The following is a 72,089-nucleotide window of genomic DNA, read 5'->3' as shown; positions in this document are numbered from 1 at the left end:
TGTCTCTCATTCCACATTCTTGCAGTAACATGTTTCACTTCTGCATGATATGTTTTCTGTCCCACTGCAGAGGCTGCCCCTTGGTCATAGCAGGCCATCACAAGCTGGTGATGTGGTTTGGCAAAATTGCATGTGCTGTAAGAAGAACAGCATGAAGGCTGTTCTGGAATGGCAGGTTTCTCTCCTCCTCTCCCCATTTATAGCCTTTTCAAAGCATTAATGTGAAGCTGACCTAGTGGATCCACAATTGTTTCTGTATGGTTGATGTCTGTTGGAACCCGGCAAATGTAATGCTGGTACAGGTAACCACGTTAGAAGGGGGCAGTGTGTGCAGCACTTGTTTGACTGGTTGAAATGCAGTCTTAATTTGTTTGCTATTAAACAAAGAGATGGACTTAATGTTTAATGGTGGCAGTGTGCGTATAACTTTTCAGCAAGATGGTCATTTCTGGTTGTCAAGCTCTGCCAGTTAGATCCCCAGTGACTTCACTGCAGACACTTCAAGAGTCCAGTTAAAGTTTCTTTATTAGAGATCCATCGGTATCAATGCACTCAAACAACAGCATTGGCAGAAGTGATGTAAAGGGAAAAACAATGTTAGTTGTAGGGCAAGGTTACCGCCCTGGGATAAGGACCATTAGAATTTAGGTGTGCAGGACCTAGAAGGTTGGATGTGGAAGGGGAGGGGAAGATAAGGATGAGCTCATTTCATGTTTCGGGGAGATACGGCTCCGGCTGACACATCAAGGACACTTTCCCATGCCAGTCAAGAAAGTGAAAGTAGCCACCTGCAAGATAAGCAATTCACAGCTACACAGACAGTTACACAGATATTTCTTTACACATTCTCAGAGGCCCAAAATACAATACAGAGTATAATAGGCACACATGGCAGATAAGCAGGGCACACCTGACATACTGTCCCTCCCAAGATGCACCTCCCTTCACAGTGGACCCGGTTTCTCTGGGTAAGCTTTGTGAAATCTGTGTACCAATTTGGGAGCATTAACATCAAATAGCTTTTACCCATTCCACATCACTTTTATTAAAGTGTACCCATTGAATCGGGTAAAACAGTTCACCCCTTTTCAATTTAGAGTCCAAAATGTCTTCAACTTCATAGTGTAGTTGTCCATTCACCATCGGGGGGAGGAACTCCTCTTTCCGGGTGCCATTTATCGGGGTGGGGGGGCGCTTTCTTCAGAAGGCTGAAATGAAATACAGGGTGGACATCTTTCAATTTTTTGGTAGTTTCACCTCCACAGTTACTTCATTGATCACCCTCACCACCGGGAAAGGTCCTAGGAATTTCTACCCAAGATTTTTACTTGGTTGCTCCCCCCTCAGGTTCTTGGTGGATATATACACGTAGTCTCCCAGTTGTAACTTCCATGGGTCAGATCTTTTTGTCTGCCTGTCTTTTATAGTCCTCATTTGCTTTGTCCAGGGTTTTTCTGATCACTTCCCATTGAGCTACTAATATGGACCACCAGTCTCTCAAATCCCCTGGGGGAGCTTCTGGTGGACTTTGAGCAAATGGCATGGCCGTCCCCTCATATCCATGAGCCACCATAAAGGGGGAGGCCCCGGTAGAAGTATGTGCTGCATTGTTATAACAATATTCGGCAAAAGTCAAAACGTCTGTCCAGTTATCTTGTTGGTAATTAACATAGCATCTTAGGAATTGTTCCAACACTTGATTAACCCGTTCGCCCGTTGGTCTCGGGATTATAGTGGAGCTGAGTCCCTGCACGATCCCCGCTACTTGCAGGCGCTCCCGCCAGAACTTGGCAACAAACTGCCTTCCCCTGTTGGAAATCACTTTCTCTGGGAATGAGTGTAATCGGACTACGTGCTGCATGAACTAATTGGCCAGTTTCTTTGAGGTCGGGATTTTTCAGCAGGGGATAAAGTGAGCCTGTTTTGAAAATAGGTCCACCACTTCCAAAATTACAGACTTCCCCTTGGAGGGGGGAAGATTGGTAATAAAGTCCATTGAGACCGTCACCCACGGCTGGGAGGGGGTTTCCAATGGCTGCAAGAGTCCCAGTGGTCCCCTCCCTTTTATTCCCATCAGACACACCTGGCATGTAGATACATATTGGGAGATATCCCGTCTCATATTTGGCCACCAGAATTGTGTCTGTGTTAGATGCAAAGTCTTTACATAACCGAAGTGGCCTGCTAATTTGGCATCATGACAGGTTTTAGCACTTCCCCTCTCAGAGTGGCTGGGACATACAGTTTACCATTTCGGTACCAAATCCCATGCATGTCCTTTTCCAGTTCTCCCCTGGGGGTGGCATCCCCTTCTTTTTCCACCTCCTCCTGTACCCTTTTCTCCCATTCACTGGGTCCAGGGGTAGTTTTAGAGCTCTGTGACTGGCTCTGCATGGTAACTGCCCCCCCCCCAAAAACTGGGTGCGTGAGAACATTGTATCCACCACTTTGTCCCTTGGGCTATCATGTTGAGGTAGGTGTGATAAGGCATCTGCAAGGAAATTGGATTTGCCTGTAAAGTGTTTTAACACAAAGTTGAACTTGGAGAAAAATTCAGCCCATCGCAGTTGTTTAGCCCCTAACCTGCGGGGAGTACATAAAGCCTCGAGATTCTTATGATCTGTCCACACCTCAAAAAACCCCTTGGCCCCTTCTAGCCAATGCCTCCACGTGCTTAATGCCCATTTGATGGTGGAAGCTTCTTTATCCCGTGGTGCTCTGCATCAGAAATTTTTTTAGAGATGTAAGCAAAGGGTGTAATCTCCCGTTCTCATCCTCTTGCAATATGACCCCCCCACCCATTGCCACATCAGTCAAATCCACCTGCACAATAAATTTGTGATTTTCATCAGGGTGTCTTAGAATGGATTCTGATGTAAACAATTGTTTTAGCTCCTCAAACACTGGCAGTTTTTTGTCCACTCTAGTCTAACACCAGGTTTCACTCCTTGTGGCCCTTTCCCTTTCCCTTTCAACAAGTCAGTCAATGGCAAAGAGATCTGGCGGGTCATTTCGTAGAAAAAGAACTGCAGGAACTCATTAGCATAACTTATTAGCATATGCCACACCCTTTCCCATCACTGGAAGTGTGTCATTGGCATAACTGATTTGCATATGCCACACCCCGACATCCCTGGGGGGAGGTTTTCTCTCCCTCCAGAGTGCCCTTTTTCTCCCTCCAGAGGAATACAGATATGTATTCCTAGGGCCCTTCTGGAAGATGACAATCCACAGATAACAATAAAAAAAATAACTTCAGAGGAAAAAAGTCGGTACACAGTGTAGTACACACTAAAGAACAACCCTGTCCTTGCAGTGGCAAAGATCAAGCTGAGGGAAAGGTCCCTTCAGTGGGCTTAGACTACAGTAACTCTGCTTAAAATTGCACTGTAAGTCACTTAACTATACAACCCTCTCTAAGCGGCCACTTTGTGCACTTGCTAGGCCAGCACAGTTCGGACCTCAACTGCATCTCCAGGGCAACTCAAGGAGGACAACAGCACACCAGGCAGATAGCCAAAGCAGTACATCTGAGCCTCAGATGAAAGGAATCCGAGATCTGTGGATATTTGTATTCATGATCTGTGGCTTGATTTTCCTTTGCTTTTTTAAAAAAATTGTATGTACTATTTGTGCTCTACTAAAGGCAAAAATCACGTTTCTAAACTAGAGTGGTGACTGGAGATCTCCCAGAATTACAACTGACCTCTAGGCCATAGAAATCAGTCCCTCTGGAGAAAATGGCAGTTTGGGGCGGGGGGTGGACTCTATGGAAATGTGTCCCCACTGAACTTCCTCCCCAGACTCCATGTTCCCCAGGCTCTGCCCCAAATCTCCAGGAATTTCCCAACCCAGGGTTGGCCAGCGAATGGAGTCAAGTCATTTACAAAACCCAAGGGGTATTTCAACTAAAAATAATGCAGTAAAACCATACAACCAACAAATACTCCATGGTAATTATAAAAGAAATTAAAGATTGCATTAAAATATTATTATAACTCTGGAAGTTGCAAACCAATTCACAACAATCAATAAATAATGAAAACACTGAAAAATCAGAAATTCATTGCAAAATCAGAAATCCATCACAAAATCAGAAGAAACAGATGCTCTGGCAGTACAAATTTACTCCCACAAAAAACAGATACTGCTAAAATTCTTTGTTTTGGAGTCATTAAAAAAAACCTTGCTCTAACCCCCTCTTCTGTCCCTCCACATTCTCCCCCCCCCTCTCTATCACTCCCTCTCCTTCTACATTCTCTCTCACCACCACCCCCTCTCTCTACCCTTCTCTCTTTTACAGTGTTTGCAGAGAAGAAGAGATGGGGCACCTGTTGCCAAGCCTGTGGCTGCCAGCTGTAACCCACAACAAGCAATAGGCGCAGGGGAAAGCCTCCGCGAGCGCCTGCTGGCCAGAGCCGGCGCCGCACTGTTTTCCAAGCCTGCGGCCACCTGCCCTGACCCGCAACAACCAACAGGCACGGGGGAAAGCCTGCACGAGCGCCTGCTGGCTGGGGCTGGTGCCGCGCTGCGCTACTTTCCAAGACCGCCCCCCCCCGCCCTGAACCGCGACGAGCAACAGGCGTGGGGGAAATGTTGCATGAGTGTATGCTGGCCAGGGCCGGCGCCACACTGCCTTCCAAGGCCATGGCCGTCTGCCCTGAGCCGCAACAAGTGGCCACTTGCTGGTTATTTGATGGCATGAGCCAGGAAGGTGGCTGCCAGGCCATCTCCTCATGCACCCCAGCCATGGCAGTTACATGAGTCCCCAGCTCAGCATGGCCTAGTTGTGCCCTTTGCCTCAGCACTGATCATGCAGGCCGAGGCAGAGAGAAGGCACAGGAGCCTTGACCTTTGGGACAGCGAACCTCGTCCTGGCCACAGTGGAGGAGGAGTGGAAGAAGCAGCGGCAGAGGGAAGGATGGATGGCCAGGTGGGCTGGGCGGAGAGCAGCGTGAGGAGGGACCCCACCTTTGCATTTCCTGCTGCAGAGGTGGAGAGGAAGGGGAACGCACACAGGGAACACTCACCATCTGCCTGGGAAAATCAAGGCTGTGAAGCTCAGGGCCTGCTTTTTTTCTCCCCTGCACAGTTGCTAAAGTTTAGTGCTGCTGCTGCTGCTGAACTAGTGGACTGCGCATGGGGAAGGAAGGAGATGGGTGGAGACACCACCCACGTGATCATTTTTAAGAGCTTCCGGAATACCATTCCGGAACGTTCCAGCTCAAAATGAGCCTTGGATCTGGGCAAATTGCCCCGTGGGGTGTTGAAGGCGGTGCTGAGGTTTTCCGCACTGGGCGGCTCTTCTCTGTGGTTTCTTTCTTCCCGCTGGGGCAACGTGCTGCGAAATGGCCCGATCCTTTACATTGTAGACACAAATCCCTCTTCAAGCAGATAACCCTCTGTCTCTGGTGAGCGGATCTTGGGTAGCCTCTTCTCTTTTGCTCTTGTCTCATGGGAAGGTCTACGAGTTCCAACGTGGTGTTGCATTTTCAGGAGCTTGACCACCTGGTCTCGGTTTTTTACTTCACAGGCGAGCTGGATCCACCCTAAAAGCGTTCTGGGGTCATCTTGCACCAGGGCCTTTGCCACCAACTGTGGGTTCAGCCCCGCTTGGAAGAATTTGATTTTAATTCCCTTTGTCCAGTCTTGTACTTTGGCTGCATACTGCCTGAACTCCGCAGCATATTCACGCATAGAGCAGCTGCCTTGCTGAATCTGGTTCAATTTGGTTTTGGCCCGCTTTTTGTCGAGGGGGTCTTCAAACTGGGCTCCTAAAGCTCAAATGAAGGCTTCCAGATCTTGCAGTTCTGGGACCCATACTCCGTATAGCGTGACATACCATTTGACCGCGGGACCGCCCAATTGGGAGCCCAGGTAGCTACCCAACTGTGTTCATTTGGGAAGGCGTGGCCCCACTCTTGGAAAAATTCCATTGCCCGAACCAGGAAGAAGCCCAGCTCCTCAGGGTCTCCTTCAAAGCGGGTGTCCAGTTTACGCCACCCTTGAGGTGGGGGAGCCTCAGAGGGAACCGCCAGTGGGGCACTGGGTGCTCCTCGAGGGAGGAGCACCCCGCAGGAGGAATTACTGGAAGGGTGGCTGGTATTCCTTGGAGTGGTGGAGCTGCAGGGGGATCACCAGCAGCCCAACAGGTACGTCTTGCGGACCCGGCCCAAGTATGGTTCCATCTCTATCAGGCCCTGGGCCGGCTGTTACCCCGGCAGGAGGCAAGCACCACATCAGTTCTCGTAGTCCTCCCATCACCTGCATCATGCCATCCTTCAGGTCATCCAGCTCCCCCTGATAGCTCGCATCTCAGCACGGACAGCTTGCCGACCCCCGCGTGGTTTGTGGTCTTGGGGTTGCTTTGGTCCAACTCTGAGACATCTCTCTTTTTGTCCTGTTTCATCCTCATCAGATTTGACGGGAGGGGTTTTCTTGGGGTCAACCAGTTCAACGCAATCACCCTCCTTCTCGTCCTCTGCGCTGTCATCATCAGATTTGGCAGGGACTTCCTCGAGTTTCATCGGTTCCTCAGGTTTTACCGGCTCCGCCAACAGGCCCAGCAGGTCTGTCAGTCTGCAGCTGAATAGTTTGCCTCACTGCCTTAACTTGTCCTCTTGACTCTGATTTATGGGGCACCCACTCACACGGGGTGATCAACAGCCAGTTCTGATGCACTGCCCCAGATTTGGGAATCGTCCCAATCCCTCTCCCCACTGAACCTCGCTCCTGAGTGGGGAGGGTGAAAGACTCCTTAGGTATTTCTTTAGGTCCCGTACCTGTCTCGTCTGGCATTGTGCAGGTAGCAGATATCAAGGCCTTAGTTCCAAAGGAACAGCAGGACTTCTGCCAAAATGTCAGGCTCTGCCAGTTAGATCCCCAGTGACTTCACTGCAGACACTTCAAGAGTCCAGTTAAAGTTTCTTTATTAGAGATCCATCAGTATCAGTGCACTCAGACAACAGCATTGGCAGAAGTGACGTAAAGGGAAAAACAACGTTAGTTATAGGGCAAGGTTCCTGCCCTGGGATAAGGACCGTTAGAATTTAGGCATGCCAGGCCTAGAAGGTTGGATGGGGTAGGGTAGGGGAAGACAAGGATGAGCTCATTTCATGTCTCAGGGAGATACGACTCCGACTGGCACTTCAAGGACACTTTCCCATGCCAGTCGAGAAAGTGAAAGTAGCCACCTGCAAGATAAGCAATTCACAGCTACACAGACAGTTACACAGATATTTCTTTACACATTCTCAGAGGCCCAGAATACAATACAGAGTATAATAGGCACACATGGCAGATAAGCATGGTGCATCTGACACTGGTTCTTGTTGCAGGCACTTTTAGTTTATCTCCAGTTTACCTGCTAAAATGGTCTTTGTATGGAATTTCAGAGAGGAGACAACAGTTGGGAATTTCTTCTTGGCCATAGTGCAGCAGCTGGAGATGGCAGAGAGGCAGGGCAGGGGAAGCAAGACTTAATACAACAAGGGAAGGTGTCACTCGTACGGTTTTTGTCTTCCCTTTCTATATTCTATATAGAGCTCTTCCTCTGGCCCATATTTTCACTCTTCATTCCAGGATACTTTAAATTGTCCCCTCTACTTTAAATTATTACCCGTCTACAGTGCCTTCAGTTTGAATTCATTTCTCCCTTTCACTCCACCTCCAAAGCCATCAGAATTCTAACAAAGTAAAAAAAAAAAAAAAAAGCTAACAAAGTTATAGTTTCTTAGACTGGTGTGATATTTTTGTGGCTTAATGCAGGCAAGGAGACAACATCAAGCAGGATATTAAGAAGTTTCATTCTTTTGTTGCAGGCCCTGCTTTGCTTTCCCCTCCATCTTTCTCTTTTCCTTCCTCTCTCCTCCGGTCTCGAGGGCCTAGTCTGCTAAGTAGCAGACTACGGTCTTCCTAATGGAACACACGTGCAAATTTTAACAATGCATTAACTTGCAAAGCAGCTATTAAAACACAACACACTTCTGTTTGAAATAAAATATAAAAGATCATCAAACCGTAATCAAAAGTCTATTACAAAATCCTCAAGTCTTTAGGCAGTCTTTTTTGTCTTGTGCATCTTCTAATTACTGGAGTGGCAACAAGGACTGGGAGGTGGACTAAATTCTGGTATTCTGTGTTCTCTCTCCTGCAGTATCTATCAGACTTTCTAACCCAAAAGAAGAGACAGCATCCTCTTTATATGCTGCTTACTGGACCTTAGTCTTAAAATGTTTCATTTTCTTCTGTCCTTGAGGATAGCAAACTCCCCTCAGATGTCTGTTATATGCAATGGGGCTGGAATACCTGGAATCTCCCTTTCTTATCCTGTATGGCCGTTTGATACGAACAAAGTTCCCAGTTTTAAACTTGTGAGGTCTAGCTCGTTTTACCGTCAACATATTGTTTATACTTACCTTGTTTATCTTTAACCTGTTCAGAAAGAGCTGTATCAAGTGATTTGCAGAAAAAGGAGAGTCCGTGGCAAGTAGTTAATCTGGTTTTAGCCTTCTGTCCTCTCAGCAATTCAAAGGATGATACACTTGTATAGAGTACTCCTGCAAACAAACAGTGTTTCCTCTAAAGCTGCTGGCCATAGATTCCCTTGCTTCCTGACAAACTGTAGACATTCCTTTACCAGTTTGTTCATTCTTTCAACAAAGCTCTTGGGTGATCCAAGGAAATTTTTTTGGCCTTAATGCCATTGGTGTGGTGGTACATTTGCATTTCAGCAGAGATTAACTGTACCCCATTATCTGTCACAAGTTCTTCAGGTAATCCTTTGGGGAAAAACTGAAGATGTGAATTTGATCGCTGTTTCCATGATAACCTTAGCAGCAAATGCGACTCCAGGCAATTTTGAATGATAGTCCACCATCATTATGGCAAATCTATGGCTGATCTTCAAATGGTCCTGTTATATCCAGGGCTAATTTCTCCCATGGATAGGTGGGGAAAGTCCACTGATGCTAAAAGAGTACATAAGGTTTTGTGTGACTTGTCACTAGTGGCACAAGCTATACCATTCCTAACCACACTCGGAATGCCTTAGGCACCTTTTGGTCAGTCATTCCCACATGACCTTCATGAGAAAGGGGAATCAGAAATTCTCGCAGATTTGTAGGAACAACTAGATGGTCATTTCTCAGAACCAACACATTACCATGGACAGGTCCTGCAGCGCATGTTTGTATGATTGTAAGTTTTCTGGTTTCTCCTTGCAAGGCTCACCTTTGATTATGTAAATCTTCAGCTTCACACTTCCAAATTTTAACTATTTGTTAACTTGCAAAGCAGCTATTAAAAACCAAGAGATAGTCTTCTGACCCTACACACACATGCATAGCTGCACACTGTCGTCTTCTCCAGAGGTCAGGAGTTCAGTGAGCACAGGGATGTCTTTGTTACGCTGCTTTCGGTATTCTGTGCCTCGTGAGTATGCCTGGTCCTCATCAGGCCTTTAAAAGTTTTGTATGCTTTTTCTTTTGATTAATTTACAAAGTTGGGGTGGGGGAGGGACTCTAACCTTGTTTACAGGTGCTCTGGTTTTGCTGCTTTTGTGATTGACACGGGAGCCAGGCATTTCACTAGCTGAGTACTCCTTTGGGGCCTGCAAGAAATAATTGGTAGAGAACCACACTCGCGAATTCCATAATAGTTCCAAGCCTGCTGAGCTTTAGGAAGAGCACTGAAGCTTCTAGGTGCTTGGATGGGTTCCCAGATAACGGGGGGGGGGAGGGGTTTCCCTTTTTTTATGCATTTTTTCATACCTGGGGTGTCCCCTGAGCATGCAGAACCCTCAACAGGTTAACTGATCTATTAGGAGGCATGGCCCATTAACCTGGCCAGGAAATGAGTATCCTAATTTAGTCGAGCAAAGCAAGCTTACAGTTCTGTCAGCTCTTTTCTTTGCCTTCTGCCTTAGAAAATTAAGGTTGGATAAATTACTCTAGCATCACAGTAAGCCAATAGTAAAGGAAGACAACTGGAAAATAGTGGGGAAACTTCCCATTCCTAACTCCGTAGTCTAGTCTATACACGGAGGGGTCAGGGAGCGGGTTTTCTAGACGTTGCCCTTGGAGGATTCATCTCAGTGGACAGTTAAGGGAGCAGGCCGGCCACTGAAGCTGTTTACCTGAAATTGTGGCCAGGCTCAGGTCCTTCCTTCCTACGGCCCAAGAGAAATACTGGAGCAGGCCTTGGGCTGGAGTCAGGCGGAGTTTTCCATGAACGCCAGGCACTCCCATAAAAAATTTCCTGCCTTATACCCTAAATGTTGTTTGCGGGGGCGGGGGGGGGATGGGAACCTGCAGGAATGGCAGGAGGGGCAACTCTGGGCTCTGCTAGGAGGAGTAGTGGGCGGAAATTACTTCCGATGGTAGGAGATTTAGTCAGGCTCCAACCCCTTGGTTCTTGTTGAGCTGTTGGCCCACGCTGCTACGCCTCAAGCATCACATGCCACTGTAAAATGACTTTTCACCTTGCTCTGGTCACACTTTCCCCAAATACCTGAGAAGATGCTGGCTGTATATGAAGAGAGGGATGACTTTCCATATTGTCAGGAGCCCAGGGAAGAGCTGTGAATGCCATCTTGGGTATCCCAGGCTAAGAAGGCTCCAGGCATCAAAAGCAGGCAGGTTGACTCGGCCGCCTAGGAGTCTGAGCTGATGGGCTGCAGTTCAGCTTGGGATAGTGCTGGTTGCTCAGGCCTGCCCTTGAGCAGGATTGGATCCGAAGGAAGAGCTGCTGTTCTCTCCGGTGAGAGTGTGCTTTCTCTGTGGGTTCTTCATAGCTGCAGCTGTTGTTTCCTATCTTGCAAAAAGGCATTGCATGTATTTGGATCCTGTTTTGCCAGCATGAGAAAGAAGGCTCTACACGATCAGCAGGTGGGATGACGCAAAGCAATGGACTTTATCAGTGAAGGCTTCTCACCAAATTCTAGCTAGCCACATAAAAGTAGAAAGGTGCACAAGGAACAGCAAGGAAAAACAACAACTCGCCTGGGGGTGGGTGGGGTTTGGACAGCAGGGAAAATGTTTCTTTCTAGATGCCTGATTACAAATCAACTGTAGCCAGAGAAGCAAGCAGCTTAATTGCCTCTGACTTTGGAATTAGATTTTGTCTTTTAAGTGCTGAGATTTAAGCAGGTAGGGAGCCGATCTACTCCATACTAACTCCACAAATTCAATCTTGCTTCCATTTCCATAGTCACGTTGCAGTCGGCCTATAGGCAAGTTTGCCATTTCAGCCACGACCGTCTTAATTCCTCTCCTTTTCCCGTCTTTGTTCAGCTCCCCTTTCGCTTTCTTTCCACAAGCAAGGGTAGCAAAGATGTTCTTCCCTGTGTTAGTTCAGTTTCTATGGTCAGTGTAAAAACAGAAAATGTTCAATAAATAAAGTATGTTCTGTCGTGACGTCATAGAACTGGTTTGTACACGTGCTGCAGATAGAATAGATATCTGTCAGCTTGCCTGGCATCAGTTCATGTGTTCAGTGGTCAGGTATTGTATCTAGTAGGGGGCAGCAACCCCCAATACCTAGGACACTGGCACAGCTGGCCACAGGGTATGGTTAATGCCTATAACTTGTTGCTGGAGGAACACAAGGCAAAGCCCAGAGATGCTGACAGCAAACATTCAGCTCCATTTTGTTTGATGGCACATTAACATTGCCATAGGTAAAATTGCTCCCCCCCCCCCCCGCCAGCACTTGCATCAAAAAGGGTTGCCTACTCCAGGCATTATAAAGTAGTCATGACCTGTCTAGCTCACTGTTGTGGAAAATGCATTTCCCAGGGAGAACCCCCATATTAAACCTGGTACTTAATGGGCTTAGACTGGAGTAACTCTGGTTAAAATTGCACCATAAATCAAGCAGCAGGAACTTCACCACTGACCGGTGGCCTTATTTAGCCTCCGATTAGCTATACTGGCACCACCAACATTAAATCCATTCCAAAGCAGTAATGCAAACAGGAACAAATGTAGTTAATATCTGCCATTTATTTATTCACATTTCCATGGGTCTGGTACATGTCCTAAGAAAGAACTACAGGTAGCAAATGTGAGAAAAGGTTACACAGCAAGGCCATTTTTAGATGGTTCATCCTTTAGGTTAACATTCAACACGGCCAGAAAATGAACAAAGCATATTTTGACAGTAAATGGAGAAAAAAAACTCATGTTTCATTAAGCCTTTACAAAACAAAAATCTGTGCATCATAAGAATTAAATGTAACATTAGGATACATGATGTAGCACCTTCTGCTAAAGTAACTTAAGGCATTGGAACAGAAACAGGCTTCAGGGTTTGTTGAATGCTGTAGAGCACAAGAACCAAGCCTAAATTGCTGTCTGTATGTAGCTGCACATTTTCAATTTATAAATCTACCCATTCCCCCAGCTTAAGATAATGTAATTATGTGAAGCAACTTTCCCCCAATCTTTTGCTCCAGAAATTACATGTAGAGCTTGTTGGATGATAAAATGTTCAAAGGCTTTAACACATAGAAGTGTCTCCCAAACAGGTTGAGCTTTGTCCAAGATAAGCCAGTGTCTGGGCTGTACCACTTGAGATTACCCCTCTCCACCTGTATGGAGGAGCATTTAAGGTTCCCTCCTCACATGAAAGCAGATATTAAGAGGGCAAGGCCAGAATCCTCCTACCTGTCATGGTGTGAACGAGGCATATGGAGGAGCCCTGATTCACCTGTCACTTGGAACAGAATGCTCCAGCTCCAGGGTTACCTCCCCAGCGATAAACAGGCCTTTCATTTTCTGAAGTGAGTGTACATGCAAGAGAAAATACCTAGTAGAGCAATAGTGTCTAGAGCCTATTGCTACAACAAAAAATGGTTTTGTTAAGTTCAGCAGGAAGTTGCAAACAGACAACAGTAGAGCAGTTAGTTAATCATGCAGCAGTAATTTAGACTACAGACTATCTACAAGACAAATGATCAGATTGGAAATTAAGACCACGTCCCTCCTGAGGCAGTGCAGGGCCTGAGAACCGAGCTCCAGGATGAGCTTGTTATCCATTGCATTGCTTTAAATTACATTTTTTGTGCAAACATGATTGTCCAGTTTTGTACAGATTTAAACACCCACTTCTAAACTCCTGCATATTGTCACAACAAAACGCCACTTAATTTTCAGTGGCAGCAGACTAGCATGCTGTACAATAGAATCTGTGAAGTCTACACACACGACTTAATTGCCAAGTAACAATTTAAACCCATTTAGCTACCTGTAGTTATTACTGTTCTCTGACTTTGAATTGTTAAGTGGCTGATAAATTAATCAACTCTAACAGTTAGCACTGGTAAGATTAAAATTGAAATTTCTACTTTTAAGATATATTAAGCCTAATTCAAAATGCAATAAAACAATGTGGGAGAAATTTTTGTTGTTGACAAATTGCTTGTTAAGCGTTTACTGATTTGTGCATTTTGCCACAATCCGCACAGTCACACTGGTCTGCCCAGGGGGATATTTAAAAACAGAAAAGCGTCCCAGTAAGTAAATGGTTTGCCTAACTCACAGCATAGCCATTCCAAGAGAATGCCTTCATCCTCAGAAACGATATTCCAAATTCCCCCAAAGAATCAACCAGTACTATTCTAGTATGTGCAAATGCATACTGGGTGCCCACTGTATGGGGTGGGCACTGCTGCCTTGGCTCATACCAGAGTACCCAGCAAGGCATGGCAGGGAAGTAATACAGAAATTTTCCCAGCGGACAGTGGTCAGAGTGAAGACATTAGGACCCAGGATTAGCCATTTCGCTTTGGTGTTAAGGGTAACACCTTATGCTGGAAGCATGTAGCATCTGAACAATTTTCCTGACCTTATTGGACAGACATAGTATGTTTTGTTTGTGGGATATTTTTAAGCAGCTGCCATTCATATTTCATTAGAAACTGCTTTCAAAAATTCAGCATTCTCAAGGCAGTTTGTCATGCATGTGCTTGGGCTGCAGCGACAATCGGACCCCCCGCCCCTTTCCGCAAGCAGAAGAGGCCCCTTCAAACTGCCTCATGTCACCGTATGAATCTCCGGAGCCGCTTTAGGATCCTTCCATTCCCACCATCGCTACTTCTTTCCTATGAATTTTTACTGAATTTGGTATATCCACTGAAATCTAGAATTTGCATTGTTTGATAGTAACCAATTCCCCTATACCTCTTGCAAATTGATCTAGATAACTACACTGTATTGCAGAGACAAGTTTCCAATAGAACTGTTTTTACTTCAGCATTAACATCTCTCACACATGCCCACCCATCCTCAAGTGTCATATTTAACCATTCTTGCAAACTTTAAGACCACTCATCCAATTTTAAAAAGAACAGATGCATGCTGGCTTTCTTTCAGAAACAGCATCACAGAACACAGCTGTAGAAAGGAAATTTAAGAAAAAACTGCTTCTCACTGAACTGGTTCCTTAATTCACCCAGCTATTAAAGAACTATTACACGCACAGCCCCTCCCTGCTCTTTAGAAAACACACAAATGTGAAATAAAACATACTTGTACTATTAAATCTTGTACAAATGGAGTTAAAAGTGATAGCAATTTGACAGGTTACCACTTAATAAAATAAGGATAACACTTGTCGTTGTCCTCGTCCTCCCCCCCCCCCATCTCCAGCCTTTCACAATAAGCAGACTTGGAGGTTTTTAAGATCCTATTTTTTTAAACGAGTGACTCACCTTACTGAAGCCGTTGGCCATTCAAATTTCTCTAACAGCAGCATTGTTATAAATATGCATGTTTGCTAGTTTCTCGCCCATGTTGGGGTAAGGACACAGCATAGTGAGTTCAGTGACAAAAGCCCCAATGAAATGGAGGCTCCCAATTGTCTAAGGCTTACAAAAGCCAACTCCGCATGGCATTGTGCCTTGAGAGACTTTATCACACTTATTTTGAGGTGACACACAAATCTGACGCAAGACAGCAATCTGTATTTTAGAAAGGTTGCGCTCTGCTCCCTTCCAGTTTCAAGCACTAATGCGCAGTAAGCCATTCTGATTTTGCCCGTGCTGCTTTTCCCCTGGGCAGTTTTATCAGTTACTGCAATATTAACATGATGCCTGTTTAAACAGCTAATCAATGACTGATTGTTACACACGCAGCATTAATAAGGATTGTAAGGTTCAGGCAGCACTTCACAAGATACTCAGGGTGTCATAAAAGCCAGAAGGCAGGAAAACATCCTGCATTGCAATAAACATATTCAGACTGTTTTGCCTTGACATCTCCAGGGGATCTCAAACTCTGGCCCTCCAAGCCTCTGCCCCCCCCGCCCCCCCAACCAGCCCTTCTAATATACCTGACAGGCACAACAGCTATAAGCACCACCATGGAAGTATAATAATTTGAAGAACATGGAAGTTAACACAACTATTGTTTGTTGAAGGGTAACTTCAATCCCAAATACAATCTTAAAAATCCCGTGTTACCCTGGCACGTAGGATGACACTCTTCTGTGGGAAACGCCAGTTCCCTCAACAAACCCCACAAGGCAGTTGCATGCCAGAGGGGTGTGTGACCATGCAACCTTGCCGGTAATTCCTCGAGTGGTTTCCCCACCCCACCCCCTCAGCCCTCCATACTTCTTTCCTCCACAGCATTTTTGATATCATCTTTTATAGCACATCCGTGTAGTCAGCAGGGATTTTTTTTTGGTTTCATCTGTGTGTGAATGTTTTATTTTCTAATATGCTTTATTCAAATAAGGCTCATGCATTAGGCGCTTCAAACTAGAAGGGCGAGACGATGGACGTGTATCGAGTTAAAGCTTTCATTGGGCCTCCTTGCTTTTCCTTATCTCACCAGAATCCTTAGACCAGGCCTCAGAATGTAAGAGTAGTGAGTGAAGGGACTAGTCAGAGTCAAGGGGGAAAGTGAGCAGCAACCATCTGGCAAGTTCTCCTTCCCACAGGCCGTGCCTTCAGGCCTCCTTCTTCTCCAGCAGGATTTTGTGCAGTTCGTCGGCATCTTCACTGGTTTTGACTCGGATCAGCATGGGAACAGGAACGGCGGCATTCTTCTCATCAACGGGTGGATTTGGAATGCAGACAATAAGGACATTGTTCTTCCCTGTTCGTGAGCACGGCATCTTAGGGGGCACCAAAATGTTCAGCAGTATGTTGCCTGCAAGGGAATAAAGTTTGGGAAAGGAAGAAGTTCGACTGTGGGGAAAAAATCAGCATTGTAAAATACTTTGAAGAAGCTACAAAGGTTTACAGAAGGCTTTGGGAAGCTGCCTGAGCAAGTGTCCCAAGGCCTTAGGGAATGGTTATTCCCTGCCTTACCACCAGAGATCCTCCAAGATGAAAATGCCTTGTGCATAAAACACTTGTCCACTGTCACTAAGCTACAGGCCCTACCACAGAATCCCCCCACTGTTTCTTTTACAGTGAAGTGGCTGGCCCTCATGAAGATCACAAAAGGAGCAAAATCAGGCCAGCAGAACACCTACACACTGGTGGGACTGCTCAGATGTGCAGAAAAATACAACTTTGTTAATCAAAGTATTTGGTTGTTTCATTTATACCCCCCAATGGCAACCCAAAGTGGGGTACATCATTCTCTCATCCATTTATCCTCACAACAACCCTGTAAGGTAGGTTAGAGAAAGATCTGTGACTAGCCCAAGCTTCCATGACAAAATGAGGATTCAAACTTGAGTCTCCCAGATCCTGTTTCAATGTTCTATATCACTGTACAACACTGGCTCTCCAAATATTCTCAAAAAGATTTGACGGGGTCTGAATATGCTTCAAGAGGCATGGAATGTTAACGGTAGAAAATCAGCTATTGAGAGAAGGGGGAAGCAGAAGAAATCAGCCTGCTTAAGCTCCTGAGAATTCATGGACTCCTGGAGAGAGACAAGATTTCCAAGCTGCCCCCTGATTCCTCACAGATCCATTAAAGCTCCACTACTGTTCCCAAAGAGGGCAAGTATCGTGCCGTTTTGAAACAGCAACTTGAGAGAGCGAGAGAGAGAGACACAGAGACAGAGAGAGAAGAGGGTGCCTCAGCTCTTCAAATTAGCAGTTTACAGAACTGGTTCAAAGAGAAGAGACATGCCTAAATTGGTGTCTGCCCGTATTAGCAGCTGAGTCTTCTGATTTCCTGCAGGCTTCAAGTGTAACGTTCCTACACCTTTTTCTTTAAATTCATTGTCTTTCTTGTAGAACACTTTACATCTGAGGAAACAAGAATGTATCAGTCAACAGGTATAAACAGAGAATGAAAACCCAAAGTAGTTGACATAGCCACTAACAGGCCATAAAACCTTCCAGCTGATTTGTTCGCATCAGTCAATGCATGCTCAAAGTAGCCAGACCGATTGTTCCAACACAAAAAGTCTCAGTAATCAAGTTATCTGTTAAAACTCTCCACACTGTCCTTCAAGCTCTGTGTGCGGCACCACAACTGCCCCGGCCGTTTCAAAGAACTGTTCCTGATGTGGCACGAAATGGGGGGAGGGGGCCAGCGATTCACAGAGAAAAGGTCAAAAGTCACACTGGGTATGTACTGCCCTGGAAGGTCCCTAAGCAACTATTTGGATCCCAGCTGGTATTTGTATTATAATCAGCATCTGCCATACCTAGCCAGCAATTCCAAAACAGCATCAAGTACATGCACCCTGAGGAAAATAACTGTGAAATGTCAAGTTCAGCTCATACTGAATATGAAAACACAGGCACAGTAGCTAAGGCAACACAGTTCTTCTTATTCTGCAGTAGCACACATTACAAATTTAACACTTTTCAAGTCCAAAGAGCCGCATCTAAACCGTTCACTCAGAATTAGCACAAGTACACTGTCAAAGTATGCAAAACTCACTTCTTTGAATAGAAGGCATCGTCTTCCTTTATTTCATTAACAACAACTTTTGGTGGCTCCTCCTCCTCTTCTTCACCTCCTGTAGGAAGAACGATTTCAGAACACTTCTGGCCACGAATCTTGAAAACTTACTTACAGTACGGCAGTGGAAAGATACCATAAATAATACACACACATTATGATGTGGAGCACTGGGGTGTTAGAAGTAAAAATAAAACAGGTGAAATTACAATATTTGGTAAGAGAACTACCATTACTAATTCTGTGCCTAAATAAAAAACAGTATTTCAGAGTGCAATGATTTCAAGTAAATGTGTGCATGTGTCTTTAAATGCTTGGTGTGATATAGGTGAAGAGTGGGGGTGAAAGAGAGGGATGAGTGAGTGAGATGATTGGCCGATGACTGAGAGTGTGGGCGGAGTGACGGCAGTTTGAGAGTGAGAGTGGAGAAAGAACAGTCAGTCAGGGGAAGAGAGGCCAGCTGGGTGGGGCCTGAGGAGTTTAAGCATTTCTGTGAGAGAAATATAGAGCCTAGAGAAAGAGGCTAACTGTGTGTGAAGCCTTACAAGAGATCTGTGCGAATGAGTTTAAATGAAGTGACTTTAAGAACCGAGAACTACTTTTATGAAACCAATACGCTTCTTGACAAAATAAAAGTTTGTTTTGTTATATCCCAGAGTAGCAGTCATTGCTATATCCCATTCCTATCCTCAGGGCCACATAGAACCACGAAGGAGCCTGACGCTTAGGCACGTTACAAAAAGGAAAACTTAAATAAAATATCTTGGAATATAATATTCCTGGTGGCAGCAAACTACCCAGAGGGTGTAAGGGGAAGATTAAAGGCAAAATCTACCCTAGAGAAAGTAAAGGTCCTAACACAGAGCTTTTCACATTTCTGCATTTCCCACTAACTCTATATCACAATAATGGACTACATCAAAGCTGCTGCTCAAAGTATTTTAAAATAGTTTAACAGCCCCAGCACTCTTGAAACTACCTTGAAACCAAATACAAAAAACTTGCTTAATTCTGAATTTGTTTCTACTTGCCACAACATGAAAAGCCAGAAGAGGGCAAATTTTAAGCTGATCTAGACATCACACACACAGTAGCCATTTTCTCACATGAGGAAAAGGCACCCAGGTAGCGTCATCAGGCCATCCGCCCCAGCAGTCTGCCTCATCCCCATCTGCTGAATGCAACAGTAGCATGTTTTAAATGCAAGTTCTCACTCATCGAGGCTTTTCAAAGAATGTTCTGGATGTCCTGATGAAGCAAGTGAGGCTTGAGCCAGCCTGGGCTTGCCTGGTCACAAAGAGAGACCATCTTCAGCAGCCCTGCCAAGTCACACAAGGCAGGTGGCACCTGCGTGGACACCATTCCCCCAGGAGCACACCTAGTGGTGTCCTTGTGTGTATTCAGGCACCAAGGAAGTCTTGGCCACCATGCACACCAGAGAATCAGTGCAGCAGAGACAGACAGACAAAGATCAGAGGAAGTCCTGCATGGGGGGGGGCGGGCGCACGGGGGGGGGGGGAGGAGATCCATAGGTATGCTGAACAATGTGGCCTCCCTTCATAAGGAAGGGTAGCAAAAGGGGAATGAGGTGAGTAGGAAAGTTACTGTAACCCTGGGAGCAGGGGACAAGAAAAACTGAAGGGAAAGGGAGGAGGAAACGGGTGAGGCCAGAAGGAGGATTAAAGGAGGGAAACAGGTGAGGCCAGGATTAAAGAAGGGGAGGCTAAGATTGGAGGGAACAGGAATGGAGGAGGGTTAATGGGTGGGAAGGAGTGGAATGCTCAAGAAGAAAGGAGGGAGAAGGGGTGAGGGGAGGGCAGCAGTCTACAGCCAGGGGGGAAAGAATATTGGAGAGGGTTGGAAAGGGAGGGAGGATTGGGCAGCTAAACAGGCACAGATTTTTGATTTTTTAAACTTTCTCTCCATCAGCTCCAGACTGCGGTTCATACACAGGGCTGAATTTAAGGGATAAGAAGAATAAGCTCAGAACAATCCACAATGTTTGCCAGGGAGGGTGAGTGAGTCTGATGTTCAAAGCATTTGCAATATACCCCTGCAGAGGCCAATACATTCATACTAGCTGTGGCAGCTGGCCAATATGGGTAATCACCACTGCCCTGACCCCACCCCACCGGACTCCTTTGGCACTTGAAGATGACTGGGAGGGGGTGTCTGGGTAGTTCACTTCATTGCATGCGTTGGAAGCACTCAACGACTCTTCCTGCTTCTAAGCATCTCTAACGTGTCTCCTGCTACAATCACCTCTGGGATTGACTTTAGTGTCTACATCTTGAATATGGCCCTCCAACCCTCATTCTTTTTGAGAGAACTCACGCACGCACACACACACACAAAGATGGAGTAGATGCCTGAATCTCTCTATGGCTGTAATCTCTAGGAGAGCAGGATTTGAGTCCAGTGGCACCTTAGATACCAGTAAGATTTTCAGGGTATGAGCTTTTGAGAGTCAGAGCTCCCTTCTTCAGATACCAGTAGGAAGAAGGGAGCTGACTCTTGAAAGCTCATACCTTGAAAATCTTGTTGGTCTCTAAGGTGCCACTAGATTCAAATCCTGCTGTTCTACCGCAGACCAGCCACCCAAAACTATGTTGTGTTGTGAGACTTTTCTCTCCTATGTTTCCCCACACAGGCCAGAGAATTCAAGGTAGAATCAGTTTGTCCCACCCCACATGAAGTGAGAATTCCTTTCCCTATCTAAAGTCTCTGCTCCAAACAGATTTTGGAAGTTGTGAACATCTCCCACTGCAGCAAACATCTAGCGGGAAAAAAGAGTGATGGTTGTCACTAGCAAACATGTGCGCACATGGACTTCTTGAGAAACTATTAACCACCCAATGGAATTAGATCAATGGGAGTCTCTAAAAGTTCAACAAGAGGTGAAGTGTATCCAGTTCCTATTTTTTAAAATAAACGTTTACCTTTATCTTCATTGCTGGCACTTTCCATCTGAGTATCTGATGCTTTGCTTGAAAATGAAGGAGCACTGCCCTGGCTTGCATCCTTCCCAAATAAGTTTGCACATCCAGAGGAAAATGAGAAACTAGGCAATGCACTAGAATTCAGACCAGAGCTGTCAACGCTCTTGCTAAAAGTAAATGTGACTGCTGACTTAGACCCTAGCTTTGGTTCTGGTTTCTTTTCCAATTCCATTCCCTTTCTAGGCATATCCTCAGATCTGTTGCTGTTAAAGAAAAATATGGAGCCTTGCTGAAGATTCGAACTGCCAAACGCACCACCAGGCTGACTTCCAACTGCCTTGTTACTCTCGCTTTCCGAGCCACTGTCACTACTGATCCCATGTTGTTCTATCTCAGCTAGGTATTTTTCATAGTCTCTGAAGATTGGTGTTAAGTCACAGAGCGGATTGGCATTGACATGCTTTACTATCCAGTCACGCACAGAACAGTTGAGAGCAGCGAGCTGCTTGTGATAAACATTAGAGCTGCAGGCGGGGCTTGGAGCGAATCCAGAGGATGGTGGCTGCTGGCTCTCACCATTGGTTTCTAGGTTTGCAGGTTTCTTCTCAACTACCGGAGTATTTACTGATACACTGGATACCACAGGGCCTATTAGAAAGAGCAGCATGTTGTGATGTTGGTTAGGAAGAACAGAGATATGAGGAAGTCCCCCTCCTCCCTCAAGGAGAAAAGAGATGCTTGTTCAAAAGCTCCTTCTGCAAAGTTTACTGGCAGGGAAGGGAAAAATGTGACAATTTTCACGTCCTGTTACCCAAGAACTTTTAATCACTGGTGCTGGAGGCTGAGCCCCAGTTGCAAAGACTGCACTCTGCAACTGACCTACATACAGCTTCTCCTCACATGACCCATATTTACACAAAATCTTTCAATTCCCCTCTTAACCACTGAATGCCTGAAGAGCATTTAAGACCATTTCTATCAAGGACAGGTTTACTGGTTAACTTACTGGTTAATGTAGTCTTGGTTTCAGCAGCTGTCTTTAAGCTGATATATGAAGAAGTATTTGTAATGCTGCTGCTACCATTGGATAGTCCTAAGGGTTTTGTTCGGGTGCCATTGCCAAAGCCAGAAAACCCGACACCTCCAGAAGATAAATCAAAACCTTTAAAGCCTTTAAAAGCTCCTCCACTCTCAGACTGAAAGAAAATATAAAGAGGTGGTTATATTTCACTTCACACAACCCAGCGACTTCCCACCCACTCCTGTGCACATAGAGAACTTCCTGACTCCCATCAATTACTCTCATGCTGGCAGACACTGAAGCTGATTACATGATACTAGACAGTGGCATAAGCCAAAGACCGGTTAAATTACCTAATTAATTAGCCTTCACCTAATTACTGTCCTGTATTTATCAGGTTTGACGTTCTACTGAATTTACAACTGAATCCCCTCCTCTTGCTATACATTAAATGCAAACTAGCCGTTTTCTAAACACTATTTCTATTCATATAAAGCTATAAGAATGGCTTTACTTCCTTTATTCAAGACAAAAGATTTGATGTCTTAGAAAAATACCACATTCAGTCCCAAAACTAGGCCTGACCCTCCCACACATTCATCAATAAGTGACTTGTATAATCACTGGAAAATTCCACGCCATGAAAGAGTCATCTACGTTAACAGGTACAGGTGGATCAGCTGCAAAGCCAAAACACGAATGAGCTCTACGCATTCACTGGCCACCTCTTCCCCTCCCAAGTCAGTCAATGAATGACTTCCAATTGAGTGCAAGCCATACAACATCTGGACTGACCAACAACAGTTTATAATAACAATAACATTAATAACAACAGCAAAAACATTCGATTTATATACCGCCCTTCAGGATGACTTAACACCCACTTAGAGCGGTTTACAAAGTATGTTACTCTTATCCTCATGACAATTACCCTGTGAGGTGGGTGGGGCTGAGAGAGCTATGAAAGAGCTGTGACCGACCCCAGGTCACCCAGCTGGTTTCAAGCGAAGGAGTGAGGAATCGAACCCAGTTCTCCAGATTAGAATCCCGCGCTCTTACCCACTACACCAAACTGGCTCTCACTAGAGCTAGTCTGCACTAGAACCCTCAAGCACGCAAGGGGAAGGAGGGGGGGAGGGGGGGAGCACGTCACACCACAGGGTTTGCTCGTGCAGCGTAACGCCACGGTTTGGCAGCATGCCTGAGCCACACAGCCATCACATGCCTACTCAATCAAGTACTTCGTCATAAGCAATAAGATCAGTTTTAATGAACAAATGGGAAGATTAAAACTTTGCTTCATAAATACTAGTTTTTCATTCTCATTTTACATGTAATTGGAAGCCTGCTGGGAGCATGGCTAAGCAATTCTACAGGAACTTATTTTAAAGGTAATACAGTTTTCATACAAAATGCATGTGGGATTGCAGAGAGCAAATTAATGAATGCTTACTAGAGTATTTTCTTTTAATTTTCTTTTTATTGTTATTATTAATATTTTCTTATCATGGCTACATGCATGAGTGGATATGGAAAAACAGCTCCTGACATCCTGTTTTAGGCCACTTCTCCATACATCATACACTTTGAACACCAACCAATAAAACTGGCACCTGGACAGCAACAAAAACCTGAAATGAGGCACACGCCCACGGCTGGCACTCTGAAAAGAAGTGGAGGAAGCATCTTGCAAGGAATTCGACTGCCCTTGCCCTCTGGAAATACTTTCATGCCATTTTATGTTTTATGCCTACATGGAAGTCACCTGACATACAAAGTTCTCTCTTTTCTGAATCAACTCTCACCTTTTCCAGCTATGTACTCATGCCAATATAGGCATCGTTCTTTAGTATTACTAACTTATTTGCAGGCCATGTACATAGCCCAACCAACAACCAGAACATTTGTTAAAAATAATACCTCTAATCCCACATTTCTACGCTTTGCCTTCTTAATGGCTCGGTTCTTCAAAACCTCTTCACTGGCGACTGAGAAAGTTCCCATCTGCAGAGAAATGATAAGATACTTTTTTTAAAAAAAAAAAAATCAAGGCAACAGTATCTTCAGTCAGTCAAATTTATTTAGTTAACGACCAGCGCAAATCACAAAAGTACAAAATGTAAATTAAAGATCAACCGTAATATCCAATATACAAGGACAATATCATTTTAAAAGATATTAGCTAAAATTTAAGTTCAGTATGCATAATTTCCTGGCGGATCTTGCAGGCCGCTGCAAAAAACTTTGCACAAATTATAACAACAACAACATTCGATTTATATACCGCCCTTCAGAATGATTTAACACCCACTCTGAGCAGTTTACAAACTATGCCATTATCCCCACAACAAAACACCTTGTGAGGTGGGTGGGGCTGAGAGAGCTCTAAGAGAGTTGTGACTGACCCAAGGTCACCCAGCTGGCTTCAAATGGAGGAGTGAGGAATCAAACTCGGTTCTGCAGATTAACCACTACACTAAACTGGCTCTGGGGGTTATCACTCTCAAGGAACATTCTAGAAATATTGTGATCCAAACAGCCTGGAAACCTTCTAAGCAGTGGAAAAATAATTTTTAGACGTATTTCCTGACAAAAACAACAATAAAGCAGAACGTTTTCGGTTGATTCCACCTCGCCGGCACCACAAGGGCAGATTCTCTCCCGCATGGGGATCTTTTTATATCTCCCCTCTAACACTACGTAGGAGACAGCTCGCCATCTTGCCAGGGAGAATGCCCTCCATTGGCCCAGAATCTACAACAAAGAGAGATGGGGAGCCAGAGCTACAATAAATCTAAGATTTTCTGGAATCATAAAATTTGGAGCACTAGTAAAATCTCCCTGTTGCTTGAATCAAACAATCTTTGTTTAACCATTGCTTTAGTTTGGTTGTCTAAGACAGCTTGAAGAGAAAGTCCTAAAGTCAACAGCTTATCGTGCACTGCATTTTCCCATGAGGACTGAAAATTATCTCGAAGGGTTAGACGTCAGACCCTGTGGGATATAATTTAAGTTGAGCCAAAAATTAACAAAGGCAAGGCTTACCCTAGCCTACACTTTAACAAGGCCGGACTCTAGAAGCGAGCTTGCATTAGACACGCAGCTAGGTAGCTGAAATATTGCTCTTAAAAATTTCAATTGAACATGCACTAATGGTGCAAAGCAAGAGGAAGTCCCATACAAAAGTGGCAACAGTGGTTTTGCCTGGAATAATTTGAGGGCAGAAAGAGCCTCGTGGTGCAGAGTGGTAAGCGGCAGTACTGCAGCCCAAGCTCTGTTCATGTGATCCTGGCGGAAGCCGGGTTCAAGTAGCCGGCTCAAGGTTGACTCAGCCTTCCATCCTTCCGAGGTTTCATGCCATTTTATGTTTTATGCCTACATGGAAGTCACCTGACATACAAAGTTCTCTCTTTTCTGAATCAACTCTCACCTTTTCCAGCTATGTACTCATGCCAATATAGGCATCGTTCTTTAATATTACTAACTTATTTGCAGGCCATGTACATAGCCCAACCAACAACCAGAACATTGGTTGTTGGGGGTTTTCCGGGCTGTATTGCCGTGGTCTTGGCATTGTAGTTCCTGACGTTTCGCCAGCAGCTGTGGCTGGCATCTTCAGAGGTGTAGCACCAAAAGACAGAGATCTCTCAGTGTCACAGTGTGGAAAAGATGTAGGTCATTTGTATCTACTCAGGAGGGGTGGGGTTGAGCTGAGTCATTCTGTAAGAGTTTCCCAGGGTGTGGAATGCTAATGGCGGGAGGCTTCACTGTATCCTGAGGCGGTTCTTTTGCATATGGATTGGTGCTTGATGTGCTAATCTTCTCTGCAGGGCTATTGTCGGGTGTGGAGTGTTTTGTTGGCCTGGTGTTTTTCAGAACTGGAGCCCATGCTCTGTTCATTCTTAAGGTTTCTTCTTTCCTGTTGAAGTTTTGCTTATGCTTGTGAATTTCAATGGCTTCCCTGTGCAGTCTGACAAAGTAGTTGGAAGTGTTGTCCAGTATTTTGGTGTCCTGGAATAAGATACTGTGCCCTGTTTGAGTTAGGCTATGTTCAGCCACTGCTGATTTTTCAGGCTGTCCAAGTCTGCAGTGTCTTTCATGTTCTTTTATTCTTGTCTGGATGCTACACTTTGTGGTCCCGATGTAAACTTGTCCACAGCTGCAGGGTATACGGTATACTCCTGCAGAGGTGAAGGGGTCTCTGCTGTCTTTTGCTGATCGTAGCATCTGTTGTATTTTTCGGGTGGGTCTGAATACTGCTTGAAGGTTGTGCTTTTTCATAAGCTTTCCCATCTGATCAGTAATTCCTTTGATATATGGCAAAAACACTTTTCCTGTAGGTGACTGTTTTTCCTTGGTTGTTTGATTCATCCTGGGTTTGATTGCTCTTCGGATTTCATTTCTGGAGTAGCCATTTGCCTGAAGTGCGTGGTTTAGATGATTAATTTCCTCATTGAGAAAGCGCGGCTCACATATCCGTCTTGCACGATCCACTAATGTTTTCATTATGCCTCTTTTCTGTCGGGGGTGGTGATTGGAGTTTTTGTGTAAGTACCGATCAGTATGAGTTGGTTTCCTGTAGACCTTGTGACCTAACTGAAAGTTTGCTTTGCGGATGACCAAGGTATCCAGGAATGAGAGTTTTCCCTCACTTTCTTTCTCCATTGTGAATTGTATGTTCAGGTGGATGTTGTTGAGATGATTCAAAAACTCCATCAATTCTTCCTCCCCATGGCTCCAAATGATGAATGTATCATCCACAAACCGGAACCATACACTGGGTTTGTGGGGTGCTGATTCTAGAGCTGTTTTTTCAAAATGTTCCATGTAGAAGTTTGCTATAACTGGGCTGAGTGGGCTCCCCATGGCCACCCCATTCATCTGTTCATAGAATTCGTTGTCCCATTGGAAGTAACTGGTTGTCAGACAATGATGGAATAAGGCTGTTACATCCTCTGGGAAAATCTGATTAATCAGTGCAATAGTGTCTTTTACTGGAACCTTGGTAAACAGGGATACGACATCAAAACTGACAAGTATGTCTTGTGGATTGAGTTTCAGAGAACTGATTTTGTTGATGAAATCTGCTGAATCTTTGATGTAAGACGAGGTTTTCCCGATGTGGTCCTGCAGGAGATCTGCCAGATGTCTAGCTAATTCATATGTCGGTGAACCAATGGCACTCACAATGGGTCGGAGTGGGACTGAATCTTTATGTATTTTGGGGAGTCCATATAGTCTAGGTGGCTGTGCTTCAGTCTTGCATAGTTTGCTGTGCGTGTCGGGATGTAGTGAGGAATTCTTGAATTCTTGAGTTAGGCTGAACATAGCCTAACTCAAACAGGGCACAGTATCTTATTCCAGGACACCAAAATACTGGACAACACTTCCAACTACTTTGTCAGACTGCACAGGGAAGCCATTGAAATTCACAAGCATAAGCAAAACTTCAACAGGAAAGAAGAAACCTTAAGAATGAACAGAGCATGGGCTCCAGTTCTGAAAAACACCAGGCCAACAAAACACTCCACACCCGACAATAGCCCTGCAGAGAAGATTAGCACATCAAGCACCAATCCATATGCAAAAGAACCGCCTCAGGATACAGTGAAGCCTCCCGCCATTAGCATTCCACACCCTGGGAAACTCTTACAGAATGACTCAGCTCAACCCCACCCCTCCTGAGTAGATACAAATGACCTACATCTTTTCCACACTGTGACACTGAGAGATCTCTGTCTTTTGGTGCTACACCTCTGAAGATGCCAGCCACAGCTGCTGGCGAAACGTCAGGAACTACAATGCCAAGACCACGGCAATACAGCCCGGAAAACCCCCAACAACCATCGTTCTCCGGCCGTGAAAGCCTTCGACAATACAACCAGAACATTTGTTAAAAATAATACCTCTAATCCCACATTTCTACGCTTTGCCTTCTTAATGGCTCGGTTCTTCAAAACCTCTTACCTCTTTACCCCCAATTTACTGGGGGTAAAGTGTAGAAGACTGGGGAAGGCAATGGCAAACCACCCCGTAAGAAGTCTGCCAAGAAAACGTTGTGATGCCATGGGTCAGTAATGCTTTTACCTAATTTGAGGGCAGCCAGTAAGTAATGCCCTCCTTTAGTTCGTAATAATTTTACTATTGCTCTGGGCAGATTTTTTACCAATAGCAGCTGCATATTCACAATGAGCTTTTCTGGACCCAAACAAATCAATTACCACACCCAAATACTTAAAACATTGTCCCTGCTCTAACTCCATGCACACTGATACTCCATGACCTTATTTTCCGATATAATTTTGGAGGTTTGGTAGTTAATTTCTAATTGGTTCTTTTTACAGTAACAGCTGAATGCCTTGAGCGCTCATGTTAGACCCACTGAAGTTCTGGAAAATATTGCCGTATCATCAGCAGATAGCAATGCTGGGATCTTTCTATCTGTTAGAATAGGCGGATGTATACCAAGGTTATTTAATCTGCTAACCAGATCATTGATACAATGTACAACAAGGGTGCCAAAACACAACCTTGTCCCGTTCCTTTTGCTGTTAAAACAGAATTGGAGAGTTGGCCTTTCCTACTGTATCTGACCTTAAAAGATCTACGGGAATATTAGGCTTGAATTAAATATAAAAGCCTAAGGTCTAAATTCACAGCTTCTAATTTTTCCCGTAATAGCCTCCTAGAAATGGAGTCAAAGGCTGTTTTCAAGTCAATAAAGGCTGTGTATAACAAGACTGGTTGCATATTTTTCAATTAAATGTTGCATAATCAGGCAATGTCCCAAAGTAGATCTACCCTACCTTAAGCCAGCTTGTTCATCAGCAAGGCAATTTTCTTGCTCTATCCAGCTTTCGAGTCTTTTGTCGCCCCGCACCCACCCAGATTGATCTTGTAAATAAGATGTTGATCTGGATCAAGACTGGGATAAAGTTTGCCTATTATACTAAGTAGGCTGACTGGTCTGTAGTTGGCTGGATCATCCCTCCTCCCTTTTTTAAAAAAATGGCATAATAATAGTCTGCCTCCAGTCCTCTGCAACACACCCAGTAGAAACAATATAATTGACAACATTGGAGAGATAAATGCTCACCTTCTATAATTCAATGAACCGTCTTACAACTTTATGCATACAGATATTCAGAAACTTTTTATAGATGCTTATGTGTAGACCTTCCACTACCATTGACATATTTTTATTTCTGTTTTGTACGAGATTTTCATTTTTTTAAAAAAAGCTGACCTACATGGGGACCTGCTCTTAATAGTACAGATTATTACCGCTACATCTATGGATTTTCTACCTATAAATGGTTGTATATTAGTACAGATTGTTAACTATGTTACGCAAATATATATTATCATGAGCAATACTTGAGACTCAGTTGGTCTTGATTTTTATCCTAACATACATCAAGATGGAGAATGTATATACATTCTTGCAAGGCAAGGAGGAATTCCTCTTCATTTTTGCTAAAAACAACTGAATTATGGTTAATTTAAAAGAAAGGCTGCCAGCTCAGGTATTCTTGGTTTCATATAACAGTTGAAATCGTCATCAATGTCCTTGATTATCAACGTGGCTCCATCTGTGGGCACCTAAATCTGGAGACTGAGGACATGAACCCACAAGCTAGATCTTTCTACAAATCTGAGAACACCCCCAGGTTTTCAGAAAAATCTGAAATTTGTGGGGGGCGGGTACACTGATGATTAGAGCGCACCGGCAATAGAAATAGCATCTGTAGGTTTAAGAACTAGATACTCTCTGAGATCTCAGTAGCTATTTTAGAAGTTTTAAGGCAATCACAACAGTATTGCCAGCAGTCAAGGCCTTGGTTTTTGTCAGTAAAAGGTAGGGGAAAGGGACAGGCTTATATTGCTCACAGCTCCTTCATTTTATCCTTCCAATAACCCTGTGAGGGTTACCTATTCATGGGAGACTGGGGATTTAAACCTGAGTGTGACCCTCTTACTATTGCACCCCACTGGCTTTTGTGTGCTGGCTGCTGTTGAGTAGTATTGAATTGCTAGATGTTTGCTGTCAAGCCTAGCCCTGATGAGTCCTCCCTCCAGGGCAGATATGAAGGGAACAGGGTGGCTTACAAAGCCAAAACACCCATGGAAAGCAAGAAATACCAACTGTATGAATTAGACTACCTTCCTAAGCCAATCAGCTTTGCCCATTGTTCTGTGTTAGTCAGACAGGGAAAATTTCTAGACCAGTGCAGTATGTCATTAAGCTTCTGATCCAGCAGCTGTACACATTCAATGTACTAATAAGAAATCATAACTGATTTTTCCAAGATCTTAAACACACAGGAAACTACCTTCTAACTGAATCAGACCCTTGGCCAAAGTCAGTACTGTCTAATCAAACAGGTAGTGGTTCTCCAGGGTCACAGGCAGAGGTCTTTCGGATCACCTATTGCCTTGTCCTTTTAACTGGGGATCAGGGTGGATAAAAATCAATTATTTTTTAAAAAAATTAAAAATCAGATTTTTAAAATTTAAATTGGATGTTTTAAATTCACAATGCCATGCCCTTCCAGAGGTTTCGCTAAGATTATTGGGTTTTACAGGTCTCAAAACTGTGAATTTGTGTCTGTAGAGATCACGTCTCTTCTTCACAGCAAAAAGGTTATAAACATACAGAGTTGAGAAAAAGACCTTAATCCCACTGTTCCTTTGCAAATCTATGTACACGAAATTAACCCCTTATGTCGTAAGTGATAAGTTTCAAAAAACAGAAGATTGTTGGGAGTGGAATAGATCTGTACAAGAAGCTGAGGAGTCTTTATGTAGAAAACCATGATTTAAATCTAGTCTCACTGACTAGTGATTTGAATTGTTATTTAAATCAATTCGATTTAAATCAAATCCACCCTGTTGGGGATGCTGGGACTGAACCTGGTGCATGCATAGTGAAGGCTCTTCCACTGAGTTACAGCCCCTCCTTGTGGACTGTTAGCAATTATAGCAAGGCTGTTGCTAATTAAAACAAAAACCATAACAAGCCTCCTCTACCTCCTCCGTTTCTTCCTCTTGATCCCAGTTCTTGTCCGTCAGCTCTTTCTCAGCCACTCTCTTAGCCATTTTACACCCCTAATGGATTGAAAGAAACAATAATCAACTGTAGTTCAGAATTAGTGTTTTTTTCAAGCAGTGGAAAATCAAGCAAGTTTATGTATTTATTTAAAATATTTATTATCTGCTTTTCTACTTTATGGCACTCAAGGTGGCTTACAATGTAAGAACAATCTGAAATTCATAAAAACACAGTAAAAAGAAAAACTAAATTAATCAAATGCAGTCCTAAATAAAACTAACTTCAACTGCCTCCTAAAAATCTACAGTGAGGCAACTATGCACAACTCCTTGGGGAGGTTGTTCCATAATCCAAGTTAAATGTATACGATACTAATGTTAATCAGTGTGTCAGTTGATAAGCAAAGAATTTTTACAAGTTATGAAGTATGAATTGCTTTACTACTACAATTCACTGTGAAGAATTATCAGATTCTGCTGAAAGGCAAAACACCACAATGTGCATTATGAAGGTATCACACCCCTAGAATTTAATCCCCCTGCCCAGACCAAGAAAGCCACACTTTGAGCAGCAGCAGAAAGAGCACCCATCTTCAGTGTAAGTTTAGAATAAATTCTAATTAATCCATAAACTAAGAGCATCAACCTTGCTGCTGAATCCCAGTTCAGTGATTTACCATAATACTGTCTTCTATTTAGGACTTAATTTGCCAACTGAGGACCACACACTAGTTCCTCAAAGTATGAGCACTGAGGATCCACAAGATTATTTGTTTTTATGCCAGCAAACTATCAGGCTCCTCAAAATTCCAGACAAAAATGATGTCACTTTAGTTTACAAAGGAAATGGAGGTAAGAGTCTTGGCATAAACTATAAACTTGCATCCAGCAACTATTCACACAGTATCCACCATATGTTTAAACACCACATAGTTATTTACTGATACTTTTGTATGAGCTTTAAAGTTACTATACAAAACAACCACAACCAGAGCTTCCTGACCTCAATCTTAGTTCTAATGGAATTCAAGGAGGAAAAGGTACAGATGATGATATAATACTGTACTAACAAAGGAGTATCAACTAAGTGCCAAGATATTTACTGCAAGAGAATTTACTGCTTCTATATTCCAGCTTTCTTCCACCATGAAACGAAAAGAGGCTAACCTGGGGACAGAGATGAGAAAGCCAAGAAAAAATGGAAAAAAATGGGGAATACCCTCCATTTTATTTTCAATTTTGCTGATGAAAAACTGGCAATTTAGGGGAGCACTGGAAAAAACTCCAATGAAGTATTTTCTCTTTTTGGATTAATGAAATGCTTTTAAAGACAAAGTGAGCATGCTACGGCTCTTAAATATACGGCTCTTAAATCCAAGATGCATTCCTGCACATACAGTGCAATCCTAAGAATTACTCCAGTCTAAGCCCACTGAAGTTCTTAGGATTGCACTGTTACATGTAAAAGAGTAGAGAAACTTGTTTCGATTCATGCAAACCTCAAGTTTTCCAAAGAGCTGCAGGAAAATAAAAATGAAGACTCTGAAGTTTCACAAACTGATTCTCATTAGCGACTCGAGATGCTGATAGGTTTATTTTTAAACATGACTAAATTTGTACAAAATTAAAATGCTTTAATGTATATACTGATAATATGTTACTGAATAGTTCAAGATGCAGAGGAATTAGCCGTGTTAGTCTGTAGTAGCAAAATCAAAAAGAGTCTAGTAGCACCTTTAAGACTAACCAACTTTATTGTAGCATAAGCTTTCGAGAATCAGTTCTCTTCGTCAGATGAATAGTTTAATGCTCTGATATTATAAAAATTAACTACATATTAAAATATGTTATTGAGTGACCCTTTTCCTGACCAAATAATTTTTACGTTATTTACAACAGAGCTTGTTTTCTGTTTAACTCCTATTTTTTCTGCTTTTCAGATAGCAAATATTAAGATACATGTGCTAAGGTATATAACGGATACCTTATAAAGGATGCACTTCACGTTGTTGAAAAAGTAAAATCAGTTTTGGCTTGATAGGACAATGTATTTTTCTGGAAATTTCCCATCTTTACTTGGGTGCTCTCCTGCAAATCCCACTTACACACCAAACCAGAACAGAGATGCAACCCTTTGGGAAATGGTGAAGTCATGGAATGCCCTCTCTCAGTAAAAAAAATAGTTAAATGCTTGTGGGTAGATAAAATATATGCAGTATTTTCTACCGAACCTGAATTTATTTTAGTGCTCAAACCTGACAAAATAATTTGTAAACTTAGTTGACATATACAACTCTATTTGACGTATTCATGAAACTGAAAAGCTTCTACAAGCAAAACTGTGGAATCCATCCAATACTTGAGAGAGAACTCTGCAACCTGACTTAGCACCTGTATCTTAGTTTTCGACATCAGAGTTAGGAAACCCCTACTGAAAATAGTAAGCAGGAGCACATGCATTATTTCGACAGAAACACATCAGAGTAGGGTTAACAGCCTATTTGGATATCAATTCATTGAAAAGGCTGGACTCCATCAAACAACATTCATCATATTTTAAACAAAAGTATCCTTGAAAATATGTTGTATATGTCTACAGTTTACATTGGAATTATCTGGGCCTTCAGATTTTTAGGCCAAACCTGCTTAGCTTCAGCAAGGTGACTATTACAACGCATCTAATCAGATCCTGTTACCCCAACAACTAAGTTGGCCTGGCTTGCCCAAGACCTACCCTGCACAGCCATGTAAAAATGAGGTTATGCGTCCAGACCTCTTGTGTGCAAACTACAAAAGTTCTGCCCCTGATTCTGAGTTAGGCGCTTTGTCTCAGACCCCATATCCCACATCTGAAACACATGTACTATTAGAGAACCAAACCACCTTTAAAGTTCAGTTTGCTTACTGCAGAATAACTGGCCCCATCACAGATTCAGGAGTATGAGGAGTGTGAAAATGCTTGCTTGCGCCCTGACTATGACTAGTGCAGCTTTTTTTTAAGTTGGCCTAGATCCTAACATAAAGACGTTAAAAATCAGGTCCAGAAAAAAAAGTATACTCCTAGCTCCTACACCCCTGGCCCTTGTCAGAAGTATGCATGTTCCCCACCCCTAACCCATTCTAAGCCTTCTTAGCAATGAGGTTCTAATGTTCATGGCATGGCCAAAACACACATGCACACATACCTTTGACCTCAGGCATCACACGTATAGGGGGCAAGCAGAATACGTCTTCAGCACTACATGCACATCCTCACATGAAAATATGCTGCAGGTGATAAAGGTAAGTATTAAAATATGGGCAGGGAGAGCTGTGAGAAATCGTAAGGGTAAGCCCCCCCCCAATCTTCATTGCTAGCTCTACTGTTGTGCTTTTAACATAAATCCAACAAAGAAATTTAGCAAGTAGAAAGATTTCCTGCCACCCATCCCCTATGCCAAGTCAAAAGTCAGCGGTTTCACTTGTGGGGGTCAGACTGCTGCTACCTGAAGCACAAAACTTGCCACAACAGTGGCCTGGTTACAGGGGAAACGCTGATGGGGCAGCCTTCTGCTATCTCTTTCAGCATTCTTCTGCCTGTGTTTAGCCCACACTTCCTTGCTCCTGCTCCTATCTCTTAAGATAGAGCCTGAATTCTTTCTGTCAGCATCTAGTGTAACTAAACAAAGTTTCTTAGAGCAACTAAACAACTGTGAATGGCTTCTAGTAAATACATATTAAGAAAACATTGCTTACTAGGGCCTTTATGAGCTGCCAATTGTTCGGCTGAGCCAAAATGGGGTTTTTCTGGGGTGTCCCTTCCCTCGGGAAGGCCTGGCCGGTAGCTAAGGGCGTCGAAGGCGGGCCCGGCTCTAGCAGCCTCGCACAGCCGCTGTGACCAGGAGCTCCTTCACCGGCTCGGGATGACTCGCCCGACGGGGCTCACTACCGGAGAGAAGAGTGGCAGAGGGAGGGAAGGACTAAACCCGGGAGCCTCGCTTCAGTCTGGCAGGAAGGGGACCGAGAAGTCACGCGGGCTCTTCCAGCCCGTGGCTGCCCGCGAGATTCGGGAGACGGTCCCGCCCTCTCGAGCCCAGCGCGGCCTAGGCCGGAGCGCCCGAGGGAGCCTGCCTCCCCACGCGCCCGCGCCCCGGCAGGGCCTCCTCAACCGTGACCCCGGCCCTGAGGCCTTCGTTGGGCACTGCCGGGGCGCCGCTCTTCCGTCTCCTTCTTGCCCGCCGCTACCTACGGCCTCCCGGCACTCCCCGCCTCCCGGCCCCACCGCCAGACCCGAAGCCGGCCGCGTCCGGTTACCGCTTCGCCGCCTCGCAGACGCGCTCCCCTCACCACTTCCGCTTCCGGCAGCGTCCACCCGCCGCGCTGCCCTCAGAGGCTCCGCCCACGAAGGGGCGGGGCTTCTGACAGACAGCCGGGAAAGGGGAGGAGCCTGCGGAGAGACGGCTTCTTGTCTTCGCTGCGCTTCCCGCGGGCCTCCGGAAGAGGAGGGAGTATCCCGCAGTCTTCTGTTGCGCGGGCGGAAGGGGCGGAAACCTGTGGGTGACGTAGAGGCAACGGCCCCCCGCATTGGCTGGGCGCCTTTTTCGAAGATTCGATGGCCGTTAAAGGGCTCTGAGACGACCGTTGCTCCTCTGTGGGGTGGCGAGTGGCCGTTGGAAGCCGGGAGTGGGGGCAGGTGAAAGGTCACCCCGCATAGAATCCTGCACGGCATATATTTTTTTCTGCGTTTATACAAAGTGATGAAAGTAACAATTTCTCTTTACTAGTCAGCAAACTGAAAGGAAAAAGGATAGTGCTTAAAGAAGAACGCGGAGGGGCCAAATGGAAGGGGTGTAGTTCGAGGAGAAAGGAGCTATACCCGGAGGAAAAGGGGGCTGGTTATCGTCTCTTGCCCGGGACCTCCAGGAACCTGGAACGGTCTCTGTTCTCGTTTGCCACTGAGTTAACTGGGATCTGGAATTTGAGCTTCTGACCTGAGTCTAACATCAATTGTTAGATCATTTTCAATTGCTATGTCATTTTCTAGTTTGTCAATTGTTATGTCATTTTCTAGTTAGCTTTTTTATGGTCTACACTAGTTCAGCTCACATTTTGGTCATGAGCAGACTGCTGGTTTTTCATCAAGAAGTTCAAATGTTTGTGAGCAGCTTGAGATCAGCTTACTTTCCACTAGGGTTACTAAATGCGTGGAGAAAAAATGTCCAGTCCCTTTAACAGAGGTTTATTTACCTCCAGGCTGTGAAAAGCTCCATCCGAGTGTCTACATGTTAAGCCTCTATGAAGGGACAAGGCATTTTCCTTCAGGTCTCCTGGCAGCCCTATATCCACATATTCAAATAGTGCAGTGCAATCAGCAGCAATTCAGATATGCATATTCTCATAGAACCTGATGAGTGTCCTGATATTCCTGCCCACAGAACAGTCCTTGCTGCCTACACCACCAATTATTTTAAATAAAGAATGAGGGGAGGGGATAATCAAACTCCCAGAGTTATCTACAAAAATGACAGCTACCAATCAAAAAAGGATTTATGTTATATAGACTTCTTAATAACATAAGCAAAGCACTGGCAAAAGCGCCCCCTACAGACTTCATGGACATGAAAAGAACTGCTCAACTGTTCAAACAACCAGAAGAGTGAAAAAATATTAGGTTTGCCCAGAAATTTAACTTATTTACATATGTACATTTGATACTATGGGGCAGCCCTAATATCTCTATAGAATCATCACTGCACAAATCTTAATAGGCTTGCTTGTAAGTTGTAACCTGATCACAATGCTGTGAGGAACCATGGCAGAACATTAAGGGCAAGGGTTAAGTATAAGAGTTAGGGTTAGGGTAAGGGATCGGGTAAGAATTAATGGGAAGCGGGAAGGGGGAAAAGGAAGGGTAAGAGTAAGGGTAAGGTAATATGTATGGGTAATGGTAGTGTAAGGGTAACTGTCATGGGAAAGGTGTAAGTGTAAGAGGTCAGTATAAGGGTAGAAGTAAGGGGTAAGAGGAAGAGTTAGGGGTAAGTGTAAGATTAAGGAAAATAGATTTTTATTTTGAAATAACCATTCTACAAACAACTGTAAGCATCAAATTTCCATCAAATTTCCAGTATACAAAATTACAAAACAATTAAAACAATAATACAATAATATAGAGAGATTACCTGTAAAAATACAGACACCAATACTCCATAACGTAGCTATTTTTAAATTTCACTTTTCAATCTACTTATATATAAACAAACATATTAACATACATTAAGCATTATCATTAAGTATTAGGTAGTAATATTACATATTAAAGTATTAACATTAACATCAACAATATTAACATTAATATAAGCCATCAACATTCAGGCTGTTTCTGTACCAAAACAATTGTTTAACACACAATACTTTTATCAAACTTTTATCAAAGTTTATCTATCTTAGGCCTATGTAAAATTATCAGTAACTGTATTAATTTTTAACATACTAATGAAGGAAATAAATGGAAAGGAAAAGGAAAAAAGTTGTGCAGCAGATGTATATTAATTTGGGCAAATTTAAGATAAGCAATTGTGTCACACTTCAAGGAACTGGGGAGTTAATCTCATGGAACCACCTCCACCTGGTCAGCCACTTTGCACCCTTGGTCATCTTTTCTTCCCACCTTTTCACTTTCACCAAATAATCAGTCACAGTATGAACAGTTTCAACTAAGGGTACTGCCTTTTTTGTATACACCTCTCCTATTTTTCATCATGGCACTAACAAAGATGAGATTCACTAACCTGACCAAGACCCAAGGGACCTTAATACCAACTTTCCCGCCTTGACCGCTCCCCTGCTCCCTGGGATTCCCATACCCTTCAGTCGGCTCCAATCATGATACAATCGTTTCCCGGTGTTGTGAAATCAGAAAAGGCCATTGCAACGCTCTGGCCACACCTGCCCACGCCCTCCTTACAGCTACACACTCTTTTACAACATGGGGTATGGTCTCAAGAATGTTCGTATGTGGATTCAGAAACCTACAAATTACCCTGGGGCAACGCTGTTGATCTTCTGTCACCCCGAACTTTTTACTTCCCACATACAATATTTGATGATAAGTCCTCCAACAAAGATCCCTTAAAGCATAAGGTATGGTATGGTCAGTAAAGGTGGGAATAGGAAAGGTCTGATCCCTCAAATACAAAGAAAGCGTCTCCTTCCTTCTCTCCTCATTATAGGGTATCAACCTACTTCGATGCATAAGGGTCCAGTACAACTTACCAGTAGCTCCTTTGGTTCCCGGGCTGGTTCCTTGTACTTCTGAGGCTTCAATGCCATGTTTCTGTACCCCCTTGGCTACCTCAACCATGAAATCAGGAAGTTCTGTTTTCACTGGAGCCGTCAAACGGGTCGGAAGAGAGCCTTCTTTCCACCATCGTTTCGCCCACCTGGCGTCCACCCAACTATCCATAAAGAACTGTCTGGTGTACATTTCTTGCGTGATAAGGCCAGTTGCATTCTGCTGCCAAGTTCCACAGTTAAATACCAAAAAAATGGCTAGGAACCACAGACCAATCTCTGGTAACCCAAGCCCTCCTTCTCCATGTCCCCTCTGAACTACTACTCTCGCAAGCGGTAAGTGAAGCGTCCCGAAAATCCACTTAAAGACAGCTCTGGTGATGGTTGTTATTGTAGATTCTGGTGGAGGGTAAACTGTTGCTAGGTAATTCCCAGCTGGAATGCAGTATATTCCAAAATATTGTACTTTTTGCGCTGTGGATAATCTCCAGGTCTTCCACTTGTCTATTCTTTCCAGGACCCATTGTTGCCATACGATCCAATTATCCCTCCAACCATCTGCTCTCAAAGTAAAAGTGACTCCCAGGTATCTCCGTTCCTGTCCCTGTCGTTCCTTCATCGCTATGCTGTTTTTGTTTTTCCTGTCGTCCTTCCAGCTCCTCACAGTCCCGTCGTCCTTCCAGCTCTTCACAGTCCCGTCGTCCTTCCAGCTCCTCACAGTCCTTGTGGTCTTCCTCCGTAGGTACCATCGGAGTAACTTCCATGCTCCCCGTCTGCCCGTCAAGATCGTAAATGTGACTTTTAACCTTGTTCACCTTTGCTCCAGAAGCTATCTCATAGCACCGTAGATGTTGTCACACAGTTGGTAGTTCTTTGTTCCGGAGGATGACATAACAGTCATTGGCGTGGGCTAGACTGGTGATGCGGTACTGAGTACAACTGGAGGGGAAGATTCATCTGATAGACTGATCTCTCTGTAACGCCCTAAGAAGCGGATCCAGTGTCAAGACGTACAGAAGAGGGCTGAGGGGACATCCTTGTCTAACCCCCGTGGGTACTGGAAATGGCGACCCTCGACAGCCTCCAATATTTGGGGTAACGTGTGTCCGTGTAGAGCGCCTGTAAGAGCTTGATCAAGGATTTCGGCAGTCCGTGGTATTTTAAGACAGCCCACATATAGCCTCGGTCAACCCAGTCAAAAGCTTTACTCTGGTCCAGCTGCAGTAAGCACAGATGTTCCTGTCCTCGCTGCAACCAGTCACAGATCTGCCTAAAGACACAGGTAGTATGTGCCATTCTCCTTCCAGGGACAGAGCTGGTTTGCCCTACCTGCACTAGTTCATTAGCCAACTTTTTCAACCTATTATTGAGGACCCTTGCCAGTATCCTGTAATCGGTGTTATTAACTGTGATGGGTCTCCAGTTACTTATGAGAGTGGGATCTCTTCCTTTGTACAGCAGACTCATCGATCCATGTAGAAAACTCCGTCCCGCCCTCGCTCTCTGCAACATCTCATTAAAAACCTCCGTCAAGAACGGGGATAAATGTTCTTTAAAGTTCTTATAGAACCCATACGGGAGGCCATCCGGTCCCGGCATAGAGTTCCGTTTGCCCACCTGAATGGCTCGCTGTACTTCTTCTTGCTCAAAGGGCTGGGATAGCTCGCAAAGGTCTTCCTTATTTGGCGGCAATGATTTCTCCCCAAAGGCACTTTCTAGATAGGACTTAATGTGTGCTTCATCAGGAGAGGTTTCTGAGACTGCGTAAAATTCTCTATAAAATCTAGAAACCTCTTCTGCTATCTCGGCCGGTTTCTGAAGCAGTTCTTCTGACGAACCTCCTCTTAATGCAGACAGAATCTGGTTGTGGCGAGGCAGGCGGTCTTTTTGCCATTCGCCCTTCTCAATTAACGGTCCCGAGGCTCTAGCCACCCGTGCCATATGCCACCGTCGACATTGGGTAAGGCGGTAGTTTTTAATAACTTCTTGATTGCGTCAGAGCCGTTCATTGTCAACATCAAGGCCCTTGTTCATTCTCCATCTGGATGTAAGTCGGTTCTGGATCGCCCTGTGATATTGTGACAGTTCATAACTGCCATGTACTCTCTTGGCCCGAACCGAAGCATATTGTATGGCATCTTTCGTTCTTTCCCACCAAACGAGAACATCCATTCCAGACTTTAGATGTTTCTGGAATTCTTGTGTTCATCTTCGTTCTTCTGTGCCTCCACACATGGGACTGCGCAGGCGCAGGCCAGCCGCCGGAGAATTTTCTTGAGCTTCCATGGCTCCGAAGGGGCCGTTTGTCGCGCGCCTCAGCGACCGTTTTCCCGCCCAAACGGTCACGTGATCCTCCAGCGACCAACGGCCCCTTCCCTCAGTTCTCTTCTTGCCGCCGCTTGGAGAGAACGTGAGCTTCGTTGCTCTGTGCTTTTTTGTGCTTCGTGCTTTATTCTGACTGATTGCTTGGCTTTTGACTTCGGACTTCGTGACCTCGACTATTCTTCGGATCTCGTTTTGGACTTTGTTGTGGACTCGGTAATTTGACTCGGACTGTTTTTGACCTTCCTTTCGCGTGCCCCTGAAGATGGCCTCGAAGGCTCTCTTCAAGCATTGCCTCCAATGCCACACGAAAATGGCCAAGACCGATGGCCATGAACTGTGCCTGTTTTGTTTGGGGGAGACCCATAATGTGTCGGCCTGTAAGATTTGCCAGGGCTTCACCAGCAAGGCCCGGCAGGAGCGCAAGGCCCGACTGAACTCCTCCCTGTGGCAGAAGGTCATGTCCGGAGGCGCTCCGTTGCCCTCCCCCAAGGCCGGCCCTAGCCCCTCTGCCGAACGGCATTCAAGAGCTGGCTCAGTGGCCTCCGCGAGGTCGGGGTCGAAACCGCGTCCCCTGAGTACCTCGGCGTCGAGAGCGGCCTCTCCGGCGCAGGGACCGGTGCGGCCGCCCCGTAGCGCGTCATCTACCAGGTCGGATCCGAGACCAGCTTCGGAACCGAGGATCCTGGTACCGAGTCCCCGGTCGGAACCGACGACCGGTTCGATCCCGATCAAGGCGAAGAGGTCGAAGCCGAGGTCCCCTTCGAAGGCGAGGAGCGCGTCAGTTCCGAGGTCTTCTTCGGAACCAGCGAAGAAGAAGAAGAAGACCAAGCATCATCGGTCGCCGCGTCCCGCTCCTCAGGAGGAGGTCATCGTGCTTCCTCACACGCCTTCCCCTCACCTGGGCTCCCCTGAGCCAGAAGGCATCTCCGTGCCGGTGCCGGATCCGATGGCCTTCGAGACGGTGCCCGCAGAATTCTCGTCGGGGCCGGAGCCGAGCCCGCACCGTCGGAGCCGACCATCGCTTGCCCTTCAGTCGCCGAGGCTGGAACCGAGCCTGTCTCCTCGTCGGAGCCGTCCATCGCCTGTCCGTCCGTCTCCACCTCCGGTCGGTCGTGAGCGGCATGGTTCCGGGGACAGTGTCCGATCAATCTGGTCCACTGCGTCCCGGCATCGACAGGCTTCCTACCTCCCCTCGCCATACCGTTGCCAATGGGAGGGGGCACCTGCGGGCTTCTCCGTGTCGGAACCGAGGCCTTCGACATCGAGGTCGGCGTGGGCTCCCCCTCCGCTCCAGGTTCCGGAATCCCAGCTCGGTTCCGATGAGGAGGATGTGGAGAGCTTTGGCGGCTACCAGTCGGAGTCCTGGTCCGAACCATCGCCAGCTGAGGAGCTAGTGCCATCTGCGGACTCGCCATTCGAGGACCTCCGCATCTACGCCGACCAGATGGCAAGGATGGCCAAGGCTCTCGAGATGGATATCTCTTCGGCAGTACCCCAGACCAAGGACAAGCTCCTCAAGCGTATCTATGGGGATAATCCGGCCTACGTTGGCTTCCCCATGCTCGAGGGTATTGAGGAGATTGTGGAGAAGGTGTGGCAGGTGCCCTGTGATCAACCTCCAACATCCAAGCGCATCGAGCAGCTTTACAAGATCAAGCAGGGCACCTGGCCGGCGTTGGTGAAGCACCCTCCACCTTCCTCCTTGGTCACAGAGGAGTTCAACCCCCGGCGATCGGGTCACTCCTCGGTGCCTGCCGATAAAGAGGGCAAGAAGCTTGATGCCATGGGCAGGCGCCAATACATTGTAGCTTCGCTGGGTCTGAGGATTGCCAACTACCAGACCATCATGGCAGGGTACCAACTGTACCTCTGGGAGAAGTTGGCATCCTATACCCGAGACCTCCCTCCTGAGCAGAAGGCTGTGGTGTCCCTGCTGCAAACAGAGGCTGTCCGGCTGTCTAAACAGCAAATGAACGCTGGGAGCCACGCTGCTGACACTGCTGCTAGAGGGATGGCGTCGGCGGTGGTCCTCAGGCGCCACTCTTGGTTGCGGTCGACAGCCCTGTCCCAAGAGGTGCGTTCCAGGGTGGAGAGCATGCCCTTTGAAGGGGACTCGCTGTTCTCCAAGTCCACCGACGAGACCCTGAAGAAGAAAAAGGAGAATAGGCAGACGGCGCGGTCTTTGGGTCTGGCTCCAGCGGACAAGCCCTCCTCCAGGTCACGGTACGCTCCTCGGTCTGGCCCTTACCATTACCAGGGCAGATACCAACAACAGCGGCCGGGCTACCAGCAGTATCCTGCCTACCAGCAGCGGCCTTACCCTCCCGCACAACAGCAGAGGAGGCGTCGGCCCTTCAAGCCTCGTCCGGCACAGCAACCGGCCCAGCAGAAAGATCAGCAGTGCGCCGGGAGGCAGTACTGACGGGTCGCGCCAGCCGTATCCCCGAACTTTTCGGACAGACTGAGTCCACTCCTCTCTGAGTGGGAGTCAATAACATCTGACTCATGGGTCTTAACTATTGTTGAACTGGGATACGGGCTGGAGTTTGTTGAGCTGCCTAGATGCAGTTCGCCCCTGACAGCTGTCAATAACACTATGGCCGAGCTGGATGCGGAGATCGTGTCGCTCTTGGCCAAGGGTGCTGTGGAAGAATTGCCCTATGATGACTCTGTAAAGGGTTTCTTCTCTAGGTTCTTCCTGGTCCCTAAGAAGGATGGGGGCTTACGTCCCATTTTAGATCTGAGGGGCCTAAATGCCTTCCTCAAGGTGACCAAATTCAAGATGGTTACGTTGGCGGCTGTGGTCGCCTTGCTGAAACAGGGAGATTGGTTTGCGGTTCTTGACTTAAAAGACGCATACTTTCACGTGGGCATACGGAAGGAGCACAGGAAATACCTGAGCTTTGTTTACCGGCAAAGGGTTTTCCGGTATAAGGTGCTCCCCTTTGGCCTGTCCACTGCCCCACGAGTGTTCACTAAATGTGTGGCCCCAGTGGTTTCCTTCCTACGGGAAGAAGGCTGTACCATCTTTCCGTACCTCAATGACTGGCTCATCGTGGCTGAATCAGAGTCTAGGCTGGTACAGGACATTGCCTTGGTACTTAGCACTTGCCAACGCCTGGGGCTCCTGGTGAACTTGGAGAAATCCAAGCTGGTGCCCAACTGCAAGGTGTCCTACATTGGTGCACTGTTAGACTCTGTGGAGGGTAAGGCCCTGCTCCCCTTGGAGAGGGCTCGGTCCCTAAGGGGTCTAGTGTCCATGTTTAAAAGGAACCGGTTCCAGTCTGTGCGCACTATCCAGTGCTTACTAGGGCATATGGCAGCGGCCACCTCTGTGGTGCCTTTCGCTAGGCTGCGTATGCGCCCTCTCCAGAACTGGTTTGTGCGGAGGTACGATGCTCTGCTGCACCCTCCGTCCCTCAAATTCTCTATCCCGAGGGTCATCCTCTCCTCCTTGGACTGGTGGCTGTCTGATGACAACTTGTTTAGAGGGACCCCTTTTGGGTATCAACACCATGACATCACGGTTACCACTGATGCCTCTCTGTTGGGATGGGGGGCTTACTGTGGTGATGTGTCTGTGCAAGATGTCTGGTCTGACAGGGAAAAGACCCTCCATATCAATGTGCTTGAACTAAGGGCCATTCGTTTCGCACTTGTGTCTCTTACAGCACTGCTGAGAAATCGTCAGGTCTTGGTGCAGACGGACAACACGACTGCCATGTACTACGTGAATCAGCAGGGGGGCACAGTGTCCATGGCCCTGTGCCGGGAAGCCACACTCACTTGGCAGTGGGCTATCAAGAATGGCGTGTCGCTCCGTGCTATACACGTGGCTGGGTCAGACAATGCCCGGGCGGATGCCCTCAGCAGGGCCCCTTTACTAGACCACGAATGGGAACTGAACGGAGAGTGCGTTGGGCCGATCTTCAAGATGTGGGGTCATCCAGTGATAGACGTGTTCGCCACTGCAGCGACCACCAAGGCCCACACGTTCTGCTCCAGGGCAGGGAGCGACCCCCTCTCTATTGGGGATGCCTTCCAGTTTACGTGGACGCAGGGCTTGCACTACATGTTTCCTCCGTTCCCCTTGATTCCCAGGGTCCTGTGCAAGATAGAGGAGGACGGGACGGACTGCATCCTAGTGGCCCCCTTCTGGCCACGGCAGGTTTGGTTCCCGAAGCTCCTGCGGATGTCCCAACGGACATATGTGAGTCTGCCCCCTCGGCAAGACCTTCTCTTAAACGGGAGCCTAGTCCACCACGATCCCAGGAAGCTGCACCTAACGGCTTGGCGGATCGTTCCTCCCCGATAGGCTTTACTGACGAGGTACGGAGGGTCCTCCTGAATGCTCGTCGGCCATCCACTAGGTGCGCTTATGCGGCCAAGTGGCGCAGGTTTGAGCTCTGGGCATTTGCCAGAGGAGTGGTGCCTGACAGCAGTCCCTTGGGGGTTGTGTTCGAGTATTTGTGTCACTTGCGTGGCCTGGGCTTGAAGGTGTCCTCCCTCAAGGTACACTTGGCAGCGATGTCAGCTGCACACGCCCGAGTTGAGGGTGCTACGGTGTTTTCTCACCCACAATCCCGCCAGTTCCTTAAGGGCATGTACAATCTTTACCCACCTGTGTCGGCGCCAGTACCTCAGTGGTCACTGTCCTTGGTGCTCTCACGTCTCATGTTGCCTCCATTTGAGCCTATGGCTACATGCCCCTTGGATATGCTGTCCTACAAGGTAGCATTCTTGGTGGCCGTCACATCGGCCAGAAGGGTCAGTGAGCTGTCTGCACTGCGGTCTGACCCTCCCTTTCTTGTGTTTCATCCCAACAAGGTGGTCCTGCGTCCCTGCCTCGGGTTCCTGCCCAAGGTGGTGTCCGCCTTCCACCTCTCGCAGGATATCTCACTGCCTGCATTCTTTCCTCAACCTTCCTCTAAGGGGGAAAAGGCCCTTCATTCCCTAGACTTGAAGAGGGCCCTAGCCTATTACCTGGATAGGACAAAGGAATTCCGCACCTGTCCTCACCTGTTTGTATGTTTTGGGGCCAAGGACAAGGGTAACAGGGCTTCCTCACAGACCCTGTCTAGGTGGATTGTGGCGGCCATTAGCAAGGCCTATTCCCTGGCAGGGGTGGCTTGCCCGCTTCATGTCAGAGCCCACTCCACGCGGTCCCAAGCATCCTCTTCGGCACTCCTAAGGGGGGTGCCCCTGGTTAACATTTGTAAAGCAGCCACATGGTCCTCTGCAGACACCTTTGTCAGGCATTACGCCGTTGATGTCAATGCGGAGCAGGATGTATCTGTGGCCAAGGCTGTCTTACACTCCCTTTTTTCCTGAGGGAGTTTTGGAATGACTTTCTTGGCGTACCTGCTGGGTACCCTTGAGTGAAAGTGTGTATATATGTACCTGGGGGTGTGTATATATGTAAATATTGAGTATTTATGTGTCCTTACACAGTTTTTTACATAGATGTATATATGCATATCTATTTATTGTTGTTCTTGTTTGTTCAATAAAATTGTGTTGGACTTCACCCCCGCCTTCCTTATTGTGTGAAGCTTGGTACACTCCCATGTGTGGAGGCACAGAAGAACGAAGATGAAAACAGGGTTAACATACCTGTAACTTATGTTCATCGAGTTCTTCTGTGCTGACACACAACCCTCCCTCCTACCCCGCTGTGAACTCCAATGCACAATACTGTGATGGCTGTAACGGATATTGGTGTTTTTAAGGTGTTATGGCTGAAGTGTGTTGGTCAAGCGGCGGCAAGGGAGAACTGAGGGAAGGGGCCGTTGGTCGCTGGAGGATCACGTGACCGTTTGGGCGGGAAAACGGTCGCCGAGGCGCACGACAAACGGCCCCTTCGGAGCCATGGAAGCTCTAGAAAATTCTCCGGCGGCTGGCCTGCGCCTGCGCAGTCCCATGTGTGTCAGCACAGAAGAACTCGATGAACATAAGTTACAGGTATGTTAACCCTGTTTTATAACGATTTCTGGTTCCATCCGAAAGGTCCGGAGGTCCGCCTCACTGAGTTGCCAGGCCGGTCTGTATTTCCTCTTATTGGGTTGTCCTGCGAGTGATATTTGAAGCATAGCATGGTCCGACCACGGTGTCAAGATGATCTTACATCCCATAGGTGGAAGACCCGCTGGGGCCCATATTCTGTCCAGTTTACTTGTCGACAGAGGGTGATAATATGTCATCTTACACCCTAGGGTCGCTTTGAATTTACTACGGAACATTGCTTGGTGATGCGTAGGGAGAAAATCTAATTCCCCATCGTTCTGTAGCCCCACGTCAATCAGGCTGAGGCGGTCTTTCAAAAGGGTTTTCTGTCTTTTCCCCTCTATTCTCAGTTGCTTAAATACAGGGACAGATGTTCCCGTTCTAGCATCGGCTCTAAAATTAATTCTATCTTCTCGCTCTGCCCGAATGTTGAAATCTCCCACCACAAGTAGAGACCTGTTTGTACCAGTATGATCCTCCAATGTTTGCCACAGTTGTTGTCTATGAGCTGCTTTAACAGGAGCGTAGAGGGCACACAACCTGAACTTGCCTTCTAAGGCTTTTGCCAGGTTTTTAAGATTAAAGTCCACTACTAGAAGGTGACCCGGCATTGCATCGATGGTCCTCACAACTTTAAGATCAGGATTGGATAAGAAGAGAACCCCGACACCTCCCATTCCTTCCTCGACTTTCAAAGACCAACAGGAAGGTCCCCAAGTCCAAGAACTCTGCGCTGCACTCCTCTCCCTTGGAGTACTAATGTTAGTTTCTTGGAGGACAAAAACATCAGCCTTTAACCTCCTGTTGTGGTAATAAACATCCTCCCTCCTCGCCGGCTGCCGCAGCCCTCTGCAATTCCACATAAGTATGTTCAACTCCATGAGTTTTGTCAATTTAACATTTGGTGTTAGTAATAAAACCGTGAATCATCTAAAGACCAGTTTAATTTGTCAACTGTCATTTTGTCTTTGCCCATTCCTTTTCTACAAACATTGCAGGTCTTTCTCCACGCCTGTCGCTGCAGTTTGTGGACTCGTCATCTCCACCTCCTCCTGTAAGTCAGGAGGCGTGGCCTTACATACAAGTGACGCACAAGGCGTCAAAGGGTTTTCCCTTGGGTCCGGTAAACTAACAGGAGGAGGATACTCGTACTCTTGGGGAACTTTTTCCTGGTCAGGAGGAGAGTGTAAGATTAAGGGTGAGGGGTAAGGTTAAATGTGAGATTAAGGAGAAAGGGTAGGGTTAAGGGTACGTGTAAATATAAAGCATAAGGGTCAGGGAAAGGTGTAGGGGTAAGTGTCAGGGAAAGGGGTAGGGGTAATAGGTGAGTAAGGGTAAGATTAAGGATTAGGGTAAGGAAAGTAGACTGGAGAAGGCAATGGTAAACCATCCCATAACAAAAGGTATGCCAAGAAGATGTCGTGATGTGATGTCCCCCTATGGGTCAGTAATTACTCGGAGCTTGCACAGAGGACTACTTTTATCTTAAAGGGGTAATGTTAAGGATAAGAGAAGGTGGAAATGTACTGAGTACGGTTAAGGGTAAAGCGTAATGGTAAGGGTAACTGGAAAGGGTAAATGTAAGAGTAGGGGTAAGGGGAAAGAGGTAAGTGTAAATGGTAAGGATAATGGGTAAGGGGAAGGATAACAGTCAGGGGAAGGGGTTAAGGGCAAATGTAAGGGAGAGGGTCAGGTTAAGGATAAGGGGGAAGGGTCACGGGCAGGGTCAGGTTAAGGATAAGGGGAAAGAGTAGGGGAAAGGGTCAAAAGACATTGACACTGAGAGATCTCTGTCTTTTGGTGCTACACCTCTGAAGATGCCAGTCACAGCTGCTGGCAAAACATCAGGAACTACAATGCCGAGACCATGGACCTTAGCTACTTTTTCCAAGAAGCTAAGGGTGGCATGCATTGTGATGTGCTTATCTTCAAAACAATCCTGCAGGGTAGGTTAGGCAGAGAAAGAATGATCGGCCTTAGGTCACCCACTGGGCTTCCATGGCAGAGCAAGGACCCTGGTTTTTCCCGTTCCTTGTCCACTACATCACACCGACTCTCTTTAAAAACCTTTATAGTCCATGTTTCTCTTGCATCAGCTATCCATCTGAATGCCCATCTGTCACCCCCAAGCAGACACGACTGAGAAACAGAACCACAGTTGGGCTACGCAGATGGCCATACAGCCCGGAAAATCTACAACAACCAAGCCTTCGACAATATACTTTAAATACAGTTATAATATTTATGGGTAAGTAACGTTTTTGGTTGGGGGGGCAGGTTGAGTTGGTTTTGTAGTATGATAGCATAGTACCCGAGCTTCACAAAATTGTTAGAATAAAGTGAATCATGTTGATGCCTAAAACTGATGAAGTGAATTTCGAAATGTAACATTTATGGAAGAGATTTTTAAAAGGAAAAGATTGTAGTGAAGTAAAGTGAAAAATACGTACAACCTTATTTTTCTACTGAAGGACCTCTTTGTAGTCCTCATTGGTGGTTTCCCCCCACGTTGGAGCCCCCACTTTGAGGAGAAGCTTGTGGGCTTGGAAGCCAGGAGGATTGAACATGTTGAGGAACTTCACAGGGTAGTGGACCGCATCATCCATTGGCACCACTGAGTCCACAGATCTGTACTCCATTTCTGCCCCTTCAAAGGATTTAAGTTGTTTCATTAATGACGGCAGCCTTGTCTTTCTTAGGGGTCAGAATGGCACACTTGCACAGCCAGTCCATGGACTTCTCCGTGATAGTGGCAATGTCAGCGTACATCGTGGCTGTTAGGTCTGCTGGGGTCGTCAGTACTGTGCCCAGGTCTGCAAGGATGGTCACCTTTCCCTTGGACTCGGGACTTGCTGGTTCTTGGCCACTGCTGCTCAGTGCACTGCAGGAGTACAATGTGCATATTTCTTTGCCACATCTCTAGTTGCTTCCTCCTTTTTAGCATCAGTATATCTTACACAAAGACTTCCAGGCAGCTTCTTGGGGGCAGTAAAAAGTGATGGCTGCAAAAGGTGTGAGGCGGAGTTGGACTGAGGAAGGGGTGGTGTGGTGGGCAATTCGGCAGGTTCATGTGAGAAATTTGCATTGAAATGGCCCCTAGAAAGGCTGTGCACCATCTCCATGAACATTTAAAAACTCAGTTGCCATACTGACTTTTATATAAAATCCCTTTTCAGGAGTCTTGTACTGTCTTTCTTCAACTGTCTGCAGTTTCCTTTACCTGATTTGTACCTCAGAACCCAGAGTTCCACAGCTGACCCATCAGTCTGCCAGCCACACAGGAAAGCCAGGCCCCAGGGAGATTGGCAACTCTAGAAGGGAAGACTGGGAGGTGTATTTTTACCTCACATTCAATGACTGGGAGTCATTTAATGTGTCCTGAGGTACTGCATGTGTCCTGCATACTGTTTAGAATGTTGGGATGATGACCAATCAGGCCACATCTGCAAATGACCTCAGGGAAGAGTGGCTTAGTTGGCAGTTGGTGCGGGGGGGGGGGGAGCATCCTGACAGCCACACAGAGAAGCTGTATCCCTATGAGAAAACACATTTGACCCCTTTTTACCCCTTTGGGGGCAAATTTCGTAAAATCCCTTCTTAGTGAGCCCCTACATCACAAAAGGAATGTCCTCCCCAAATTTCAGGTTTCTAGGTCCAGGGGTTTGGGCTGGCGTTGATGAGTCAGTCAGGACACTTGTCTTTATATATAGAGATTGTATATATTCAGTTCATTTTCACATTGTCTCTTCTGTTAATGCTAGATGTCTCCAAGTTATATCCTCCTTTTCTTCCCAATGGACCCCTACAACATTGTTCCACCCTCCTACAATTTAGTACAAAGCCCCATTGCACAACTACCACTATCTAAATGAGGAATAAGACTTTGTAATTAGAAAGGGCAATAATTATGAAATGTTGTTATGAGGTATAAAATCACCACAAATGTTTCTCAGGTATTTTGTTGTTTTCAATTTCAACCTCATGATCTTTTAAATTTGCCAAATCTTCATTCCTAATCATGTCTGAAGAAGGGAGCTCTGACTTTTGAAAGCCTACACCCTGAAAATCTTGTTGGTCTCTGAGGTGCCGCTGGACTAAAATCTTGTAATATAGTGATTAAGAGCAGTGGGACTCTAATCTGGTGAGCCAGGTTTGATTCCCCACTCCTCCGCTTCAAGCCAGCTGGATAACCTTGGGTCAGTCACAGCTTCTCAGAGCTCTCTCATCCCCACCCACCTCACAGGGTGATTATTGTTGTGGGGATAATAATAACATACTTTGTAAACTACTCTGAGTGGATGTTAAGTTGCCCTAAAGGGTGGTATATAAATAAAATGTTGTTATTATTTATTTATTTAATTTATTTATACAATCTCTTTCTCCCCAGTGGACACCCAAAGCGGCTTACATTACTCTCCTCATTTCCATTTTATCCTCACAACAACCCTGTGGAGTAGGCTAGGCTGAGAGTGTGTGACTGGCCCAAAGTCACCCATCAAGCTTCCATGGCAGAGTGGGGATTTGAACCTGGGTCTCCCAGATCCTTGTCTGGCACTCTAATCACTACACCACACTGGGACTCTTACTATTTCTTACTGTATCACTATCCAACAACCTCTGGTCAAAGCTCAGCATTACAGACTCACTCATTGCTCTCTCTTTGTTCCGGCCATAATGAAGCCAGCTGTTTCAGGAATCTTGCCTGTCCATTGTGACAGAAGCTTTGACTGGAAAAGGAGGCCACTTACCAGCAGGTGACCTTTCCCTCCCAAAGGGTAAATTCTCCTGACACGAAAAACAATCTGGGCTCTTTTTTCAGTTACTAATTACTAAAAGTGATATAAATATCATATGACAACCTGACATTGCCAAATAATATGCAAATTCCATAAAATTCCCCCCCCCCGAAGGTTCATTACGCTTCCCATTCAGTTTCATTTTGTATGAAGCAAAGATAAAGAGCAGGGCGGGGGGGAGGCAAAGAATGGCTTAAAGTGGATTACAACAAATATGACAACAATGCTCATCTGTGAAAACTATACAAAAGAAACAAAAGGGCTTGCAAAATGAATGCACTACAAAGACTCTTTATGTCTGGAAAATAGTGGTGTCCTATAAAAGGGAAAGTGGGAACGGGATGACTTGAGGCCTTGTCAAAATAGCCCAAGGTTTTTTCATGCTCAGGTTTTTGGTGAGGACACCAGCTCTGTTTTGCTGTGCTCTCCTGCTGTGAATCACTTTATAGATCTTGAAATATCCCTAAATGAAAGCAGAAAGTACCCCAGAATCTTCACTACATAACTTCTTTCCTGCTATCTGGAAAAATGTATTTATATCTTCATTCTCCAAACCACTTTCAAATTAGTGCAGTGTGGGATCTGAACAGTGTGATATTACAGATTAAAATCTCCCATAAGCTTACTAAAGGACATTTCAGTGGGACTAGTGATATTCTCCACAAGGTTTAATGCCTACAAGTCCAGCAGCCATAAAGAATACAGAGAGACCCGTAATTTAAGCTCTAAATGTGAAATTTAAATGGAAAAGATTAACTTCAAATATTCCTCCTAGTCAAGAATTTTTATATTTAGACCAGAAATTCAAATCAGACAGATTTCCATAGTTAGTTTATGGACCAGATGTCCATAGTTAGTTTATATACATTCCATACATTCTTGATTAAATACAGGGCTTTTTTTCAGGGGGAACGCGGGGGAACGGAGTTCCGGAACCTCTTGAAAATGGTCACATGGCTGGTGGCCCCGCCCCCTGATCTCCAGACAGAGGGGAGTCGAGATTGCCCTTCACGCCGCTGAGCGGCGTGGAGGGCAATCTAAACTCCCCTCTGTCTGGAGATCAGGGGGCGGGGCCACCAGCCATGTGACTATTTTCTCTGAGGACAACCCAATGAGTTCCGCCACCTCTTTTCCCAGAAAAAAGCCCTGATTAAATATATTCCTAGATACTTAACTGGTTTCTTGTGCACGGGGAAATTAAATGGTATCATCTTGAAGTCTAACTCTGTTGTGCTTTGATAAATACATATTTTATAAAATCTCATATTTTAATTAATTCTAATCCCCATTAATTTTGTCCTCTGCAATCACAACTTTGTTCTACTCACCCCAGGTTCCAAATCATGTATATATAAAACTGAATAACACCAGTCCCAATACGGACCCTTCACAGAATCACAAGAGTTGGAAACGGCCATACAGACCTTCTAGACCATCCCCCTGCCCAATGCAGGATGAGCCTAAAGCATCCCTGTCAAATATTCATCCAGCCTCTTCTTTTTTTTAAAAAAAAAATTTTATTGGTGAGTTTGAATTTCCAAATTTGATACATACATTCCCTTCATATCTAATTAGTTCTGTTCCCCACCCTTTTCCTCCCCCCTCCCTATTGACTTCCAACAGCTTTCCAACCCTTACCCCCTTTTGTTGCTTAATACTATTTCACTTATATTTTCCTGCAACACATAGATCATAATATCTCTTACTCTAAGCATATTCTAATTCTTTTATACAGATACTCTGTCAAATATACTATCAATATAGTATTTGCTGTATACTATACCATGCAATATAACATAGCATGCATTGTAATATAACATAACCTATATTTATCTGCAACACATAGATCATAATATCTCTTACTCTAAGCATGTTCTAGTTCTTTTATGCATATTCTCTATCAAATATACTATCAATATAGTATTTGTTGTATACTATTCCATACAATATAACCTAGCATGCATTATAATATAACATCCCAATATAGTATACAGTGTAATATACTAACACCAAACATCATAATATATGTAATGCATAGTATAAATTTTCTAATGTATCCATTTTACTTTTCCTTTGTTAAACTATATAATCTAAATCAAATTTCCTTAATCATAATATTAGCTTAGATTGTTATACTGAAATTTCCCCCTTAATGGTAAAGTCACTTCTCTGCTCCTTTTACAACACCGCCCTTTAAAAATTCCCAAACTGCCACAGTTCTCCTTTCACATCCCATTTTTTCTCTAAATATTGTTTCAATTTCCCCCAATCAGCAATATATTGTCCTAGGTCAAGATCTTTAAGCTTCCTTGTCATTTTGTCCATTTCTGCCATGTACAGCAATTTATAAATCCAGTCTTCTACGGTTGGTATTTCTTGTACTTTCCACTTCTGCGTGTACAAAAGTCTTGCTGCTGTAGTCATGTAAAATAGCAATGTTCTATACTGCATTGGAACAGCTTCCATCCCCAAGTTCAGTAGCAACAATTCAGGATTCTTATTTATTTGAACTTGTAAAATCTCATTAATTACTTCAATTATATCTCTCCAATATTGCTTAGCTACTTCACAAGTCCACCACATATGATACAATGATCCTTCATGCTTTTTGCATTTCCAGCATTTATCTGACATATTCGTATTCCCTAGCGCAAATTTCTTTGGTGTTAAGTACCATCTGTAGATCATTTTGTATACATTCTCTTTAATATTCGTACAAGTTGAAATCTTCAGTGTATTTTTCCACAGGTGTTCCCACGCCTCCATTGTTATTTCTTTATGAAAGTTTATTGCCCATTTCACCATCTGGATTTTAACTGTTTCATCGTCCGTATGCCATTTCAGAAGTAATTTATAAATCTTAGGTATTTCTTTCTTGCCTTCATGTGACATCACTTCTTCTAGTTCAGAATTTTCCATTCTTATACCTCCTTTTAAGCAGTCCGAATTATAAAGATCTCTGATCTGTCTATATTGAAACCATCCATAACAAGGAGACAACTCTTCTTCTGTTTTTATTCTTAACATTGAATGTTGTACTTGTGTTATCTCCTTGTAGGTTAGACGTTACTGCTCATTATCGACAGTTCTCGAATCTATTACTTCATACGGAACCACCCATGAAGGAATTCCATCTTCCATGTAAACCTTATATTTTTTCCAGACTGTGAAGAGGCTTCTCCGAATGTAATGGTGCAAAAACATCGAGTCCGCTTTTACTTTATCATACCACATATATGCATGCCATCCAAATAGTTTTTTATGTCCCTCCAAGGCCAGCAATTTACGATTTTTTAACATTATCCAATCTTTTAACCATACCAGGCATATTGCTTCATAATATAGTCTTATATTGGGCAGTTGGAGGCCACCTCTTTCCTTCGCATCCTGTAATACTTTCATTTTCACGCGTGGTTTCTTGCCTGCCCACACAAAATCTGAAATTTTCCTTTGCCATTTATCAAACTGTTTTGAGTCTCGAATAATTGGAATTGTTTGCAACAAGAACATCACTCGTGGTAAAACATTCATCTTTACTGCTGCTATTCTTCCCAACCATGATAAATTCAATTTATTCCATTTTATCAACTCTCTCTCTATTTGTATCCACAGTTTATCATAGTTGGTTTTGAATAAATCTATATTTTTCGCAGTCAGTTCGATACCCAGATACTTTACTTTGTTAGTTACCCCACAGTCCGTTGTCACCATTAGTTCTTGTTGCTTCTGTTTGGTCATATTCTTGCATAGTATTTTTTATTCACATAAAATCCAGCTAGAACTGCTTTATTTTCTCTATTACCTTTGGCATGTTTTCGATTGGATCTTCTACTATTAACATTATGTCATCCGCAAATGCTCTGACCTTGTAGGAAAATTCCTTTATTTTTATACCTCGGATTGTATCATCCTCTCGTATTTGAACCATCAATATTTCCAAAACCAGAATAAACAACAATGGAGACATAGGGCAACCCTGTCTTGTTCCTTTGCTTATTTTCAATTTTTTAGTTAAGTCCTCATTCACTACAATCGCTGCACTTTGGTCTCTGTAAATTTCTCTAACCGCTTGTATGAACCTTTCTCCCATTTGCAGCTTTTCCATAGTGGCAAACATAAAGTCCCAGTTCAGGTTGTCAAATGCTTTTTCTGCGTCCACAAAGAAGAAACCAACTTCCCTATCACAATGCTTGTCATAGTATTCAATAGCATTTATTACTGTCCTTAAATTGTCTTTAATTTGTCTATTAGGTAAAAATCCTGCCTGTTCCTCTGCAATGAATTCCACCAGCCATCCTTTTATTCTTTCTGCCAAAACTTTTGCAAATATTTTATAGTCATTGTTCAATAACGAAATTGGCCTATAATTTTTAACATTGGTCAAGTCCAGTCCATCTTTCGGAATCAGTGATATGTTAGCTTCGTTCCATGAATCAGGAATTTTTTGGCCTTGCATAGTTTCATTCATTACCTCTCTCAAAAAAGGTGCCAATTTGTTAGCCATCACTTTATAGAACTTTGCTGTTAGTCCATCCGGTCCCGGTGCTTTCCCCAATTTCATTGATTGGATGGCCTCTTTTATCTCTTCCTCTGTCACTTCTCTGTTTAATTTTTCTTTCCATTCCTCCGACATCGTTGGTAGTTTCATTTTCTCCAGGTATTCCTCTATTGAACCCCTGTTCATCCAGCCTCTTCTTGAAAACTGCCAGGGAAGGGGATCTTCCTAGGCAGCTGATTCCACCTTTCAACTACTCTCTGACCGTGAAAAAGATTTTCCTAAGATCCAGCCGGTACCTTTCTGCATGTAATTTAAGCCCGTTGATTCGAGTCCTGTCCTCTGCTGCCAACTGGAACAGCTCCTTGCCCTCCTCCAAATGACAGCCTTTCAAATATTTAAAGAGATCAATCATGTCCCCCCTCAACCTCCTCTTCTCCAAACTAAACATTCCCAAGGCCCTCAGCCATTCCTTGTTGGGCTCAGTTTCCAGACCCCTGATCATTCTTGTCGCTCTCTTCTGCACCCTCTCAATTTTGTCCACATCCTTTTTGAAGCGAGGCCTCCAGAACTCCACACAGTACTCCAGGTGCGACCTGACCAAGGCAGTATAGAGAGGGACTATGACCTCCTGCGATTTTGATGCAATGGCCCTTTTGATACAACCCAAGACTGAGTCTGCCTTTTTTGCCACCGCATCTCACTGACTGCTCATATTTAGTTTACAGTCCAATCTTACTCCAAGATCTCTTTCGCATACACTATTACTCAGAAGTGTATCCCCCATCATGTATTTGTGCTTCATATTTTTGTGGCCCAGATGTAATACTGTGCACTTATCTAGGTTGAATTGCATCCTGTTCACAACCACCCAATTCTCCAGAGTATTCAGGTCTTAACTCTATCTTCTTGGGAGTTTGCTACTCCTCCCAATTGGGTATCATCAGCAAATTTAATGAGTAGCCCGTTTACCCCTTCATCCAGATCATTGATAAAAATATTGAAAAGTACCAGGCCCAAAACTGAACCTTGTGGCACCCTACTGGACACCTCCCTCCAATCTGACGAAATGTCATTGACTGCCACTCTTTGGGTGCGGTCCTCTAACCAGTTCCCTATCCACCAAACTGGCCTAGAGTCCAGTCCGTAGTCTTCCAGTTTACTCATTAGAATGTCATGGGGAACCTTATCAAAAGCTTTACTAAAATCCAGGTAAATCATGTTGACAGAGTTCCCACGATCCAGTAAGCTTGTCACTTGATCAAAGAAGGAAACCAGGTTGGTCTGACAAGATCTGTTGGGGACAAAACCATGTTGACTTCCCCAGATCACTAAGTGGTCCTTCAGATGCTTACAGATCGATCTCTTTAAAATCTGCTCTACTATCTTCCCAGCAACAGGTCAGACTGACCCCCCCTTGTGAGACTCTGCTGCTCACTTCCCTCTATGGCAAGAACTATTTATTCCTACTCTCTGCTTCCTGCCATTTCACCAACTCTTAATCCATAAAATGGCATGTCTTCATATCCCATGATTGGTAGCTTACTCAGAAGAATCATGTGGAATTTTGTCAAAAAACTTTGGAAAGTCCAAGGATATTGACTGGATTGCACTTATCCATGTGGTTGTTATGCTGCTCAAAGAATTCCAAAAGGCTGGTGAGGCAGGGCTTCTGTTTGCTGTTGATTTTCTCTTGTACGAAAGAGGGGCTTACCTGGGACACAGAAACTACAGGAAATAGTAAAGCCTCCCAGGAACAAAACCAATCACCGTCAATACATACATCTCAGTTAATCCATGTAATTAAAGTGCTATAAATACCATAAATATGCCAATAAATAATGCAACAATATAAATACATGCAAAAAGTAGCAATACAGTATTAATCCATCAAGATACAATACAGAAGTCTTCCAGACCAACTGGTAAGTGTAAAACAATATAATAATTAAACTACCACTTGGAACATCAATCAACATAGAGTCCAAAGACCAGGGCTTTTTTTCTGGGAAAAGAGGTGGTGGAACTCAGTGGGTTGCCCTCGGAGAAAATGGTCACATGGCTGGTGGCCCTGCCCCCTGATCTTCAGACAGAGGGCAGTTTAGATTGCCCTACATGCCGCTGAGCGGCGCGAAGGGCAATCTCAACTCCCCTCTGTCTGGAGATCAGGGGGCGGGGCCACTGGCCATGTGACCATTTTCAAGAGGTTCCGGAACTCCGTTCCCCCGCGTTCCCCCTGAAAAAAAACCCTGCCCAAACCTATAACCTGTGATGGAGAGCTTACTATTAACTGCTCCTCATCTATGTACACCTAATGATCACAATCTCTTTCTGCAAAGCTATTTATAGAAACTATTTCATACATCTTAGAAAAGAACCTGGATTTCGCTATGGCACTGTAAAATCTGGGAATCACTGTGTAATTCCAAGAAAACCACAGGTCCCACCTGGAAGTTGGCAACCTTATACAGCATAGGAGCATCACCTGGGAGCGACACAGGTAATCATTTCCAGGGCCAGGCTTTCAAAGGAAAGACCAGTATTGGGCCAGTTAGGAAAGTCCTCATTATGGCTGTCCACTGCTGTTATGGGCCAGTGGCTGTATGGCTGTCCTTTCAAAAGCCCTCCAGGAGGCTTCTACATCATCTGAAGGGGTTGCCTTGGGATGCAAAAGAGGCCGCTGCCCATACTCCCATCAGCGGGGACTGCCAGGGCTCCTGCCAATTCCTGTCCCCAGTGATCTTCCTTAGCCACCTGCTGTCTTTACTTCAGGTGCTAGATGAGCTCCCCCTGAGTAGTGGCCAATCATTCTCCAAAGTGAGTCAAATCAGTGGCTGAGACAGCTGCTGCAGGATTATAAAGATCTTTCCTCCTGTGTACTCAGTGGGAACTAGCAGCTCCTGGAATCCCAGAAGAGCCCCCAGATTTTGTCATCATGTCCTAGGGCCTCAGCCCAGGACTAGGCCTTTCCTTAGCATGGGGAATCCACCTTTGCCTCGCAGCGCTTGCCATGCACTCACCACCACGACTCTGCAGACAGCGCCTGTCCCTCCCAAGCTTCTGCTGCTGCCCTCCTGGGCTCTTTGCCTCTCCGCCCAGAGACACAGCCCACGGCATCTTTCCTCCTCATGTCCTCTCATCCAGGGAAAAGGGCCTGCTGGCTCGGCGACTCTGCTCTTGTCAGTGTTCCTCCTCCCTGTGGCTGGGGCCAGTCGTTCCCTGCTGCAGGCCAGCCTCACTTTGCCCAGCTTTGCTGCCACCCTTTCACCCACAGACCTGTCCCTGCTGCCTTTGACTGGCAGGTCTCACCAGAGCAGGACCCTCTCCTTCCACCAGTGTTCCTTGCCCCACCCTACCTGGCCATCCTCACTTCTGGCTGGGCTGCTCGGTACGTGGGGGAGCTGTACGAGCACATGGGGCCACCCTGGCTGGCTCTCAGGCTGCCCTGAGTGAGGGGGTGCTGACGGGAGCTTGCAAGGCTGCTCAAGTCAGCTGCCTCATCACAGATAGCTTCTAATTAACTGGGTTTATATGGGCTGTTTCCACACGGCTCCCCGCTGCTCGTAACAACCCGGAAGATCGCGCAAAAAACGTGGAAGATAGTCACATGACGTCGCGCAAATCTTGCGCGAGAAAACACGATCTTCCGCGTTTTTTGCACAATCTTCCAGGTTGTTACGAGCAGCGGGGAGCCATGTGGAAACGGCCATGGTTATGGGCAATCTTAAACTGTGCTTTTAACCTTCACTTTTATTCACTTTATGATTGTTTTTATTTGTGTTATAAGCTGCCTAGAGTTCCTGCAAAGTGGAAAGGCAGCTAATAAATATTTTAAATAAATAAAAAGCCAATTAAAGGCTTGTTTTAGCTTCCACAGATTAGCAAACCAATTCTTTCTCATGTTCATTTACCAAAAATATTAAGTTACCAAATCTCTGTATTCCAGGCCAACCATCTCATCTTTAAAAATCCTGTTTGGTCTTTATCTGTGTAGGACCCAAGAAAGCTATTAAATCTCTTGACCAATAAAGCAGAGATTTTATAATCCCCATTTATTAGTGATATAGGCATATAAACTGCTGTATTACTCTTGTCTTTCCCTTCTTTTGTGACTAATGTAATGTTCCCAGGTATTAGCTCTAACTTTCTCCTCCCATAATGAAACAAACTTTTTCAGATATTTTTCAATAAATTTTATATCCTATCACAACCTGACGCTTTATCAATAATTTCTTTATTTTCTTATAACATCATAGGGTGGTTGATGACGATGTTATGTTCCTCAGAGCCAAGCTACAAGTGACGCCTTACACAGGTTCGACACTTGTCAGCTTCCCTCAAGTTTTGATGGGAAATGTAGGCGTCCTGGTTTTACAGCTTGGCTGTCCATTACAGCTGCAAGACAAGGATGCCTACATTTCCCATCAAAATTTGAGGGAAGCTGACAAGTGTCCAACCTGTGTAAGGCGTCACTTGTAGCTTGGCTCTCAGTTATTTTGGGGGGTTTGATCCTGGCCTGAAATTCTCCTAATTTGAGATCTGAGGTTTCCTCTAGAATACAAATCCTGAAAAAAAGAATCTTTGAATTCTTCAGCAATCTAAAATGAGTCATAACTCCCCTCCCCGCCATGTACTGTCATAAGCTCTTCCCTGGCTTACTAGTTGACTCAAAAATATTTTGTACGGATCACAATAAGTCTTTTGCTGCTTGTTGAGCATCTAATAATTTTCTTCTTCTAAAGTGTATTGATGAGCAACAGGGTTTCAACCAAATCTTCCAATAGTTCTTGTTTTACCCTCCCCTTTTGTTTATTAACATAAATTTGTAATGATATTAGAAGTCTTCTGAGAAAGACTTTAAAAGAATCTCACACTGTGTAACAAGATAATTATTGACAGTCATTGATCTTAAAGAAACAAATTCCTTTTTAATATGCTTTATCACTTATGGGTTTTTCTATTTAACTGCCAAATTTTCCTTCTTGAAGGATGTTCAATATGGTAATATAATTTAATTGGAGCACAATCTGCATAGATAATTGCCTCATCTGAATCTTAGCCCTTTTGAATGAAATATGGTTTGGTGCAAAACTGTAGGGGTCTGCCAAGTAACCTTCAAAAGGTATGAGTGTGTCAGCATCTTGACAAAAACCATGGTCTATCCTACAGTATATTACATATTTATTTGAAGAAAAAGAATATTCCTGCTAGCTAGGGCTCAAAATCTAAATCCATCTACCATATTATTTCTCTTAAACCATTCCTGGAAGACCTGTGGGATTGTTTTGTGCAAGGAATTACTACTGGAACTATCCAGAACCAGGGCTGCCAAGTCCCCTTGGGGGCCAAACCGGAGGATGGGATGAGTAATTACATTGTGTGTGCATGAAGCGTGCATGCTCCCACACCCACCCATCAAGCTGGAAAGTGACGTCATTTTCAGTGCGACACAAAAGCAAAGGGTCATATGTGTGTGTGTGGGGGGGGTCGATTCTCTAAAACTTGGGCCAAAATATAGTGTTTGGGACTGATTTTTAGAGAATTGGTACTGGTCACAATCCATTGCTTCCATGTTGTGCTGGAAATGACATCATTTTCTGACATAACAGATGGCGCGTGTGCACTTTGTGTGCCTGCCACAGGCCTGTACCTGGCCACTGGAGGCCACCTGGCAGGCCTAAAACATAATTGTGATTTAATTCAACTAGTTAAGGTTAATAAACTATCCAAACATAAGCTGCTACAGTCAGTTCTGGTCTACTGAACCAAGAGTTGAAACCATATTTGAAGCTAGTTTATTAACCAGTTATTAACTATGGCCTCCTTGGCCTTGTCCGGGCTTGGTTTGCACATTCCACAACAACAGAGATGCCTGACAAGAGAGGCCAAACCTTTCACTGCCCATCTCCTCAGTTGTCTTCTTGGCTTCAAGTCCTCCTGGCAACGGCCACTAACTCCCTTGTCCTCTGCTTGGCAACAGTTTTGTCCCTCCCTCTGTTCCCACATTCTTGAAGGCCCAGGAATTGCAGCACATTCTTTCCACACAGGCACAGGTGAAGGGAAAAAACCCAATGCGGTAGATCCTTGGCTCACTCGATTGTTTGTGGTACAGCAACAAAGCCATTCACACAGGTAGCCTATTTACACGTTCAACAGAGACCAATGGCTCTGGGATTTAATAATAATAATAATAACATTCGATTTATATACCACCATTCAGGACAACTTAACACCCACTCAGAGCAGTTTACAAAGTATGTTATTACTAGAAACAATGCCTGTTGTGTGAAAAAATACAATGGGCTCTAGAAAACTGATTCTGCGGACCCCTTCCAGGCAGCATGCTGGCACTTCAGAGCAGGAAGGCGCTGAGAGGATGTGTGGGGAGGAGTGCTTAGGCAGCAGCAGATTCAGTGGGTCCCCTCCTGATGGCAAGTGGGGGCTTCGCAGTGGCCTCGAGGCCAGAGTTGTTGGCAATGCGCCTGCGTGAGGATAAAAAGTGACTCATCACCAATACAGCTTGCCTTTTTTATAGTAGGATTATCTCCACAACAATCACCCTGTGAGGTAGGTGGGGCTGAGAGAGCTCTGAGAGAGCTGTGACTAACCCAAGATCACCCAGCTGGCTTCAATCGGAGGAGTGGGGAATCAAACCTGGTTGTCCAGATTAGATCCTGCACCAACCTGGCTCTCAACATTTATGGATTAATGTGTAAGACTGCTACAGACCTGAAAAATAATTGCGTTCTGGAGGCTGCAGGCCTTTCGACATTAATAATAACATTTGGTTTATATATCGCCCTTCAGGACAACTTAACACCCACTCAGAACAGTTTACAAAGTGTGTTATTACTATCCTCACGAGTCACGACAATCACCCTGTGAGCTAGTTGGGGCTGAGAGAGCTGTGCGAGAGAGCTGTGACTGACCCAAGATCACACAACCGGCTTCAAGCAGAGGAGTGGGGAATCAAACCCAGCTCTCCTAATTATAGTCCTGCTGCTCTTAACCACTGCAACCACTGGGATGGACTGGAAGAAGAGCAAACAGGGTGGCCTCTCCTTGCTTTCCCCTTACTCATGCTCCCTTTGGTAGTCATGGCTCTGTGCCTGGGTCCATCCTCTGGTCAGTCACCCTTTGGATACCCTTCCCCCATCTCAGAACCCTTCCCCAGAAAACGCATGCAAATTATTAGGTGGAACTGACCTAAGCAGTCTGTGCCTTGTCTGCTGAGCCCCCCCCCCCTCCCAGAAGACTGGTTTCCCCCAACAAATCAGAACAGCCCCTCCATCCTGACTGTCCCAAGGAGCCCCGGCTGCCACTGTTTGACATCCTGGCCTGCTTTGCCATGCTAGAGCCACAGCTTCAGGTCTCAGGCAAACACAGGGATAATGTCGTCCACGTCAACATGCACCAATTGCATTGTCAATCATTTAAAGACATCCCCATATTATTTAAAGGATTTGTAGTATTGATAGTTATGAAACTTATTTCTAACATGTGAATGTTCTGCCTCAGCCACTGGAAAGAAATTGCCTGGCAGTGCTTGTTTGCAGTATCCTTAAAGGCTCTTGTGTGAGAATTTTGGGTAAGCCACCTCAGACATCTGACTATGTGCAGTGTGCCCTTTCTAATCTGAAACTGAAGCATCTGTGGCATCTAATTCTGTCTGCTATTTGTGCCTGGCTCCTGTGAAAGAAGATGCCAGAGCAGAGGACCATGCCAAGTATGGTGCAAAGAACAACAACCACAAGAAGCGGTGCAGTGGAAGCAGTTGTTTTATTCCAATATACTGCCCCTACAAATTTCACTGATGCTTCTTCAGGGGGTCTGTATAATAATATCAGGTGCTGTCCACAGCAACAGTTGGAAAATGTTCTGTGCAAAGCATCTTATACAAACCCCCTGTCAGGTCTTGTCTGACTCGTAACCGAAACACCGTGCCTGGAAGGTAAGCAGTTAGCAACAGGTTTACACCGTTCTGGTACTCTCTGCACTCACTCAGAGGCACTGAGACAAAGTACATAAGATGCACGAGAGAGATGCTGAAAGCCTTTCTGACACCTCCCTCCCCACTGGGAAAAGCATCAGCAAAATCCCTAGGGGCAATATATTTGAATAAAATTTCTTTTGCTGCACCACTGCTTTTTTTTGTTCTTTGCTCCTGTGAAAGTAGAACAAGATTAAGCTGGATGAAGTGCAAGTAGGGAGAAGAAAACCCCAAACAGGAAAGCGGTTTTGCATTCACTGTTAAAGTAACCCCTCAGCCTTAAGCTCGTGTCTTTCACAGTTACTATAAAAACAAGCAACTTGAAACACCACTACAAAACAAAACCTTTTCACCTGAATGTCTTCCTAGATCAGAATTACAGAAAAACAAGATAACCACATGAAAATTATGCCTAAAGAGCCACTACTTGTCCTCTGGATCCCTGCCCATCTTGGCTGTTAAAATCAAGTAAGGACAACATAAGTGAACCACTGAGGTCTATTGTAAGTCAATTGCCAACTCAGGGCACCTTCCCCCGGCTGGTCAATCAGGCGGTTATCTGTCTGCTAATTTTAAAGAAGCCATCTATAGTCAAAAATGACATGGCCAGTTATCACCCAGTTTCAAATCTACACTTTCTGGGCAAAGTGATTGAGAGAGCTGTAGCTGATCAACTCAAAAGTCTTCTTGGATAATTCTAATGCTCTGGACCCTTTTCAGTATGGATTCAGACCAGGTCATGGGACAGACAGCTCTAGTTGCTTTAGTGGATGATCTCTGAATACAGACAAAGGCCATGCCTCCTTATTGCTCCTCCCGGATCTATCTGCAGCCTTTGACACAGTAGACCATGCTATCCTGTTGAGGCATTTAGAGAAAGAAGTGGGCATCAAAGAATATGCCTTGGACTGGTTTAAATAATTTCTCATGGAATGGACTCACAGGGTTGCCATTGGAGTTCCGCTATCTCCAGAATGGGAATTATCTTTCAGGGTTCCACAGGGAGCAATCTTATCTCCCAAGACCCAGTTTGGTGTAGTAGTTAAGAGCGTGGGACTGTAATCTGGAGAACCAGGTTTGATTCCCCACTCCTCCTCTTGAAGCCAGCTGGGTGACCTTGAGTCAGTCACAGCTTCTAGGATGTCTCTCAGCCCTACCCACCTCACAGGGTGATTGTTGTTGTGGGGATGATAATAGCATACTTGTAAATCGCTCTGAGTGGGTGTTAAGTGTCATATACACCCCAGCATATCTGCCATGATTGTTTCTATGCATAATGCTCTGATCCTCTGAGAATGAGTAAAGGGAACTTAGTTGCTACCTGCTTATCTTGCAGGTGTTTTGCTTTCGCTTTCCCGGTCAGCTGGAGAACGTGGCCTTGGAGTGCTGGCTGGAGCCAGTCCTCCCTGAGAACTGTGATGAACTCATTCCTCCCTGCTCCCTTCTCTCCCAGGTGTCATGTCTGTACCCCTACATCCATAACATTGTTCTCTGTGTTGAACCATTTCTACTATTGTACCTTGTTGAGCCATTGCTAATGCTGTAATTCTGCTAATGCTGTACCTTGTTTGCATTTTGCAAATGCTCTAACGCTTCCGTTTCTCTAACAGCCTGAGAACCCAGCTGTGTTATCTCGTTTCTTTGATGCTCACTGAAGTGACCTTGTACTGTCTGGAATGTTTACTTTCATGCATTCCCAGACCCTTTCCCGCTCAAACCTGTGGTCTAGCTGGGAGGGGGGAAATTAGTGGGTATTTAGAGTTGTACTTTCCTCAAGTCTCTATTCCTTTCAAGGAAGTATGTATTGCTGAGATGCTTTCTTGCCTCTGAGTAACTCTATGGAAATATATATGGAAAAGATTGGATTTCTGAATAAAACCATTTAACCAAGAGCTTGGACTTCTTGTTATAATGGTGCAGGGACCTGTCTACCATATCCTGTCAACCACAGCCTGACACCAGGCCTGGACCCTTTGTGCCAAAACTATAACGGTCTCCCATCCCCAGGGGCGGGAACGTTCCCCTATAATTAACACTGCTCACCCACCTTGCATCACTTCTGCCAATGACCCTGTCTGAGTACCTTGGTACTGATATATCTCTTTAATAAGGTAACTTTAACTCTTACACCTCAGTGTCTGCAGTGAAGTGCTTGAGGGATTTATCTGGCAAGACCTGACATTAAGCCATCCTAAAGGGCGGTATATAAATCGATTGTTGTTGTTGTTGTTGTTGTTGTTGTTGTTGTTATTTAACCTCTATGTAAAGCCTTTAGAACTCATTCGCAGCTATGGAGTGGGATGTCATCAATATGCAGATGACACCCAACTCTATATCTCACTGTCCCCACAGGATGCAGTAGAAATCTTGGGTCGCTGCCTGACAGTTGAGGTCAAATGACTGAAAATGAACAAACTGAAATCGAACCCAGAGAAGACAGAAGTGATGTTTGTTGGGAAGGCAGAGATCTTAAAGGACATTGTACGCCTCGCTTTCAATGGAGTTTGTCTGAACCTTGCAGGCTCAGTTAAGATCTATAGGCTTATACTGGATCCAGGGCTACTACTAGAAAATCAAGAAGGCAGCCGCAAAAAATGCTTTCTACAACTTCTTACCTCTACATGATCGATCTGGCCACCTGGATCCATGCTATGGTAACATCAAGCTTGACTATTGTAATGCACTATGCATAGGCCTCCCACCTAAGTTAATTGGGAGGCTCCAGTTGGTGCAAAATGCTCCAACTCGGCTGTTATCAGAAGCAAGCAGGTGCATGAATACCACTGCCATCCAGCAGTCACTCCATTGAGTACCAATCAGTTACCATGTGCAGTTCAAGGTACTGGCTGTCATATACACAGGTCTTCACAGTTTTGGTCCAGACGGACCGCCTCTTTCCCTATGTTCCTCCGTGGCAGCTATGCTTATCTGAACAGGGTCTCCTGCAGGTGCCACCCTGCACATGGGCAAAATCAACAGCTGCCCATACAGGTGCATTCTCTGTGGTGACCCCTGCCTGTGCTTGTTGGGAAGGCAGAGATCTTATTGTTGGGAAGCATAAATAACAAAGCATAAATAACAAAGGCCTGCCTGCGAAGGTTAGGAGAGCACTCTTAGCTTTCCACAAATGATGCAAAACTGAAGTATTCAAAAAGACTTTTTACACAGATAGGAGGGCTGTATTGTAGGGAGGGGGTCTCAAAGAGATTCGTCACTAATGAGTTAGGGACTGTAGACTTCACAACTAAGTTGCCTTACATCCTATCTGTTGCTTTAAGTATATGCTCCTCTGAACTAACTGTTGTTTTAAGTATGAGCCTACTGGTTAGTTCTATGTTGTCTACTGTCAGTCCTAGAATTGCTTATGCTCTGTTTCAGCATTTCTTCAACTTTGTATTGGATTTCTGCTACTGTTATGTCTTTATAAACTTGCATGTATTTACCCTATGGCATTGTCTATTGAACACAGTACTGATATTGATTGTTCTAATCTCACACTGTGTAATCCACCTTGTGTCTCAGTGAGAAAGATGGACTCTAAATGACATAAATAAATACTTTCAGCACTACACAGAGATGCTGATACAGCAACTGAACCCAGTTTTGTCAAGGCACAGAACACGTGTGGAACATCTATAGTCTAATGGAGAATTTGTCAGGAAGAACACTGCAGAAGTGGCTGCAATTTTAGATCACAAATACACAACTAATAAAGCAAATTCCAGTGTCACACCACGCAACAGAGACACGTCTCCCCTATTAGTGCAGCTGTCACTAATATGATCAGAAGAATTCTCAAGCATTCAGCTTAGCTTTCAATGAGACCACACATACACCAGCTTGCAGTCTTTGTATACAGTTTTGGGAGACATAATGATAAAAGATGAAATGTTGGACTTTGTGAAAGAAAAGGCTCATGGTTGTTAAAGCACCTGACAAAGCATTGACAGGTGCCAGAGAGTGTTATAACAAATGATGCACCTGTAATGTGGGGATACCAATAGATCTTATTACATTCTTGAAAAGTTATTCCAGATTTCCCAAGTTTCTCCTTGTTGTTTCATTTACCATGAGTTTCTTGTTGGCAAATATTCTAACGTATTATGAAAACAGCACTGGCACTATACAAGCTTGAGTGACAGGTTGGCCATGTTTCACTTATAATACAACCACCTCAAATCCTGGAGCCACACAATGTTATGCGTTCGGAACATTTCTGGGAAGTAATCACTTCCAAGGCTGAAATCTTTGTTATGGAATGAAAACAAACCAAAAATGTTTACAGTTGCTGAAAACTTTCTTACTTATTATGAGTTCAAGTTGACTTGCAGCTTAATCTCAGCAGAGAAGGAAAAAGAATTTGCCACTAAAGCAAATCTGCCTTCTGGGTCTATGACTTGCTTGAATGAATGCTCACACATGATTTTAGAAGAAGGGTTCCCCCCTCCCCAAATCCTTTAACAAAAGCCTCACAATCACTAAAATAAGTTTATAGAACTGTTGGAGTCTTAAAGAAAAAGAAATGACACCATGTCAGCTACTGGAGCTGATTTTTTCACAGGTGTTAATGTAGCATCTGTATGGATGTAAATTTCAAGAACTGTTTGATAGTTTTCTGGCCAGGTTTGAAGACTTACATAAGCTGGTATCATGTTTGGCCTTTCTCATGAATCCATTCATGACTCACGTGATCAGTGGTGGCTGCTGCATTAATTGAACTACTGGAACTTCAGGAGGCTCCAAGAATCAGAGTCAACAATGGAATTTTAGAAACAAAAGCCAGGAGCAAATTATCCTTCGCTGCAGAAAACAGGCCTTTGGCACATCAAGCTGCTGTGAATCTCTGCTCCATGGCGATGTTAGTAAAATCCAGCACTGGGCAGTGGTTACTAATGGACACCTGACAACGTTTCTCCATTTCCCTTTGACAACATATCAACCAGACTTGAGAAGACTTACAACCCACATGGGATTGACAAAGCTTCTGTCTCAAGTAAGTAACTAGCTGTGGTACAATAAGTACAATTTTAATATCTTCTTAACATTAATACAGAACGTTTTATGCATATGTAAATCCTGTGTGTATCTCATTGCTCTTTTTTTTTGGTAGACTGTTACACATGGCTCAGTGGATCTGAAACTTTGGCCAAACCTGTTGTAGATATTTTGTTAATACGAATTTATTGTTGAATTGTATTCACAACCCTGTACTCTCATAAGGCTTCCTCGAGCATGCTGTAAAATGAACCATGTCCTGAACTAGCTATGGTTCTCAAATCTGCAACTAGAATGTACTCATTGTCCAGCCAGCGGAGAGCACTTTGGGCTCATTTAAGCAAGAATTGTGCAGCTATCGATGCTCTTTCAAGGAACAGCTTTACATTTATAAAGGAAGGTGGTCATCTTTTCACTTGCCTTAACAATGAAACAGCATATCTGTTGCAACAGACACCCCAAGTCTCTATTCGCCCTTTTAGGGGGAAGCCATGAATTGCAGCCCCACTCGTTTAGATCTATTACACAGAATTCTACAGGATTCAACCTTAGCCGTCCAGAACATGAGAGCTGACACAGAGTTACGAGATCAAAAAGAGTCCAGTAGCACCTTTAAGACTAACCAATTTTATTTTAGCATAAGCTTTCGAGAATCAAGTTCTCTTCGTCAGATGCCTGATACAGAGACTGGTTACGAGAGGGAGGCATTGGGGAGGGGGAATCTTTCGCACACCTGTAAATAGCCGAACACTTGGAAACTGGTAGCATCACGTGTGAACTGCCACTGCGCTGAAGAACGTGGGTTTTGGAGGCGTGGAGACATGACTGTGGCCCAGCGTGCCACAGCTGCCAGGGACTGAGGAGTCGAGTCTCCCTATCCGAGCTTATTTCTCCTTTCTGTTTGGAAAGGGAAAGTGTGTGTGTGGGGGGGGAGGGGGCGGTGAAGTGGCAGAAGCTGCGCTCGCTCCGTCGAGGCTGCGCTTGTCCTCCAGCGGGGCCGGCCTCTTCAGCCTGCCGTTTTAATTCCGGGAGATCGCCAGCCAGCCCCCCGGGAGGTTGGCAACTGCAGCCCGAAGCCCCGCAGCCTCAGCAGAGTCCGCCTCTCAGGCTCCGCTCCCCGAAGCCTCCGCCTGCCGGCTGCGCTCCCGCCGCCCGCCCGCCGTCCCTTGCTCTCGCCGGGTGCTCCGAGCGCGCATGCTCCCGAGCAGGACCCTTCCCCCCCCGCCCCCGCCGCATCCGGGCAATTCCGCATTAGCATTGATCGCCGTGGCACAACTTTTCCCGAGGCAAAGTGAAATCAAGGCGCCCGCTCGGAGAGAATATAGTCCCTGCCCTTTCGGCGCCTCCTCGGCGGCCCCGGGAGGGGCGTCCGGGCGGGCCGGGGCGCGGAGCGGGCGGCGGGCGGGCAGGGAGGGGGCGCGCGGGGGCGGCGGGCCGGGAAGGCGGCGGGGGAGCCTCGGCGCGGCTCGGCGGAAAGTGAGTGATGTGCCTGTCCCCGGCCAAGAGGCGAAGAACTTGCTTTGCCTCCCGAGGAGTTCTTCCCGCCGCCGGTTCTCGGGGCTGGCCCCCGCGGCCCTTCGCCTGGCCGGGCCGGCCCGCCCCGCTGCTTGCGGCTCTTGCAGAGGGGCCCGGAGGGCGCCCAACTTCCCCGGGACTGGCGAGGGGGCGCGAAGTTGCACGGATGGAGCCGCCCGGCGGGGCGCGGGAGCCGTTCCGAGGGCAAGTCCGACGCCCGCAGGTAACGCGCCGCCAGCGCCGAGCAGGACCGGAGCCGCGCGGCAGGGAGGGACGCCGCCCGTCCTGCTGCGGTTGCCCTGCCCGGGGGCTGCGGGCGGGCGGGCGGGCGGGCGGGGGTGGGGGTCGCCGGGCCTCCCCTGCCCCGCGGGGCTCCGGCCAGCCGCGGGCGCCCCTCCGCCAAAGTAGTTTCCCGGCTTGTTGGGCGACTTTCGGCGCGGCGGGCGCCGAGCGGCAGAGTTGCCCTGGCGGCCGGGCGGTGTGTGTGCGTGTGTGTGTGTTGCGCGGGTGCGCGCCGGAGCTCTTCGGACGCGACTTGCATATTTATGAGCGCGGCTCGCAAGCGCCGGCGGTGTTTACTCGCCTCTTTGTTCCCGACCCCTCCCTCCCCCCGCCCGCCACACGCGCGCACGGGCACTCGCGCCCTTTGAGAAGCCCCTTACACGTGAAACACGGGCCGGTCTCCTCCCTTGGCGGGGCGATTTTTTAAAGCAAAGAAACTAGTTGCACAGATGAAGCCGGAGCCACAGGTAAAGGCACGGGGGGGGGGCTCGGGGGGGTCCAAAGGACCCTCCTTTCCGGCGGTCTAGTTTTGTTGGGACAGCGAGAGGAGAAAGTTGCTCGCGAAGAGAAGGCGACTGGCAGGCCGGGCCGAGCTTTGTTGCCTGCCGGGGGCTCGGATGGGGCCCTCTGCCCGTCTCCTGCATGCTTTCCCCGCGGTCTGCCCTCTGAGCCATTTCTAGACCGCAAGTTTACTCGGAACGGCCTTGAGTTTGCAGCGGGTCTTTCATCTGCGTTTTATTGCAATTCTTACAGAACGGGGCTCTTACGAAACAAATCCACGAGAGGCAATCGAGAATAGCGGCTCTTAAGGACAAACAAGTAAGAACGATACGATTCAGTTTTGTGTCTGTGGGCTGGGTTTTCTCTCTTGTTTCCTGGCTTGCTTTTTAAAATGCACTTTCTAAACATCTGAGAAGTCTTCCTGAGCCGAAAAATAGCGCTAGAAGTGAATAAAACACTGGTATTTATGGAATTTAGGGAAGGCATCCAAAATGTTAAAAGATGAAAGATGCAGTCTTGTCTTGCCTTGTTTGGAATGGTGTTGATATTAACAGTCCGAAGGCTGCCCCGCGAAAAAGAGAGAGTACTTGGAAGGGTTTTTTTTAAAATGAGGCGTCCATTTTGAGTTGGTCGACATGTTTTAGGGATCTGGGAAATTCTTTGGTCTCGCAATAGTTTGTTTCCACTGTCTTGCAACATGGAAGAGTCGAGAGTTGGGAATGACAGGAGCGGAACCGCTCTGGAAGCCAGGGGGGCTGCTGGCGGTTGAGCAGGGATTTTGTTTGCATGCATGCATGCGTGGATGGATGCCCCCCCCGTCTCCCCAACACAGCTGGCATCTTTTTTTAGGGGGGGGGGGTTGCCTACGGTGCAGCTTTGGTCGCTTTTATGTACTCTCTCTCTCTCTCTCTCTCTCTCTCTCTCTCTCTCTCTCTCTCTCTCTCTGACACACACAAACCCACACACACACACAGGTTCGCAGCCCGCCTTGCCCTGCCTGCTCCGGCAAAGCCGAGCAGCAGAAGCGCCCC

The 72,089-nt window shown here is 45.5% G+C and overlaps 1 protein-coding gene across 4 annotated transcripts; it reads right to left on the bottom strand.

Annotated features, from left to right (window-relative positions):
• Positions 1 to 11,982: 11,982 nt before the first annotated feature.
• Positions 11,983 to 35,262, bottom strand: NUP50 (nucleoporin 50). Of its 4 annotated transcripts, none has more exons than XM_055000458.1 (9): positions 35,181 to 35,262; positions 34,073 to 34,154; positions 30,867 to 30,944; positions 23,757 to 23,840; positions 21,822 to 22,011; positions 20,816 to 21,463; positions 17,856 to 17,934; positions 17,094 to 17,212; positions 11,983 to 16,154 (listed from the first exon to the last, which is right to left on the bottom strand). In XM_055000458.1, exons 3-9 carry the CDS (start codon positions 30,933 to 30,935, stop codon positions 15,952 to 15,954), a joined length of 1,392 nt encoding a protein of 463 aa, XP_054856433.1. In that variant the 5' UTR covers positions 30,936 to 30,944; positions 34,073 to 34,154; positions 35,181 to 35,262; the 3' UTR covers positions 11,983 to 15,951. The 4 variants fall into 4 exon arrangements, with proteins under 4 accessions (XP_054856433.1, XP_054856434.1, XP_054856432.1 ...); XM_055000459.1 differs by lacking the exon at positions 35,181 to 35,262 and adding an exon at positions 35,116 to 35,136; XM_055000457.1 differs by lacking the exon at positions 35,181 to 35,262 and adding an exon at positions 34,623 to 35,101.
• Positions 35,263 to 72,089: the final 36,827 nt, after the last annotated feature.

Source organism: Eublepharis macularius, chromosome 16 (genome assembly GCF_028583425.1).
Source record: "Eublepharis macularius isolate TG4126 chromosome 16, MPM_Emac_v1.0, whole genome shotgun sequence".
Lineage (NCBI taxonomy): Eukaryota > Metazoa > Chordata > Lepidosauria > Squamata > Eublepharidae > Eublepharis > Eublepharis macularius.
Note: the sequence above shows the minus strand (reverse complement) of the source record. Positions and strands in the feature narration are given on the sequence as shown.

Coding starts and splice junctions, on each gene's coding strand:
- NUP50 (XM_055000458.1), bottom strand. CDS start 30,935: ATGGCTAAGAGAGTGGCTGAGAAAGAGCTGACGGACAAGAACTGGGAT. Junction 23,841..30,866: donor AAGAGGAAGAAACGGAGGAG/GTAGAGGAGGCT, acceptor ATTTCTCTGCAG/ATGGGAACTTTCTCAGTCGC. Junction 17,213..17,855: donor GATGCCTTCTATTCAAAGAA/GTGAGTTTTGCA, acceptor TTGTTTCCTCAG/ATGTAAAGTGTTCTACAAGA.